The 69,548-nt window shown below is 41.2% G+C and overlaps 2 protein-coding genes across 2 annotated transcripts; one reads left to right on the plus strand and one right to left on the minus strand.

Annotated features, from left to right (window-relative positions):
• Window positions 1-11,729: 11,729 nt before the first annotated feature.
• Window positions 11,730-28,262, plus strand: LOC118817127 (uncharacterized protein C4orf54 homolog). Its single transcript, XM_036583831.1, has 3 exons — window positions 11,730-15,518; window positions 26,120-26,360; window positions 27,328-28,262. Exon 1 carries the CDS (start codon window positions 11,730-11,732, stop codon window positions 15,510-15,512), a length of 3,783 nt encoding a protein of 1,260 aa, XP_036439724.1. The 3' UTR covers window positions 15,513-15,518; window positions 26,120-26,360; window positions 27,328-28,262.
• Window positions 28,263-35,043: 6,781 nt separating this feature from the next.
• On the minus strand, window positions 35,044-57,237 carry LOC118816963 (microsomal triglyceride transfer protein). Its single transcript, XM_036583576.1, has 18 exons — window positions 57,067-57,237; window positions 54,265-54,452; window positions 53,240-53,383; window positions 53,019-53,126; window positions 52,429-52,545; window positions 52,192-52,331; window positions 51,255-51,405; window positions 50,501-50,658; window positions 48,948-49,116; window positions 46,402-46,509; window positions 45,156-45,368; window positions 42,685-42,896; window positions 41,672-41,769; window positions 40,935-41,056; window positions 39,332-39,559; window positions 38,507-38,631; window positions 36,866-37,036; window positions 35,044-36,284 (listed from the first exon to the last, which is right to left on the minus strand). The coding sequence occupies exons 1-18, from the start codon at window positions 57,125-57,127 to the stop codon at window positions 36,137-36,139; spliced, it is 2,661 nt and encodes an 886-aa protein (XP_036439469.1). The 5' UTR covers window positions 57,128-57,237; the 3' UTR covers window positions 35,044-36,136.
• Between the last annotated feature and the right edge of the window lie 12,311 nt (window positions 57,238-69,548).

A 69,548-nucleotide genomic window follows, 5' to 3' on the forward strand; every position in this document is an offset into this window, starting at 1 on the left:
TAATGGTTAATGGTTAATGTTTAGGAGGGTCAAACTAGGAAAATGCAGTAGTGGTATTAAAAAACTTTTATGCCTTTTATGGTTTATTGCATTGACACCGCTAGTTTTTACTTATAGGTACTTACATATACAGTCAAACGTTTGAACAATCCCAGTCAAATAAAGGTTTGCTGATTTTCTTCTGTGGTGTTTTCATGGAAATTTTAGCAGAAAATCTATATTTATTTGTTAATGCTGGAAAAAACAAAATATAAAATACACCATAAGTTTTAAACAGGCCACATTTTAAATTCAGCAAATAAGCAGTAATTGTACATATGCATAACAATAATATGCCTTCATATATATATATATATATATATACACAACAGTTAGTTCCAGCCACTCAAGCTGATTGGTTGAGAAGCATTCTTTTTCCACAAACACTACATCTCTCCGCTGAAATGCCGACTTTGACAGCTGTAGGAGATGCTTGAGGCATTTGGACGTTTTTACTTCTTACTTTGCCACAAACAGAAAACGGACACTTTTAAGGTCACATTTGACCGACAGCTGATTTGGTCAGACTCTGAAGACGAGGCTACACTAAATTCCCAAACTGTCATCACCACTGAGCAGCTTTTCAGTTGGCAGCTGTGACAGAAGAACAGCTAAACAACCTGGAATCAGCCAGAAATGAACCCAACACCATTCGCCAAACTAAATGGGCTGTAAGATGCTTTACAGACTGGCTGGAACAAAACAACATTAATACTGATCTGGCAAAAATTGACAAAACTGAGCTGAACCTGATATTGCGGCAGTTTTATGGCTCAGTCCGTACTTCAAAAGGTGAGGCTTACAGCAGGCTGAGCAGCGAGTGGGCGGAGCTCGTTACTCTGACGTAGCAACAAGCTGCTTGTTAAGGAACTATAATAACATGATTATTATTATGATCATTACATACACACTCTATCTTTAAAAAGAAGGTTCTTCAAGGTTTCTTTAGCAAAGACAGTGGTTCTATGTAGCACCGTAAATGTTTTTTATTGTTACGAGCTTGGCATCGTAACAGCAGCAGAACCCTTTTTGCTGCTAGATCGACCCATTTTCAACAAGGTTCTATATAGAAACATGTACAACACATTCTCCATCAACCTGAAGAACCATTTCACCATGCAAAGAACCCTATAAGCATGCAAACGGTCCTTTGAGTGTTCATGGTTCCACATAAAACCGTCATCTTTACTGAGGAACCCTTGAAGAACCATCTTTTTTAAGAGTCTGTGAACTAACATAAGGAATATATATGGTAGATAAGTGTGAGTCCAAGTCCTGGCAGGGTATAAAAACAAGCCTCTGTGTGTGTTTAACGTGTAGGCGAATGCCAGTGAATCTGATCCCCTGCAATCTTCTCCTTTTCTCCCTCGTAAAACCCGAGCCGTGTTTGTTTGGCAGAGATATGTGTGATTCTGCGAGTGAGTATGAGGATGCAGTGAGATGCTCTCTGCTGGAATGGTGGGGGGAGTTTGTTAGGAGGGGTTTGGGTTGCATTTCTGTGGCCCGTGTGACTCTGGAGGAGTCACTCTTCCAGTCTCCACTCACTCCGATTTCAGCGGAGAGGCCTCCTTCAGTAAACCTTCACACAGAAAACAGCCTGCGGGATAAACGGCGCAGCTGTGTTTCTCGTCCTTTAAGGTGAAGAATACCAAATGAGCTAACTTTCCCCAAACGTAGTCGATCAGCTGAGACAGGTTTGATGCTCAGCAGAGCTTTTCTAGTGAGTATAACGGCCACTGAAAGTCTTCTGGGCTGGTCAGACACCAGAGGGCGCTCACAGGTCTAAAATGAATGGGTTCTTATGGAGCTTCTGTGAAAAATCCTGGTTTATAAGTGCTCTGTCGTTTATATATGGACTGAATCAGCTTAAACTGCAGTCCCACAGTAAAAATGAAGAATTCAGACGTTAGATATTAATTTTTTCGGTCTATTTAAACCCAAAGCATTAATAGAGATAGTAATAAGCTAAATATATACCAAATCTTCATTTATAGGGTACTTGCTACTGGGAGGTGTCTGTCCCGAACCCTTAACCCCTAAATTTACACTTGAGAAAATAATACGTACATTTATTTGCATTTTTTTCAATGTCTTTTTTTTTAAAAAAGATCTTTTTCTATTTCTTTTAAAGGGAAAGATTTATTATCGTGAGCTTAATTTTCAAAATAAGACATCTTCATTAACAAAATGCTGCCCCCTGTGGGCGGAGCCTTATTTTACCCACGCCCCTGCCTTTCAGAGCAGGAAGTGAGGCTGCATCCCTGTCCCTCATGGCCACATGGTGAGCAGTTAGATCCTGTTGTTTTGAAGTAAATGAGTCCCAAAATCTGAACATCAGTTTATAACTGTATGAATTGTCTCCACTCAAACACTGATTTTCTACAAGTATGTAAACCTTTTTTGTGTTTTAATGAAAAACATGATGATTTTCTATGTGTACAGCTGTTCAAAGCTGTGTTTGACAGTCATGTTCTGGCTGTGTTTTTGGGTTCTGCTCAAAATGAGCTAAAATTGTCACTAATAGTCACTACTGAAACATTTGGTAACGTTTAGGCAGTTTTATGATGTTTTATCGTTTGTCTTAATAAAGCAAACATAACTGATGTGTAGAATCACTGAAGGCGAAGGGGTTTTAGTCCAAAGTCTGAGACAGTTAAAACTGAACCAATCTGGCAGAAGAATCCAATTCATCCATTCAACACAGTACAATATAAACAAGCAGTAATGCTAACCAATCAGCACTCAGTAGCAGTAATGCTAACCAATCAGCATTCAGTAGCAGTAATGCTCACCAATCAGCACTCAGTAGGAAAACGCTAACCAATCAGCACTCAGCAGGAAAATGCTAACCAATCAGCACTCAGTAGCAGTAATGCCAACCAATCAGCACTCAGTAGCAGTAATGCTAACCAATCAGCACTCAGTAGGAAAATGCTAACCAATCAGCATTCAGTAGCAGTAATGCTAACCAATCAGCACTCAGTAGCAGTAATGCTAACCAATCAGCACTCAGTAGGAAAATGCTAACCAATCAGCATTCAGTAGCAGTAATGCTAACCAATCAGCACTCAGTAGCAGTAATGCTAACCAATCAGCACTCAGTAGGAAAATGCTAACCAATCAGCACTCAGTAGCAGTAATGCTAACCAATCAGCACTCAGTAGTAGCAATGCTAACCAATCAGCACTCAGTAGCAGTAATGCTAACCAATCAGCACTCAGTAGTAGCAATGCTAACAAATCAGCACTCAGTAGCAGTAATGCTAACCAATCAGCACTCAGTAGCAGTAATGCTAACCAATCAGCACTCAGTAGTAGCAATGCTAACAAATCAGCACTCAGTAGCAGTAATGCTAACAAATCAGCACTCAGTACCAGTAATGCTAACCAATCAGCACTCAGTAGCAGTGATGTCAGCATCTTGCAGCCCAAAGCCTGTTTGTTGATAAATATAAATGACTTTAATAAGAAAGGAAAGGTGCCGGTGTGGAGCGGAATCTTACATCCCCATCCTGATCTCACTCCCCCTGGTTTCTGGTCCCAGTATTCACAGTGTTACTGGGTGAATCACATATCATCGCCATCAATGAGCAACTCTGGGAGGAGCCTCAAAAGGCACAGGTGGATGTGTAGATCTGACTTTTTGTGACTTAAATAGATTCTTAAACAAATGCAACACAGCTAGTTTCACAGTTAACTGCACCGGCATGACCGTGAAAACGTGCTAACTCGATAACTCTGTCCGAGGGTCCTTGGGAAGTGAAATCAGGACGGGGATGTGAAACTGAGCTTTAGTAGATGTTTCTACGTCCTCCTACTTCCCCAAATTAAAGAAAGTTTTCCCATAAGTGGTTTGAAACATTAGGCCTCTTCCATTCATATCGTCCCAAGTTTTTCCTGAAATTTGTTCCTGAAAAAGGTCCTAAGAAAAAAGTCTACGTCCCAAATAAGAAAACATTGGTGAAGGTCAGAATCTTTGTGAAAACTGCCTGAGTGGGTTTTAAGAAGAACTTTCTAGTAGACTTGATTATGTGGGTTCTACCACGGCGTTTTAGGGCCAATGTTAATAAAAATAAAAATAGTAGACTTGAATAAAGTCGTAATATTTCGAGAATAAAGTCGTAATATTTGGAAGATAAAGGGGGCTAACTGTAGGGGGGCTAACTGTAAGGGGGCTACCTGTAAGGGGGCTAACTGTAGGGGGGCTGCCATAACGTATTGGGGTCTCGGTTGCTGTACTGGCACCGGAGCTCCACTCACTCCTGTCTCTCTGTGGATCATTCTGATCATCATTCTCACTGTCTGTGAAACTTCATGCCCTCTTTGAATGGGGGGAGATGAAGCCCCCGATAGCCGTGTAGACGACCCTGCCTGAGATTCTCCTTCAACAACACAGACAGACAGTTTCCTCCGAGATCGTCTGGCTCTTTATTCTAGATAAACACAGTTTCCTCCGAGTCCGTCTGGCTCTTTATCCTAGATAAACTCGGTTTCCTCAGAGTCCGTCTGGCTCTTTATTCTAGATAAACACAGTTTCCTCCGAGTCCGTCTGGCTCTTTATTCTAGATAAACACAGTTTCCTCCGAGTCCGTCTGGCTCTTTATTCTAGATAAACACAGTTTCCTCAGAGTCCGCCTGGCTGTTTATTCTAGATAAACTCGGTTTTCCTCCGAGTCCGTCTGGCTCTTTATTCTAGATAAACTCGGTTTCCTCAGAGTCCGTCTGGCTCTTTATTCTAGATAAACTCGGTTTCCTCAGAGTCCGTCTGCTCTTTATTCTAGATAAACACAGTTTCCTCAGAGTCCGTCTGGCTCTTTATTCTAGATGAACAGAGTTTCCTCCGAGTCCGTCTGGCTCTTTATTCTAGATAAACTCAGTTTCCTCAGAGTCCGTCTGGCTCTTTATTCTAGATAAACTCAGTTTCCTCCGAGTCCGTCTGGCTCGTTATTCTAGATAAACACGGTTTCCTCCGAGTCCATCTGGCTCTTTATTCTAGATAAACACAGTTTCCTGCTCAGCCGTTTCAGCCGGTTCTTTTACTAATAACAGGCTGGTGCTGATGTGCAGGAGAGACAGGGAGACTGAGTGTTTCTTTATGGGTGAATCGATATGAAAGTATAACTCCACCAACTCACCGCCCCTCATTTAACACCAGGAGGCGCTGCTTCCCTTCGCAAAGCCTTTGGCCACAATATTTCCTGGTATTGATGCCACTTTAATGTCATAATTCTACGACTTTTTTCTCAAAATATTGCGACTTCATTCTCGAAGTCTACTGTTTTTATTTTTGTTAAGAGTGGCCCTAAAACGCCGTCGTAGGTTTCTGACACTGTGTGACTCACTGTTATCTATAAACATGGACAAACTTCAGGCTTCCAGGTGGTTGCTACTGTTTTAGCTATGCTAACCTACTTTGTTCTGTGTTTATAGATGACAGTGTCAGAAACTATTTTAACTGTTTTTAGAGGTTGTTGTTTAGCTTCACACGTCTTCGAGCAATATAAGTATGCAGTTAGCACCATGCTAATCAGTCTACATCCATTTACCCTACTTATTAGCAGCTCACAGCAGTCCTAAGACTAAAGACCCAGACATCAGACCCCAAACATGCCTTGACTGATTGACATCGTTTGGGTGAGCCGGGAAAAACAGGGTAAACTAGATTTGTTGCTGTAAAACAGTTCCTAAACGGCCGCAGCCGTGTCTGCGAATTAATGTGCACATGTGCATTTATTAATATAGTGAGATTATGATGTCAGCAGGGACGAAGAGCAGCGACTGCAGCTTCCCCCCGCAGTGTGTGTCTCCTTTTGTCAGGCGTCAGAGTCAGTAGGTTCACGCTGTGGATGTTCAGCATTGCTGGCATTGTTGATGACAGCTTTGTATCTCGCTTCTGCTTTTTTTAGCCTCCGACACCTCCGGGCCACCGTAGTGGGCAACAAATCATTCCAAAATAATGAACCTGTCTGAGAGAGAGAGAGAGAGAGAAAGAGAGGGAATAAAGGAATAATGAACACATTATGCTACATCAGCTTCATTCAGAACAGTCTGGAGATTTAAACCATTCAGGTAATGAGATGGAAGCTCTATAGTGCCTGTAATGAGATGAGGGGGTGGAGCCTCTCTTTAGCACCTTTAATGAGAGGGGCGGAGCTGCTCTTTAGCGCCTGTGATGAGATGAGGGGGTGGAGCCTCTCTTTAGCACCTTTAATGAGAGGGGCAGAGCTGCTCTTTAGCGCCTGTGATGAGATGAGGGGGTGGAGCCTCTCTTTGAGAGGGGCAGAGCTGCTCTTTAGCGCCTGTAATGAGAGGGGCAGAGCTGCTCTTTAGCATCTGTAATAAGATGAGGGGGTGGAGCCTCTCTTTGAGGGGGTGGAGCTGCTCTTTAGCATCCGTAATGAGATTAAAGGGGCGTGGCTGAACTTCAGCACCTGTAGTAAGTTAAATGGGACGGAGCCTCTCTTTGGCATCTGTATTAAATTGAAAGGGGCGGAGCCTCTATTTATCACCTGTAATAAAATGAGAGGGGCATTTTTATCACCTGTAATAAAATGAGAGGGGCGCAGCCTGTATTTATCACCTGTAATAAAATGAGAGGGGCGGAGCCGTACCTACCTCCATTGTTTTTTTTACATCAAAAAAAAATTAAGCAGCTGTCTGTCTTTCAAAGTGTATGAAAAAATGATGAATGGACCAATAAAAATGCTCCAAAATTGCTTGGGAATAACATCTGTTTACATTATCTTACATTAAAAGTCATGCCATGAAGGGTTCTTTGGAGCAAAACCACTTTTGGTTCCCTAAGAACCAATTTTGAAGAGTCTTCAAATAATGTACCACATGTAAGGGTTCTTTCTAGAACCTTTACATTACACACATCTCATACTGAAATCCACTGTAATGCTTTAGGGAACCATGAGTGGTCCAGAGAACCCTTTTATTTTGCCTATATGAGTGTTTAGTGTATGAACTTTGGTTAAAACTCCCCATTGGAAGTCCAGTTTGGTCAGTATATGACGGTCAGTCATTGATATTTGGCGTCCAGAAGGTTGTGCGGCTCGTATTAAGAACGGTTGTAAATGTTTGGTCAGCCTGGCTGGTGTATGTGGTCATAAGCCTGGCATATTGGACAGAGTGTTTGGCATGTAGAGTCTCTTCTCATGTCTCCACAGCACTAAAACTCTCCCCGGGGAAAGAGCACACGAGCACACCTGCTACGGCCTATTCGAGTCTCCGTAAAGGTCATCTTTATGACCTCTGGGGTCAAGTTGAGGATCAGGGGTCTCGGGGGGTCACTGCTGCTACGAAAGAGTAGAGTGTCTGTAACAGATACTCTAGCATTTCTCACTATCTGGCACTGTTAGGTTACCTCACTCACCCTACATCAGAAGTGTCACCTGACTGAGAGCCTCAATTATGCACATGTGAACATTAACATTAAAACAGCTTTAAACAGGCTGTCCACTTATTTTGGCTAATTTCTCTGGCCACTTGGTGTCGTACGTAGCGGTGTCTCCAAATTAATGACTGGAAAACTGATGTTGATTATCTTATCATATTATTTTTTTATTTTGTATATTATAGCTGTGATTATAAGTACACTTTAATTTATTCAGCTGTCATTAAAAATGTTGTAGTTTATGTTCCACCACTTTGGGTGGCAATGGGCCAGTACAGGTCAGTTTGGACAGTTTCATTGGAATCGGCTGAGGTTCCGATTTAAAAGTTGATCAGGTGGTTCGGGTTGAGCTTATTTAGGCTGTGTTTGGCTTCGGACCAAAATCTAAGACCCTATTAAAGACGCAAATTTGTGAAAAATGAAATTCACACAACTTTTCCCCTCACCCAGAAGGAGTTGATCAGCCAAGACACGTTTGGTGTCCAAATTTTGCTTCTTTAGTTTTGAGCTGGAGCAACAAAGCGAATGTGGCTAACACTAAAACCAATAGTTTCGGTCAACGCATCCCCAAAACATTTCTCGAACTGCTCGAACTTTAGCTGAGCCAAGAATTCATTTTTATAGCTCACTGTAAGTCATACTGTGTCCTAAACCACATCCTCAAAGTCGGTGCCACCTTAATGAAGAGCTGGATGCTGTTTGAGGGGGTTGAGAGAAGATTTGGGGATGTGTTTCCAGAAAAGATTTGGGTGACTCTCGACTTATAGTGTTTATTAGCAACATTAGCGTCAGAGCGCCAGTGCTGAACTAAAGAAGCAAAATTTGGAGATTGAGAGATTTCTGCACTTTTGCGTCTTGTTTGTTGGATCTGAGTTGAGCAGGGCTGTGTTGGAAGAAGCCCCACACAAACCAAAGTCTCTTTAGTTAGCGTGTAAGCCAGCTAGCATTCTCTGCGTTTTATGGGCTAAATCAGATTTATCTTATTTAAATATTCCTGTCCTTTATTCTTTACTTCCTACTGTCAGCATCTCTTCTGTGAAGTCCCTCCAAATTACCGTTGCTTGATTGATTTGTTGCCAATAGTACGACGGTGTTTTAGGGCCACTGTTAATAAAAATATTTATTTGAGAATAAAGTCATAATATTTTGAGAATAAAGTCGTAATATTTCGAGAAAAAAATTGTACTATTTTGAAGAAAAAGTCGTGCAGTATATTTTGAGAATAAAGTCATAATATTTCCAGAAAAAAATCATATTTTGAGAAAAAAGTCGTACTATTTAAAGAAAAGTCTACTGTTTTTATTTTTATTAACGGGGCCCTAAAACGCCATCGTACAGTAGCCACCTAGCCTCAATTCCATTACTCAATGCTAAGGACGTTTGCATGATCTGTTAGCTAAACTCCTACTAGCACTACCAGCTAAAACACTGACTCCTAGTTGATTATTTACCTTTTTGCATTTACTGAAAAAAATATGTGGAATACTGAATATAAATTATATATAAATAATAAAATCTAAATTATTGTGTCCATAGTTTTTGATAGTGTATTATACATGTGGCTCTACTGTGTCATTCCAAAGTTTTCAGATGTCTCGCCTTAAAATATTGATATTACGTGTGATATTACATGTTTGCTGTATCACCCATTTCTGTTTCAAATATATCTAAAGTTAACAATAAGTAAAATCCTTATAATGATCAATTTAATGTTTAATATTTCATTAAGTTGACAGCCCCTTTAAGTATAAACGATAAACACATCTTTTTGTTCACAGCTGGAATGTTTGCGTTGGCATTTGGATGAGGACCTTCAGTTAGCCAGCGAACTTTAGCCCTCAGAAGAGTCTGTCCAGTCAGATTACAGCCGAGCAGCATTGTTATTGGACCAGAACCCACTATTTGGCCTTAAATTATCCAGCTTAATGAGAAATCCCGTTTGGTGAAACTCCCTAGAGGCCCTAATGTTTCTAATGTTTGACCCTAAACCGAGTGTCCTCTGGTTGAGTGTGCATGTGGTAATGCGTTCTGTGCTGCAGCCTGGAGCTGGATAGGTGTGATTAATGGTCCTTCTGATTCGACACCTGCTGTTTTATAAGACCCTGCTGTACGTAACTGATCTCTGGGCGCTTGTCTGGGTGGGTGTCTTCATTTTAAATAGCCCCTAAGTTTAACCCATTTATGAAGCTTCTGTCCAGGCCGTGGACGTGAGCCTGAGACCGAATGACCCGAAATCGCGGTTTTAAACAAGGTGATTTTCTGCCAGTGATGTCCTGGGAATCCACACAGACTGGAGAGGCCAGAGCCCCTGCAGGGGGCGCCGCGCAGGAATCATTAATTTAGTACGTGGATAAAAATACCCACTGCATAGCTGAGAAGCACCTCACAGACTCACTTCATGGCTAATAGCTCCTTCTGTGGCTAATGCCTCAGTTCGTGGCTAAAAGTGAGTCACAGACTTTCTGATGATAAAGATGGATAAAATGTGTCTCGTGCTACAAAAAAGGTTGACTTTTTCAGTTAGTAGGGAAAACAAAAGATTGGTTTATTGGTTTAAAAGGATCTCACATACTACACTGCTCCCATAATCAATAATAATATAATCCCATAATAATGCTGTAATGTGTTGCTGTATTGATTTACTGCTGTTTAATGTGTTTTCTTTGATGATTATACATGCAGTCTTATTAAGAGAGGCTTATCAGGCCATGTTTTTCGTGGATATGAATGCCATTTGTTGACTTTCACCCCTCCGAGGTAAAGAAAAGCGGCCGAAACAGCTGTTTCTCAGAGCAGCCAGAGGCGGCATGTTCAATGGGTTGATATCTGTCACACCTCTGCAGTTATGCCTGTGCGTTTGTTCCCTCTTGCATTTCTTCGTGGGGAATTTCTCTTGTACGGGGCCAACTGGCCCACTCCACTGACCGTTCGCTCTAATAGTGGACGGCAGCTGTCGCGCTCCACAGCCGGACGCTGCTAACGCTCAGTCAACAGCAAATGTCTTCGGGCTCACGTCGTGCGCGGTAACGTGATTCTCTGTATTTTGCTATTAGTGTTGATGAGTGATGTAAGCCCCAATAATAATAACAATAAAAGTCATTCTCCACGTAACTGACGGTGCGAGGCGAACTGACATCTTCAGCGTCCATAAATATAAAGTTTCCACCGTTTGGTCACCTGTTAAATGAAGGTCAGCTTGTGTTGGGTGTTCATATATTACCAAACACTGTTAAACCCCTTTACAAAAGACGGTCATTCATGGGGTTTTTTATTAAAGGCAATGGTTCCATCAAGAAACCATGAGTTCTACTCTCTTAAAATGATGGCTTTCCAAGGGTTCTTTGGTAAAGGCAATGGTTCTATTTAGGACCATGAGCTCTATATGGGATCATTTCATGCTGAAAAGGTTTTTGAATATGGTTCTGTATAGCACTGAAAAGGGTTCTACTATTGTTATGATGTCAAGCTTGTTACAATAGAATAAATGTGTATGTAGATAGATAGATAGTGTGTACATATATATATATATATATATAGACGCTTTTTTAGTTTTTGACATGATTTGAAAATACTTGTTACCCTTTACATTATATGTAAATTTCATGATGAATGGACTAAAACAAACGACCCAAAATGACTTGGAAAAAAGTCTGGTTCCATTGACTTACATTAAAAGTAAAGTGTGTTTTTTCCTTCTCCTGTAAAGTTACCATTTTGGAGATACGAGGTTTTCTTCCAACACCAGCGACAACAGACCGCTGATGAGTTGTACCCCTTATTTTTACATTAATTAATTAATGTGTTTATTTATACACTCTGCATGAGTGATCTTGACTCTGCAGTACTGCGTGTCCTCTGCTGGTGTGAATGTGAGTTTGGGGTTCGTGTCCTCGCGCTGTCTGAGGGAGTTTGGTCATATGAGCTCCGGAGGGAGGGGTGGCGGGGGAGCTTGTGCGTAAACAGTCCATGAGCTGAACACCGAGCGATCTGTGAGACCAGGACAGTCACCCTCTCTCCTTCCCTCCCTCTCTTTCTTTCTCTCTCTCTCTTTCTCTTTCTTTCTCTCCCTCTTTCTCTTCCTGTCCCGCTCTCACCTTAATTTGTCTCCGTCCCTCTCTCTTTTTTCTCTTTCTCTTTCATTGTTCTCTATCTTTCTCCTACTCATTTCTCTTTCTGTCACTGGTTTTTCTTTTTCTAACTTTCTCTCTCTCTCTCTCTCTTTGGCCCCCCCCCTCCCATCTCTCTCTCTTTCTGTAATCACTCCGTGTGCTCTCTTCGTCCCCTCTACTCACATGGAGACTCTCACTCTCGGTGAGCTTGCGGCTCCATTGAAGCAGAAACAGCAGCCCACGATCTCAGAGGTGGAGTCCGAGTCCAACTATGCGGACCTCGGGGAAACCAACACGGCACTCTCCGCTGGCACGCGGACGAACGGCACCAAAACTGTGAAGGTCACGTTCACAGGGGAGGGGAACCAGCTGGCCGTGTTCCGATGGAGGGACACTGGAGACACAAAAGATTCTTCCTCTTCGGTCAAAACTGGGAGTTCAGTGGGCGAAGAAGAGCAGGAGGAGTTGAGCTACACGGAAATGCGCCTAGGCAGTCACCGTCAATCGGAGGACGAGAATGCTACGCCAACAGCAGATGCAGAATCGCACTACATTACGACTCACGAGATCCAGCTGACGGAGCTTGACCATGATGCCGACTGCGACTTTAGTCACGGATCACGCTGGGATTATGATGACGACAACCTTGTGTACTCATTTGTGGATTATGCATCATTCGAGAGTGTTAATGCGGATGGAATAAGGGCCAAAAGCAGCCAACGGATGGATGGACAAAGTTCCCGGCCACCCAAACTGGCGGCTACAGGGGCACCAGTTAGCACCGAAAGTGAGCCATGCGAATCGGACAAAGGCACGAGTTCGGACGAGAGTCCCTGCAAGATGCAAGATGACAGGCTGTGTTCCACTGGACAGGTTCACATGGCTGTTAAAGCTTGCCCACCTGTTAGTGGTCAAGAAGAAGATACCCACTACCAAACAGTACGAAACTCCACTGGAGTTTTCGTAAACTCTGTCAGCAAGGATGAGGCACTTCGGGAGCATGGCCGCTGTTTCATCCCAGCGCCAGGTCGCCAGCACCTTGCCAGTAAGTTGAGGGGTAAGGACGTGAACGAGTATTCAAGTGGTGCATCTAGTTCCGTTAGTGAGCTGGATGATGCAGACAAAGAAGTACGCAACCTAACAGCCAAGTCATTCCGTAGTCTGGCATGCCCCTACTTTGATGCCATCAACCTGAGGACATCCAGTGAGTCCTCTGTCTCTGAGCATGGGCTGAGCTTCAACAGGTGGTCCACCTTTGTTGACTGGAATTATGGCGGCATAGGCCGTGAACGTGGCACACTAGAGGCTACCAAGCTTGCGGAGAACAAAAACAGTAATGTGGTCACTGACATGTCTCAGAATGGATCTTCTGAGTCAGCTAGGAAAATAGAACTGCGGAGCAACTTTCGGTCTGAGAAAGACGAGGCCAAGGATGTCAACCCAACTGAGATGATGAATGTCAGTTGCAACGTGGAAGCAGGTTTGGTCACAAAAAGCTCACACAGTGCTATGGGGTCATGTGCCACAGCCAATGTTGCCATCACCAATCCAGCCAGGTCAGGAAATGAGGCAGCAAGCCAGCCATCTGAGGTGGAAGATGGTATAGAGAACACATACAAAAAAGCAATTTTTGCCTCAAGTCTCTTGAAAAATGTCATCTCCAAGAAAATGCAGTTTGAACAAGAGTGTATGGAGAGGGTCCAAATGCAACATGTCTCGCCGTGCCCTCTGGATCAGGAAACGGACTCTCACAGGAACAGCACAGGCACCAAAGACTTACAGAGGCAGACGTCAGAAGCAGGGTCCAGACTGTCTGTTGTCTCCCTGGAGGAGCTTGGAGACATAATGGACAGTGTTTCCCACCTTTCTGAAGAAGAGGCACAGGACAGTTCACATGCTGCCACTGCAGAAGTCAATGTCGAGTCACCCAACAAAGTAGCAGTCACGTCTAAGGCAGACCCTTCTGAAAGCAAAAAGGGCCAATTACCATGCAGCCAAAAAAGTGCCTTCAAAACCTGGAAAGATGGTGAGCAGGTGATCTTCAAGACCCACCCTGGAAATGACAGCAAACCTGTGAAGATGACTGCGTCCACCTCAGAGCAAACGATGGAAAAGAAGAGAGAAAATGCTAATGGTAAGACGACCAAGATGTCCCACTTATATGTACCCAGCTCACATCTCCTCCCTAAAGAGAGGAGTCCAGTAAAGCTTTCAGGAGAAGGAGTGCACAGAGAAACAAGTGCTACTTCAGACCGAAATCAAGGCGGGAAAGCCCAGGAGATCACAATTCGCTTGCACAGCACAAAAGAAAACAACAGCAACCCATTCAGCATAGCCAGCCTCCTGACCCCTAACATCGGAAGCAAACCCGGTAAGAGCCATGTGCTCTCTGTGAGCGACAAAGCACCACACTTCATGGTGAGGGATGTCCGGGACAACAAATGGAAGCTCCACACCCCCATCCACCAGGTGCGAGATGTGCGCAAGCTGGTGAAAAGCTCCTACAGGTTTGTGTCACTGGAGAACGTGGAGCATAAAACAGAACCTTCTGCATCACATGAGGAGAGCCAAGTCATGAAGAAAGAACCTGACAAAGCACAATTCCCAAGTCCCATGGTGATCAAGTGCCAGTCTGTGAACACAAGTGGTGGCACACAACGAGGTGCAAAAGTGAGTGGTGAGAGCTTACGAGAAACAGAGACGGGGAGAGAGATCTCACAATGCACCAGAAATGACAGCATGCGTCGGGTACCATGCACGAAACAGCCTGACCCAAAATCGGTCAAACAGAAAGTGGAGTGCAGGCTCACAAACCAGGCAGCTCTCGAGAAGCTGAAGGCAGCTGTGAAAACGATGGAACAGCTCTACGTCTTTGACAGGAATGAGTGGAAGCGCAAAACAGAGGCGCCCCAGGTGGTAACAGACAGTCACGTACTCTCCCTCATCGCCAGTGAGGAACACAGGCTGGCAGGAAAAACGGACCCTGAAGACGAACAGAGGAAATTCACAAACATTGAGTCTCACGCCGAGAGGATATGCATGAAACCAGTTGTGCAAATGGACACACCTAAAACCTTCACCACTAAGCCCGACTCATATGATAATAGGTGTTTGTTGGGTCCAGGAAGTAGTCTAGGCAGTAAAACTGCTGTTAGCGCACAGCAGGACAGACAGTGTTCCACCAGTGGGAAGTCCAGCTCCACTAAGGGACCCTTGTGTCTGAAGATTTCTCCATCGAAAGCTAAGCTAGAAGAAAGAGGGATGACCAGCACGACTAATTCAGAGACTCTTGCTAAACCTCAGCACTCGCATCCCGCACTCTCTGATTCTGAAAACTATCTGAGCATCCCTGTTAAATCTTGCCCCACTGAGCACAACCTTGCTCCCCAACCCCGTCCCTCGCAATCCCACCCACCCCTGCAGCGCTCCCCGGTCGTCACAGACTCTTGGTCTCCTGAGAGCCCGACAGCAACAATGGTGTATCACCACACAGTTCACCCCCAACTTCTATGCATTACACCCCCCATGGATGCCCCTCTCCCAAGCACTCAGCGCAAGCTGCTGCTGGACCCCACCACTGGTCAGTGCTACCTGGTAGACACCCCCATCCCCCTGCAGCCAGCCACTCAGAGACTCTATTACCCTGAAAGTGGCCGATATCTGGACGTACCACTGTCCGTCACCCCTGGACCCATCTCACCCATCACCCTTAGTCCAGCCTATGCCCCCCCACCCTACTTCATCTACCCACCAACCTTGCTACCACCCCATTTACACGCCCAGTCGTCTGCATGTTCAGAGGGTGACAGTGTGGGATCTGCACCAGGCCTGTACCTCGCCCCACCAGGAGTAGCAACATCCAGCACTAAGCCAGTCATTAGCATCACATCACAACAAGGGCCCCGAATTATCGCCCCTCCTTCATTTGATGGGACGACCATGAGCTTTGTCGTGGAGCACAGATAACTGAGGGTGAGTGCTTTACCGTTGTTGGTTCTTTGTTGCGGGTAATGTTGGTAATTGAACTGCATCAGTTTTGAGATGTTCCAATAAATTATAATATACATTTGCGTACAATTTGCATTTAGCAGATGCTGTTATCCAGAATGACCTTCAAAAGTATTTTGTTGCCTACTGGAGTACCCACTTGTCCTTCACATGTTTTGCTGATCTAAAACACTCATATCAGTTCAGGAAGGGCTCATTAATGAGCCAGTAAGTTGGATCAGGTGTGTTGGAAACAGGAAAAAACACTCCAGGACCTGATTGTCCAGGAATCTGTGGGCAGTGATTCTCAAATCAGTCCTCCGGGACGCCAAGATGGTCCACTTGCTCCAACCCAACTGCCAGCACATAAGGATCAAAAATGTGGACCATCTGGGGGGCCTGAATACCTGTTTACGTATCCATGGGACTTGTATAAAAAAACAAACAAACAAACAAACAAAAATAATAATAATAATAATAATAATAATAGTAATTGTCTTTACTTTGCATACCATAAAATGCAGCTCAAAGTGCTTTACAGAACAACAACAGAGAAAGATCAGTACAGAAGATAATCAAACATAGAACAAACAAATAATAAAAAATCCAACAAATAAAAGTAATAATAGAAAAGGGGCACAAATGCACAAGACAGAGTCATATAAATAAAAGAATAAAAAAGATTAAACAAGGAATCATTTTAAAACAAAAATGGTTGAAGGAATAAAAAAGGAATAAATTAAAAGAATAGATAAAATAATTAAACAAAAAGCATATTGTCAATTGTATGCTTGATTAAAACAATAATGTTTAAATTGTTGTTTTAAAATGTATAAAACATACTCTTGAGCTAATTGGTTGTAACAATATTCAACAAAGGATACATTTTTTGGCAAAAAAATAAAAGTTTTGGCATATTTTGGAAGCTAAACCTCAAAGAAAAGCTTGATGTATTTTTATTGTCTGTTCCAGTGCTGAGTCAATCAGAGGACTTTAAATCTGGACTTTGAATCCAGTTTCTGGTCCTGTATTTTGTATTCACTGCTAGATAACTGACCTGTGGATGTAACTGACTGGTCACCTACACTCTCAGAAGAAAACTTATCTTTCAGAGTACAGTCGCAGTCACTGTGGTGTTGGCCTACATCTTCAGTACCTTTGGTCTGCAAATACGTTTTTGATTAGGAAAAATCGTCCCATATTCTGTTTCAGTTGTTTAGGTTAAATTGACTTTTTGATACTTTATTTTATTTTTCTTCTTAAGAAGTCAGTTTATGAAAAGGTGCAAATATGTCCCTTCTCCCTGTGAAAGTAAATGCAGGGTACAAATCACACGTTTTGTTGACTGAAGTTCACACATCCTCTACAGGGAACACACTTCTGCACATTTTAATGCAAAATTACTGTTTATATGCCTGTTTATTACAAAAAAATCAAACATTAAATGTAACCTGTGCAAAAATCGTGGCACATTTTATATTTTATTCATGTTTTATTTTTCCCACTAATATATATAAGTGATAAATAGAAATCGGTAACTAAAATTTGCAGAAAAATGCATTATTTACGTTCGCTTCCTGTAGAGGATGTTTCCTTATTTTTTTACTTTAAAAATCAGCAAAACAAGTAATATGACACGGGTTTTTTTTTTCTTTGCACAAAACGCCTTTAAAACTCCTGTAAAGTGGACCTTATTGACCATGTTGTGCATTTGAGGGTACGTTTACATTATTTGTACTGAAATGTCGGATTTGAAGCCCTCTGGTGTGAATAGTTCTTCCATTTCAGGGTCTTCATTCAGATTTAATCGTGATCAAATCATGTCTTAAAAAACGGTCATAGAATGGTTCTTAGATTCGTACCTTTGTTGTGTGTGTGTGTGTGTAAAAGAAAGAGAGAGAGGGAAAGAAAGAGTAAGTGTCTGTGCGGGTGCATCCGAGAGAGTTTGTGGGGGTGAGAGAGAGAGCAAGAAAAGAGAGCACTGGAGATAAAGTGTCTATGTATGTGCGTTCGAGAGAGATAGAGGTTTGTTCCAGCGCTGCTGTGGTTATCTGGTTTCGCTTTAGCTGTGCTGCATCTCCCTCCCTCGTTGAAAGAGAACAACATGTGGGTGGAAAAGTGCTTAGAAAGGGGGTCTGAGCGAATTTGCAGTTAATCTAGATAAGGAGAAAAGCAGAAGGGGAATTCCACCAACTTTTCTAAGCTTCATTGGTTGATTACGTAAACAGGGCCTGGATGTCATCGAAAAATAATTAGCATAGTATTTCCTGGTTAAAAAATCGCGATTATTGATAATATCGCCCTCCTTTCGCCTGTTCACCCCCCAAAAAATACACGGCAGCTTTGACTTACTTGCTATTCTATTTTAGTATAATTATATATTTTTTAAATCTTAACTGTTTTAATGAAAATATTTAATAAAACTCACGTATTAAATAATACGATACTGAGTGGCCCAAGATCTTTTGAGGACTACTTTACCTGTCTTTATATTAAACCTACTGCGAACACGCATTCATGAGCTTCTTCTGCTGCACATTTGTAAATTCGACTCCAGAACCAGATCATTGGAGGGGCTTCAGAAACAGGAAAGTGTGCAGTTATTCAGAAATACAATGAAATGCATGGCTGCCATTCGTTCTTGGCTATATGACCTAAAAACGAAACCGTTTTTGAATTAACTGGAATATCCCACACTTGAATTGCTAATTATTGGAGCTCAGCACCCTGAATATTCAGTATGCTAACAACAGAGGATGTAACTGCAACACAAAACACCGTTTGGAGGGATTACACTGATGTTTATGAGACTTACAGGCAAGGGGTGAAATACAGGGATTCTTGGAGGGTCCGGGACCCCCTAATTAACCTCTTGGACCCCCTGAATGTCTCAAAATCAAATTTCTAGGGGCTCCCTGAAAATAAACATATTATGACGTTATGCTGTCCATTAGGGAAAAGCAGGCGCCTGGATACAAATTCAGGGAAAGGTCATTGATTAGCTGCTTCACCCAGCTTCAGCAAGCTACTGTCTTTGGTAACTAAACAGAGATGCAGCACTGCTCTGACTCACAGCGGCGCTGTAGCACACTGGCTTAGGTAGTTGGTCTTTCATAGCCTAGCAACTGTAACTATGGCCGGGATACCTCAGAAAAAATGTACAATATGCCACAGCATATTTGTAAATCTGAAAACTTGCCCGGTTTTTCAAGAGACCGCTGGAAACTGGAGACAAAACTGGAGACAAAAGAGGTGATAAAGAAGATCTGGGTTAATGTATCTAAGACCACTGTCAAAAGTCAGAGGCCACCCTTCATTTAACTTCCAGTGAAAATGGCCAACGGGCCAGGTCTCACTGGCAGGCCCAAAGTTTTATTACAACCTTTATAACCTAAGAATAGCTCAACCAGTTTGTACTGAAGTCCGTGTAGTTACTGAATAATAAGCCTTAGTATGTAATAAACCTCTGATTTTAAGGAGTTACATACAAGTTATTCATTTTTTTAGCATCAGAAAAAAACAGCAAACATACATTTAACAGAAAATTATGCAACAACTACATTTAATATCAGAACTTTTTCTTTACCTTTATTCCAGCTTCCATTCTTTTCAGGAGACTCACTTTCAGTTTCTCTGCAGACTCACCTCCAAAGTTCAGTCTTAGAAGCTGGTTGATCGTTTTCTGAAGTAATCAAACACATTCAGTGGTGTTGAGGTCTGGACTCTGGGGTGGTCAGTCCATTGTTCAGCTTCTTTGTTTGATCTCCTTTTCTCAGTGAGGTCCTTCTTGACAGCTACACATCCTTTCAGACCCACAGCGCTGAGTCGTCTTCTCACAGTGGAAGGATGGACAGAAACACCTGTGGATGTTTTCAGATCTGAAGCAGCTTGATTTTCTCCTCTCTCTCAGAGATGAAAGCTTTAAGTGCTGTTTATCTGAGGGGGCAGTTTTGGTCAGTCTGTTTTGGCTGGAAATTAAATAAATAAAGGGTGTTTGATGTTCCTCAGTACTGTTTAAGTGCTATGCAGATTAATTAGTCTTCATTACCACATCAACCAGAGTCACTCTAGGTACCTACAAAGTGGTTTTGGTCTTAGTTTAAAGTAGGCTGCATTTTTCCCAAAGCACAACCAATGGATTCAACAAATGAAACTGGGGATGCAGTGTGTGCCTTGGCGCCCTCGTAAACCCAGTCCTGAAATTTTGGTCCAAACAAAAATAGTTTTGAATCAGAAACTTATACAAACCAGCTCATCATCCCTAAAAAGTGCTGAATAAAATCTGACTTCTAATGAGTTAATTTGTCATATAGTGTCAATACGTTACACATTACATATAACATAAACAATTTTTGGTCAAACAACATAAATATATATGTCAATTTGGCTGCACTAGACTGTTCTGTCCAGAATTAGTTCACTGATTCATTTCCCACGTGTCCATTTTCTTACACGTGTGGGCCTCAGTGCTTAACACGAGTGGGGCATAACATAATGACCACCTCCTTGTTTCTACACTCATTGTCCATTTTATCAGCTCCACTTACTATATAGGTGCACTTTGTAGTTCTACAGTTACAGACTGTAGTCCATTTGTTTCTCTGCATACTTTGTTAGCCCCCTTTTACCCTGTTCTTCAGTGGTCAGGACCCCCATGGACCCTCACAGAGCAGGTACTATTTGGGTGGTGGATCATTCTCAGCACTGCTTTAACACTGACGTGGTGGTGGTGTGTTAGTGTGTGTTGCGCTGGTCTGAGTGGATCAGACACAGCAGTACTGCTGGAGTTTTTAAACACCTCAGTGTTGCTGCTGGACTGAGAATAGTCCACCAACCAAAAATATCCAGCGTCCTGTGGGCAGCGTCCTGTGACCACTGATGAAGGACTAGAGGATGACCAACACAAACTGTGCAGCAGCAGATGAGCTATCGTCTCTCACTTTACATCTACAAGGTGGACTGACAAGGTAGGAGTGTCTAATAGAGTGGACAGTGAGTGGACACAGTGTTTAAGAACTCCAGCAGCACTGCTGTGTCTGATCCACTCAGACCAGCACAACACACACTGACGCACCACCACCACATCAGATGCTTTTAAAGCGATATTAGGCCTCATCAAGGCACAGAAAAAGTCTATAAGTTTTACACAAACACCTGCTTGTGTTTTAGTAACACCCTTAAAGTGACCAGTTGGCGAGGGAAGTGATTCACTTCACTCTAAAAAGCAGCATTAACTCAATCAGTGCTCAGAAATAGTTTCTATCATCGTTTGTTCTTTTTTCAAATAACTTCATTTGTTAATATATTGTGGTTATTGTTCTTTTCCATGTTCATTTCAGCTCTATTATAACTTATCAATCAATACATTGGGTCCAACTGACCAATACATATGTTGGGACACTAAAGGAAATGCTCAAACCGGAGATCTCCAGTGCACCATCCAACAGGCCTGACTCTAAAGTTTATTAACATTATGAAAGATAAAGAAAGTTAGAAAATATTAAGTTCAGTTAATAAGTTGAAATACTGACTCTAGACTGAAAATGTCTGTTTGAGTTGCTGAAAGTTCCAAAATCAAGAGTGAAAAATGAACTGAAGTGACAGGAACTGCTAAAACCTGACATTCAGAGTGGTTTGGTGTGAAAGGATTCATTGTAGAGACTCAGATGTCTTTACAGCGGTGGTGATGGGAACCAGGGGTCGCCATGACAACAACTCAAATAAAGCCATTTTATCATATCGTCCAAAACAACCAGTGAACCTAAACGAGTCTTCTGAGTGTTTATATGGAATGTTGATGAAGGTTTATTAGTGGAAAATCTGAAATAATAAGTTTTCTTTGGGGACTATTTTGCCTTAAAACACCCTTCATGTGTCCCTCCACCTTGAATGGATTAAAAAAGTTAAAATAAGCTAAAATCTTCTCAAAACTTTTGTGAAAACAGTGTCTCAGACATCAGGCAGTGAATTCATAACCACTTCCTGTAAGAGCTTTCTGTGAGGGAGCTTTCAGAGGTGGACGTCTGGTTCCTATCATCACCACTGTGAACCATTCTGACTCGGTAAGTTTCAGAGCATTTCACGCCAAACCACTCGTTTACATCCTAATCCTTTAATTATACAGAGAATTTAGAACAATTTTAAGGTTATGCAACAAACATATTGGTTGTTGTCACTTTTCCTATAGATGATAATGAATAAATGATACATTTGTCTTTGAAAATAATAAGTAAACAAGATATGAACTGCATTCAAAGTGTTCTAAGATTAGTTTAGAGCATGAAATGCTTCAAATGCTTCAAATTTGCTAAGGTCGCTAAATAAAGGTTGCTATGAGGTTTGCTTATCGCTTTTAACCATTCCTGTAAACACTCCTGAAACCTGGGGGTGCAGCCCCCCCACCTCCTGCCTCCCTGATAGAGAGGAAGAATATATTCGAGAGTAAAACTAAAGCTGGGGCCAGATCTGCTAAAGCTGTGCGGCGTAGGTGGGCAGGGCTGCTGCCTGTGTGTTTATGTGTTTGAATGGGACACGTGTCGGTGTGAGAATGAGAAAGACGGTGTGTGCGTGTAAAGGTCAGTAGATGTAAAGCATTTGTTGTGCTGATGCAGGAGAATAACAGCTGCTGAGGCTCATCAGGGGAGCCAGCGGCAGCAGCAGCGGGGTCAGACCTTTTTATAGCCAGAGAGAGAGAGAGAGAGAGACTGCCTTAGCGTGCTTTTGCCTCTCTGTAGTACAGTAGGTCAACAGTATTGTCTCTCTCGCCCAGTCTCTCTCTCTCTGAATCAGGTTTCTGTGGTGTGTGTGGTGTGTGCGCGTGTGTGTGTGTGTGTGACGTCTCTTTATCTGATTATTGTTCAGAAGCTGCAGCACCAGTTAAATGCTGTGTGAACCATTCAAATATACATCATTGGTTTATTTGGCCAGGATAACACATGTTAATCAGCACCATCAGTGTTACTTCACGATGTGCCTCGTTTAGCTAATGTAATTTCCTAACTAAGCTGCAAACAAATGCACAACATGCTGCTTTAGGAAGCTAAAAGTCCTGAGCGGTGCAACTGACTTGGCCCGGCTATCAGGAGATCGCAGGTTCCAGCACAACGATGCCAAAGCAATCCATAACTGGGAGCCCAACAGAGCATAACAGACCCTTTTCAGTGTTCAGTGTTCAATGCATGGAAGTCAGAGTCATAGCTGGGAGAACGTTACAGCAGCGGCGGCGTTTAGGAATGAGATTGTAGACAAAGGCCACCTTTATAATGCCAAGAACTCGAATACTTTTACATCGTCGTTAAGATTTTAATGTAATTTTTCCATGAACACCAGGAGCCACGATGTCTACAACACATATACAGGCGTTAATTTTCTGTCCAAACTGATTAGTGATCCTATATGAGTCTTCTGAGTTTTTATATGTAATGTAAATAATGGTAAAACAGTGATCACCACCACTGTGAACGATTCTGACTCTGTAAGTTTCTCTAGAATGTAACATTTCACACCAAACCACTCTGAATGGCTTAGTTTTCATCTTAACCATTTAATTATGGTGTGGAAATCCTTCCGTAAGGCCCTCATGACAAGTTACCCAGTTAGGTTTAGCTGCTAATGTTTACTAGAACATCAGTGTCATGCAGGTTGGGAGTAAAATTAACATAGTCAGATTTGATTTTACACTCAATGTTTTCCCCTGTTTTATCATATAGTGTTGTAAAAAGCCAGGCTAGTGTTCCTATTTAAGCTTTCAGACGTGACGATGTTTAATTACTTACATAATTACAGTTTTTGGAACATCACTAACGCTAATTTTTACTGTGGAAAAAACTTCAAAACCTACTGATCGACGCTGCAAACAGAACCGTGCAGCCGCTCCACAGGCAGCTTTTTTAGTTTCTAGTTTTCCTTATTTTGGTAACACTTTACTGTAGGGTGCTGTTCATAAGACAACATGACACCTGCATAAGGTTGTCGTTACAACTGACATGACCCTACATAACTGTTTATAAATGCTTGTTCCAATAAGCGTCGTTCGCTGTAAAGGTTACATTTGCCAATTTTGATCAAGGTAAGCCAAAGTAGCCTTTATGACAGATGCGCCTGTTGTAATAAGCATTTTTAAACAGTTATGTAGGGTTGTGTCAGTTGTAATGACAAGCTTATAGAGGTGTCATGTAGCCTTAAGAACAGCACGCTACAGTAAAGTGTTACCCTTATTTCATTTATATTTTTCCTTAATGCCTGTTGTAATAAGCATTTATAAACAGTTATGTAGGGTTATGTCAGGTGTAACAACAAGCTTATGTAGGTGTCATGTAGCATTATGAACAGCACCCTACAGTAAAGTGTTACCCTTATTTCATTTCTCTTTTTCCTTGACACCTGTTGTAATAAGCATTTATAAACAGTTATGTAGGGTTATGTCAGTTGTAATGACAAGCTTATGTAGGTGCCATGTAGCCTTATGAACAGCACTCTACAGTAAAGTGTTACCCTTATTTCATTTCTATTTTTCCTTGATGCCTGTTCTAATAAGCATTTCTAAAGTTATGTAGGGTTATGTCAGGTGTAACAACAAGCTTATGTAGGTGTCATGTAGCCTTATGAACAGCACTCTACAGTAAAGTGTTACCCTTATTTCATTTCTATTTTTCCTTGACACCTGTTGTAATAAGCATTTTTAAACAGTTATGTAGGGTTGTGTCAGTTGTAATGACAAGCTTATGTAGGTGTCATGTAGCCTTATGAACAGCACTCTACAGTAAAGTGTTACCCTTATTTCATTTCTATTTTTCCTTAATGCCTGTTGTAATAAGCATTTATAAACAGTTATGTAGGGTTATGTCAGTTGTAATGACATAACCCTACATGACAAGCTTATGTAGGTGTCATGTAGCCTTATGAACAGCACCCTACAGTAAAGTGTTACCCTTATTTCATTTCTATTTTTCCTTGACACCTGTTGTAATAAGCATTTATAAACAGTTATGTAGGGTTATGTCAGTTGTAATGGCAAGCTTTTGTAGGTGTCATGTAGCCTTATGAACAGCACCCTACAGTAAAGTGTTACCCTTATTTCATTTCTATTTTTCCTTATTTGAAATCGCAGAGCTCACCAATGACTGATCACATGGTTAGCAGACATCTACCTCAACTAGCGAATGCATATACACAGAACAAAAGTCTGCATGCTAGAACTGCTGTCAGATTGGGTTGCGCTCTTCGTATAAAGAGGGCATCGTCTGCAATTCAGTCATTCTCATTTGTAAATGCTGCCACTACTGTAATGTTCTCCCTACTATGAAGACCTCCACTACATTGAATATGAAAACATGTGAAGGTTCTTTTGTCGTCTCTCGCTCTCTCTCTGGGTTCGTAGGGTTGTCCTCCCTCTCCTCATCTCTCAGCGCGATGCTAGCCAATGCCAACTGCTAAGGCAACAGACGTAACAGAATTAGCAGTTAGTGTTCTCCTCCAAGCGTGTTGAAAGCGCTGTCTCATAGGAACCACATGCTAGCCTTTATCCCATTCTTGGTAGTGGGCTAGCAGGTGGAAATCGGAACTAAATTGGAGAGAAAATTCGGCAAAAAGAGAACAAGAAAAAAACCAAAAGCCTGAACGGTTGTTTTGGAACATTCCCTGCTGAAAAAGATCAAGCTCGTCTTGGCTGGTTTTGGATGGTCTAAGCTGGTATTTGATTGAGGACATCCAGCTGGGCTACACTGATAGACCAGATTGGTCAATCTGAGCCAAAACATAAGGGTTTTTAAAAACTGAACGTTTTTTAAGATTTTAACAAAGGGAAAAGAACACATTTTTTGAATGTACACACTCAAAAATGATGGTTCTTCAAAGGTTCTTTAGTAAAGGAAATGAACCATCAGTTCTATGTAGAACCATTCGCATGCTAAATGGTTCTTACAGGGTGAAATGGTTCTTCGGACTGATGGAGAATGCATTGTACATGGCCCTATATAACGCTGCCTTCAAATTCCTTTAGTCTGTGCTCTTTTGATGCAATAACAAGCAAAACAAGTCAGAGGACCATCACTGTTAGCTAACAGAACTGTTTATCTCCTGTAAGAGGTTATTTATTTTATTGTGTGTACTACGTTCTCCAGACGTGACTGAGCTCTACGTGCTTAACTGCTGTTTTGGGGAACTTTTCAGTCATGCTTACATCCATGTTACATCCACGTGCTAACGACAGGCCTGTTGTCAGACAATGTTGACTGTGATCTTCGCCTTCACAAGGAGTTGGAATATTTTAGAAATCATTTCTTTCCCACCTTAACAAGTTCTATGTTCCCCCCACATTCAACTTAAAAACATTCTCATGATTGTCAACAGATGTTCTTGTAGCGATGTCAAGTTTAGCACCGCATCTTAGAATTTAATACCTCTTATAGACAAAAACAAGACGTTTTCAGACATTTGATTGCCTCACATTTTTAAAATCTACAAATATAAGCCGTCTGAGTCGGACAAGCTGGTTTTGTTTCTGCAGATTTGAGATAAATCCAACTACAAAATGTGATAAACGCACTGATAGAGTTTTACCTTCTGTCTCTTCTCACTTCTCTCAGGTTTGGAGGAATGTGTGTGTGTGTGTGTGTGGGTGGGTGTGTGTGTGTGTGTGTGTGTGTGTGTGTGTGTGTGTGTATGTGTGTCTCCTGTTCTCACCCCTCCACCTCGGCCGAACACGCTCCCACAGTTACAGGAAATCATCTGCGTCACTTCCTGTGCTCGGGCTTCCTGTGCGCTCTGCGGTTTTCCGTAGCTCTGCGCAGCAAAGGATGGTTCAAAGGCTTTCATGGCAGCGTTCAGGTGTGGAGAACAGCCGAAAAAGCGTTTCTTTTTTTTTTTAAACCAAAGCACTGTTGGAAGCCCATTTCTGCCAGGAAAGGAGAAAAAAATCACTCTCAGTTTTTCCCCCTCCTACACTGTTTATTATGCCAAAATTGTGACTTATTTCAATGAAAAATCTAAATAATTACTCAACAACATTTTCTCAAATGGCTTACTGACTTTCTCAAACTTTCGACTTACACATAATTTGACTTCTTACATCAAAATTTTGACTTATTTTTACAAAATTTGGACTTGTTTTCTTAGAATTACGACTTATTCTCTTAAAATAATAACTTACATTCTCAAAATTTTTACTTATCTTGAAATATTCACTGATATTGACTTTTGTCTAAATGTTCAAATTTCTTCAAAATATTTTTTTTTCTTTTTATTTTGAAATAATTACTTTTGTCCCAACATTTTGACCTATTATGTCTAAACAATTACTACTTTTCTCAAGACTTTTGACTTATTTCAGTCAAAATATTCATTTCTCAAATAATTTTTTTCTCAAAATGATGAATCATTTTCTCAAATGTTTGACTTTTGTCAACGTAATGACATTTTCTCTAGATTTTTGACTTAATATGTTGAAATAATGCTATTTTGTCTAAATACTAATATATATATATATATATATATATATATATATATATATATATATATATATAGTGTATATAAATATATATTGTCAGAAACAGAGATGAGGAAAAATACACACTTTTTCCCTACCTGGCAGAAATTGCTCATGCTGTGGAGCCTGACTGAGTCGAGCATTTTGACTGAGCATTATTTTTTGTTGTTGTCAAGAGAAATTATGCTTGACCTGTATCAGTTCAGTTCTCTAGCTTGGTGCTACTCTGCTGAAAGGATGCCTGCAGGTCATTTTTACCTGTGTGTGGACCTCATGTAACGACTGTGATGAAAATGTAATACTTTTTAGGTGTTTATGTGCGCGAGTGAAGGAACGACTGCTCTGCCTCTGTGAAGCTGAACAGCTCTTTACAACGTCGTCGCCTGTTAATGGGCACTACAGTAAAAAGTCAAACACTGAATTTCAAAACTGAAACTTTTTTCTTTTTTTTTTCTAGATATTCTGTGTATTAAACCACTGCAATCATTTGAAACCCTTTCTGTTTTCATTTCCCTTGTTAGTCCAGATTAGCTGTGTTAGCCTAGCCTGTTTGCCGTAGCTTTGTTGTTGTTCTTTTTTTTTGGGGTTCTTTTTATGTGAACATACATTAAAGGTATATGGAGCTGCAGGCCAGTCTGTTTACCTGTTTGTAAAGAGTATTTCATTTCTGCCACTTTATGAGAAAATAGCAATGTGGAGAGAAGATTCGTTGGGCATATAATGCGAGATGTTAGCAACACAAACCTGGTGGGTTTTCAAGCTTTGTCTTCCAAAGCCTGGAAATGTTTGGTTGTCATGGTGCTGCGTTCGACTTAACTTGGAAGTTGGAGTTTGGAATTAAGTCATTTTTGAGCTACAAAGTGAAAAAACCACAGACAGTTTCATGAACGTGAGTGTTGTTAGCAACTAACTAGCTACCCTGCTGAAAACAAACAGCACCATCCAGCATGAATTCTGTGCTGGTATAAGCTGGTCTATGCAGGTTTATACTGGTTTAGCTGATCACCCAGCATGGTCATGCTGGTTGACCAGCATGCCAGCATCCAAAACACAACATATGCTGGTCTATGCTGGTTTTTCTAGCAGGGCAGCTAACATTCTTGATATGAATGGTTAGTATTGTATTTATCTTCTTAAAACAGTGATCAGTATTAAAGATTTAACCAACTACTGTGTTTGTATGTTGATTAAGCTAAAGCTAATATGACTATAATCTCAGTTAGAAGTAGAAAAGCGGTACCTTATTACCATTGACAGCAATGCGTATGACTTCATACGCTAAACTCGGAGCTGTGAACACCTTCCCAACGCTCCAGGTAGGAACTAAGGCAGACATTTTCTTTGGTTTTTCCTTCGCAAATTCCAAGTTATGAGCTTAAGTTGAACGCAGCATGGGTGTGTTTTTTGTTTTGTTCTGTTTGTTGTGTCTGTTTTCCTCTTTTTTCAATCTTTTTTTTCTGTAGAAGCGTCCGAGTGTCGTTTAAGGGGAGCCGAAGAAACGCTAACCCGCTGCGGCCTAATGCCTAATTCAGTCATCAGTCATCAGCTGTAGATCTTTGTCCGTCTACGTTTCCCAGCTCACATTAATCCTGGTTTCCAATGTAAAGGGAATACTTAATGGAAAACCACCATTAGCGGTGCAATGCCAGGACCAAGCTCAGTCTGAAAAGGGATTCATAAGCCATTCATAAAGCCTGTGTGGCTGCTTTCTGATGCATTCAGTAACATGCCTAGAGCATGTTTGATGTATGCTAAACTCCAGAAGTCATTTGAGTTCAATACACATTTATAGCAGGCTAAAGGTTATTTGCGAGAAGAGAAGCGTATGTATTTGTACATATTTGGGTTTGAGTAAAGTTTCCTCTTACTTTAAATGGGACTTTGGCTCAAATCAGCCTTCTGAGAGCCTTTACAAGCAATATTAAGTATTAAGGTTTTATGGATCTCCTTCATGACTGTTCCTAACTTTGTGGTCAATGTGTAGATATTTTGTCGTAGGATAGTTTGATGACATACTTTATTGACATACACATTCTTGAAGAACTATAGGCATCAAAACATCACCGTCAGTATAGAAAGTGCCAGCGCCTCACTTCTAAATTGATGTTTCCGCAGCTTAAACTCCCTCTAAATGTTACTCAGACTGAAAGTTCTTTTGTTTTTTTTTCATTTACAATCTTTTTTGTCTTTTTTTTTCATTTTATGTATTTTATCCCATGATTTATGTTAATCTGAACTGTACCACTACTGAACACATCAACAAACGCATGACCCAGAAACGCTAATCCGGCTAACAACAAGTGAAAGCTAGTAAAAAAGCAGTTAGCATAATGCTAACTGTCCTTATTGGCTTTTATTCCTTATCAGCAGGGTGAACTAACCCGTTTTCTACAAAGACAAAGGAAGTACGAAGGTATAAATACCTGAAGGAGGAGAACATTTGCAATGCACTTTAAAGATAAGTTGCTGTATTCACAAGCTAGCTTGTTGTGCTAGCAAGCTGCTTCAGGGTGACTGTTACCCTTGTGAATACAGGACCAGGCCATTAGCATTTAGGCTTGGTTGTGAAACAAAATGATAGAAATGATCATAACCTTGACTAGAACTCTGTTATTTGTAGCCCAAACAACAAATGAAAGCCAGTGGGAATCTGTTAGCACAATGCTAACCTTATTGGCTTTGATTCCTTGCTTACTGAGAAATGCTATCCCTGCTGGAAAAAAAACAACATAGACTGGCATGGCTGGTTACCAGCAAAACCAGCTTATGTTGAGTTTTGGATGCTAATACAGCAACAGACCAGCACTAGACCAGCATAAACCGGCTTAGACCGGCATGAAATTCATGCTGTTCTGCGCTGTTTTTTTTCAGCAGGGACCCTTGGCTTTATTTTGAGACTTGTCTGGACAAAAACAACATAAAAACAAATGCAAACAGCAATAAAAAACCAATTTCACCTCCAACTACCAGCATTCAGAGGCTAGTTAAGGAGGATTTGGATGGTCCTCTCAGCGGTTAACAACATTCTTGTTCACTCTTTGATTCATGGTGGCTGTGGGGACTGTAGAGACGACCAGCTTGCTATTGGACGCTCGTCACCGGCATGTGGAGAAGGTCAGCGGAAAGTTCCGGATAACGACGGAGGCCATTTTGAGTGTGGAACAGAAGTGATACGGAGATTCCATGTTATTTACATGCCTGGTTTAATGAACAAACTCAAAATGGACGCCTCGGAGAGGAGAGAGAGAGAGAGAGAGAGAGAGAGACAGTGGAGAATGGATTGATGGAATTTGTAAGGAGGATTTACAGTGGAACCGGGCCAATGTTGGGGGTTTGGAATAAACTGAACATGCAAGCTGACTGAAACTGTCCACTGTGTGTGATCTGAGTGCCATCGATAGACAGTTTGTAATGGAAGAGCTGGTCCAAGATCGCATCACTGTATAAACCGCCGTAATGGCCAAGGAATGCTGATCACATACCAGCACTGATCCTCACCATTTGTCAAATTCGCTCTGTCTTTAGGTATCCAGATGCCTTAGGTTTCCCTCAGGGTTTGTGGATGGAAATTCACTGGTTGGTGAAACACCAGAACACAGCTCCTAGATCTCATCTCGGATCAGCACTGCTGCGATTACAGGGCTACTGATACAACATTACTTTCCTCTGCTAACTGGCTTGTTAGCATGCTAAAGGCTACAGAAAAGGCATTTACACCATGGCTGTACTTTAGTTTATTACCAGACACAGCAACCACTCACACACACTACGTACATTATGCTTAAACTTCTTAAAAACATGGTGTATGGCCATAGATATACATACATATATGTTCTCTATCTGAGGTAATAAGTCTGTGCGTCCGCCATGTTGGAGAGGTCAAGATCCGCTTGTGAACAAATTCACTTGTATTGAGAGATGATGAGTCACGGGATTAAATCAGCCACAACTTCCTTATTACTCAACCGATTCTCACCAAATCTGTTTATTATAATCCTCAGATTAATCTAGGTTACACTGCTCTCGGTAGCTTTTATTTCTTTAATAACTGATGGTGCTAATCAGTCATCCAGACCAGCAGGAAAGTATTCAGTCTGCACCTGACGTGAGTTTAGTGCTCCAGTAGAAACACAATCAGCAAATCCATCAATATGTGAATCACTTCTAACCTTAATACACATAAAAATAAAATAAACCCCTCAAACCACAGTAAGAAGGTCGAAGCTAAAGTTGGCTTGGTTCCACCTTTAATGGTGCAGCAGTCACTTTCTGGTGCCTGAAGCGGCACCATTTAAAGTGGAACAGGAAAATTTGAACAAGAAGCTGGCAAATAAGAAGCTAATTTCAGGTTTGTGTAAGAAGGTGCTAACGTTAATTTATTGTGAATATCTACATGGATTATGGAACGCCGTAACTTACTGAACTACAAAGCATTAACCATCATTGTAAATAAATAAATAATATAAAGTTAGGATCCCCTGAATAGACTTAAATGTAGTAAGCTTAATATAAAACCAGAGAAAAAACAATCACATCAACAAGTTCTCTGTGCTTCACCAACCACACGACCATATCTACACATAAACACCACACAAACAATACGCATCACACAAACATGAGCGTGGATCACTGCGTTCCCTCTGTTATATAATCCTATCCCACTTTCTGGGAGTAATATTCCTGAAACAGTGTAATTTTGGACAGTATCGTTCTTAAACTGCCGCTCTGTAATGGTACTGAATGCAGTCCAGCAGCGATGTTGACCGCCCCAAAATGGCGGCGCCGTTGACGTGCCTGGCTGGACCCAACGCGGCATCTAGGTATGTATATCAAGTTAAAAATGATTTGAAAGGCTTTACTTTTACATTAATCATATTCTGACTGATAAACAGCCGCGTATTTCAGACTTTGAGGGAAAAATGTACACAGAACAAAACGTTTCGGCTCTGGAACATCTTTATTTACCACAGGGCGGCGATTTTTTTCCGATAACACCTCTAATTTCCCGCGGCTCCTGAGATCTACAAGGCTGCGTTTTTAGATCGTGGTGCTGCCGTTTGGGTCTGAATGATTCCAGTGGCGGTGAAGTCGTTACGGGCCGTGAATTCCGCCCGCTGTGAGGTTGAGATGCCCAGGGAGTCCGCGCGGCGAAACCCGAGTCGCCTGCCGTTTGTTGACACGGTCGCCATGGCTGCGGCGCGAGTGACAGACGTGTAGGCGCGCTCAGCTGTTCGGCGGGAATGTGGAGTGCGCGCTTCCAGGGAGGCAGTAAAAAAGGGGGGGCGAGGGGGGCGGTGAGGGGGACGGTGGGGTGGCGGGGGGGGGTCTCACTGAGAGATCACGAGGAAACTTTATATAATTTTATACAAGCAGAAAATTAATTCATTTACTATTTAATTTAAATATAGAGAGTATTGAAATATATATATATATATATATATATATAGTATACACTAATACATACAGTGATCAGCCATAACATTAAAACCTCATATTTACAGTCATTGTCCATTTTATCAGCTCCACTTACTCTATAGGTGCACTTTGTAGTTCTTCAGTGGTCAGGACCCCCATAGACCCTCACAGAGCAGGTACTGTTTGGGTGGTGGATCATTCTCAGCACTGCAGTAACACTGACGTGGTGGTGGTGTGTTAGTGTGTGTTGCGCTGGTCTGAGTGGATCAGACACAGCAGTGCTGCTGGAGTCTTTAAACACCTCAGTGTCACTGCTGGACTGAGAATAGTCCACCAGCCAACAATATCCAGCCAACAGCGTCCTGTGGGCAGCGTCCTGTGACCACTGATGAAGGACTAGAGGATGACCAACACAAACTGTGCAGCAGCAGATGAGCTATCATCTCTGACTTTACATCTACAAGGTGGACTGACAAGGTAGGAGTGTCTAATAGAGTGGACAGTGAGTGGACACAGTGTTTAAAAACTCCAGCAGCACTGCTGTGTCTGATCCACTCAGACCAGCGCAACACACACTAACACACCACCACCACGTCAGTGTTACTGCAGTGCTGAGAATGATCCACCACCCAAATAGTACCTGCTCTGTGAGGGTCCCTGGGGGTCCTGACCACTGAAGAACAGGGTAAAAGGGGGCTAACAAAGTATGCAGAGAAACAGATGGACTACAGTCTGTAACTGTAGAACTACAAAGTGCACCTATATAACAGTGGAGCCATGTGGTTTTAATGTTATGGCTGATCAGCGTATATATATATATATATATATATATATATATATATACTAATGAGGCTGTAATGTAAACATACAGGGTGCAATGGGAGAAAATGGTCCCCATTTAGGCAAAAAAGTAAGTTTGATGCATTAGATGTGTCTAGTTATGCGTCTCAGTCCACTGATCAACATATTATCAAAGAAATAAGATATTAAGGTCTTTTTAAGGATAAATATTCTTCTATTTTACAGCACAGCAGTTTCTTCACTGCAGAGTGGTGAAATGTCTCCCTCTACGGGCCAAAGTGGGAACACTTTTCAGAGCATTACACCAGGTTTAAAACGTGTTTAAAGGAGCAGGTGTAGTGCATTTCTTATAGTTTTTGCCTGTAACATAAATTAGAAGCTTCTCCTTCATCTTTTTATTTCCCCCTTTCTAAAAATAAATCATACGTAATGAATTTGAATAGTCCATAATATATGAAACACTGCAAGTCTTTCCCAGTACTGTATCTGCAGTTCTCCTCTGAAAGGATGTGTAGCTGATCAAGAAGAACCTCACTGAGAAAAGGAGACGGACACATCAAACAAAGAAGCTGAACAGTGGACTGACCAACCCAGAGTCCAGACCTCAACACCACTGAATGTGTTTGATTACTTCAGAAAATGATCAACCAGCTTCTAAGACTGAACTTTGGAGGTGTGTCTGCAGATTCTTTGAGAGACTGAAAGTGAGTCTCCTGAACAGAATGAACACTGTAATAAAGGTGAAGAGTGGACACAGTAAACACTGAAACATTTCAGCTATTTATTTAACTGAAAAATAAATGGCTTATTTATTATTATTATTATTATTATTATTATTATTATTGAAAAATAAATTGCAATAGCTTATGTTAATTAGTATCGGTTAGCATGGTGCTAACTGCAGGCCTGAATCATCAGACTCGCCTCAAAGCATGTGGAGGTGTTCAGTGATCTCCAATAGACTTGATGTAGTGGTCTCTGACACTGTATGTCACACTGTTACCTCTAATCCATAACAATAATATCCAATTTATTCTCTTATATATGTTCTGTTATAGCTTTTTAATCATCATCATTAAATGACAACTTTAATTATTAGTAACACCCTGTTATCCTAGCAACCACCTGGATTACCATAACAAACACCTAGCAACACCCTAGCAACCACCTAGCAACAACCTAGTGACCACTTGTCACTATATAACCATACTAACCACAGCCTTTGCAACCACATGGGATACCATAGCAACCACCTAAAATGCAGCAGTAACCGTTCGGCAACACGTTAGCAACCACCTGGAAACTACTCAAGCTCTGCAGTTTAGCTAATTGACTCATTTAACCCAATATTTACATTTAAAAGTGTCTCCTCAGCCTCCGTTCGCTCCTCTGCTGACTACGCCATTTTCTCAAATCTTCGCCAGCACACAGTGAACCTCGGGATATGTTGGCTGGTGAAGGATCCACCCGTTGGATCCTTCGTTGCCATGGAAAAGATGGACACACTTCTTGGCTGCATAAGAAGGAGCCTTCGGAATGGGACAGTCTAGTCACTCCGCTGTGACGCAATCGGCCTTCAAATGCAGCCTCCGAAGGACGCAGCCCCTGAATTGGGACACGCCTATGGGCTAAAGTATGTTAGCATAACTAAAACAGTAGTGTTTCCTTTGCTCTGATACACCTGAAGGTCACGGAGGAGTTACATTGGGTGAAATGTAATAAGGTTCTGTGATGGAGTAAGAAACATTTTCCCTACTAAACATGTGTAAGACTCACTGTGGACGGTGTACAAGAAATTTGTCAAACGTGTAAAATCACTCCAAATGGCTCTTTATTCATGTTCACATGGTCAAAAATTAGCCCCTGAAGAATATTTACACCGACCATACAAAAAAAAAGAAGTATATAATTTACAAGGCACCACTGTCGAATAAAATGCTGATTTTTTTTATCTCTGTCACAAAAAACCCCCCAAAAAACAGACTGCGCTAAACCGTCCAGCTCATGTAAACATCTGATGTGTTCTGGTTCTTCCTTGGCTGCGTTGCCTGAGATGTGGAAATTATTCAGCTCAAATAAATAACCTAGGAGCAGCTATACAGCCTCTTATAACACGTTATAAACACAGACATACTATAAAACCAATTACAATCGCTGAAGCCACTTTCGCTACTTCACACTGGGAGTCTTGATGGCTGAAAACGTATTAATTGTTCATCTGTACCAGTAAAATGTTTGTAATTGTCAAAAATCTGCATTGAAACGTTTGAAATTTTAGTCTTAAAACAAAAGTTCAGCCACAAACACTGCTAATGTGGCTAACAGCAAACAAAAGCTAGCAGAGTGAGTTAGCATTGCGCAAATGAGGTCATGCTAACTGCTGGCTTTCTTGAAGCTTTAGCTTTTACTCACTTTTAGCATCGTTAGCATCCTGTGTGCTGTCATTTTTGGGTCGCTTGATAGGAAAATACAATACAAAGGGAGGTTTGGCTGAAGACCTCCAAAGATAAAGGTCTCAGAAGCTCACCGCAAAGTTTAGCCTGCTAAAGATGTTAGCATCCCTGCTGAAAAGACCAGCACAGACCAGCAGGGATTCTATGCTGGTTTAAGCTTGTTTATTCTGGTCTAGTACTGGTTTAGCTGGTCACCCAGCATCCAAAGCACTAACATATGCCGGTTTTGCTGTTGATAAGCACATCAGCTTCCATTTCTGCTGACCAGCAAACCAGCATCACTGCTTTTGCTGTTCTATTCTGGTTTTTCCAGCAGGTTTGCAGACAAAAAAAGGCCATTTTTTTCTTCAAAAAGTCAAAGTCCAGTTACTACTGGTGCAGAAAAGACATGCTAAGGCATTTAGCCAATCCAACCCAGCCGAGTGCAGCCTTTTACATGTGTTCTAGGTCTACCAGCTGCTATCAAACACTTTCTTGCACATGTTGGAGTTTTCCTGGTGCAGAGGGAATTCAGAGCCCGGCACTAGCCGCTCTCTGCTCCTCTGCCAGGCGAAAGGCTCTCCAGAGGCTAGCTTCTCCATTTTAGATACCGACTCCCTGCAGAAAACAAAAGAAGCAGCTACAGGTCAGTCACTGTCCTTCTTAAAGCAACATTGAATCATGCTAATGCTATTTTTTCTATAACGTGGTATAGTTAAGAGTAAAAGTGATGGTTTGGCAAACATGAAAAACAAACTTTAAATGAATAAAACACGACTTTCTTGCCCCGAATTGAGTTAGCATGATGCTAACTGGTGTACATAAACTTTCATTATTTGTTAGTAGCAAGTTAGCTTGTTGGCTCCAGTGCTAAACCTAAGACCCCAAAAGATTTTTGGCCAAGCTAAGGCATTGAACACTTGAACAATAGGTTTATTGTATAGTTTCTCGTTTTAAGCCTTAGTAATCAGTAACATCTATGAATTATTCAGTTACTAATCTGTGAATTCGCTATGTGCACAATGCTAGGCGAACATGGATTAAACCTAGTCTTGGACTAAACGCAGTGTCCAGTGCTTGGAGACCAGCTCTTAGAGTTGATATGAACAGGAATTATATGTGAATACATGTATTACATGCGGTGTTATTGTGTTGATATGCACTGGGATGTTCCCATAGTGTAAGGTGAGGATGGGTACCTGAAGGGGAAGGTGGTTTTGTCCATCTGCATGCAGACGAGGAAGGGGTAGTTGGAGAACTGAACGGTGGTGATGAAGTCCAGCGCCGCCTCCATGTCAAAGCTCACCTCCAAACCCACGCTCAGGAAATCAACGTCCACTGTCACGTTACCCACAACCACCAGAGCGCCCCTAAAGAGAAAGCAGTGTAGAGCGACTTCAAAAAGGGGGACGTCACACTGGAAGGTGTCAACAATACAAACCCACCAACAGTACAAACAATACAGAAGTGTAACTTTTCTTGATTTTCTAAGTGAAAAGAAAAGTCTACAAAATAGCCATATCGCCCCCTACGCTTCCTGTAGGGTATTACAGTCTGTCAGAATGACTGTGTGGATCATATGAACATTATAGAGGCTTTTTAAATGAAACAGTAGAAGCCATATCGCCTCCTACACTTCCTGTAGTGTATTACAGTCTGTCAGAGTAACTGTGTGGATCATATGAACATTATAGAGGCTTTTTCATTAAACAGTAGAAGCCATATCGCCCCCTACACTTCCTGTAGTGTATTACAGTCTGTCAGAATGACTGTGTGGATCATATGAACATTATAGAGCTTTATAAATGAAACAGTAGAAGCCATATCGCCCCCTACAGTTCCTGTAGTGTATTACAGTCTGTCAGAATGACTGTGTGGATCATATGAACATTATAGAGCGCTTTTTAAATGAAACAATAGATGCCATATCGCCCCCTACACTTCCTGTAGTGTATTACAGTCTGTCAGAATGACTGTGTGGATCAATGTACAGCAGTATCCATGACAAATCGACCGTGTTGACTAGTTATGGTGGCCCTGCTGAACTCCTTGACACATATCTAGGCATCAGATGAAGCTTAGCCGTTTTAAAGTACATGTGGCTGTCCGGTTAATCTCTTGCCTGTCCATCTTTATTGCTCCACTCAAAATGGCCATAGCGATCAGCGGGTTTGATGGTGACATGCTGAGCTCAAGGACCTTAGAGAGCTACAGGGTATTCCCATCTATACATAGCTCGCCTGTCTGTCTGTCTGTCTGCCTGTCTAAGTGTGAGTGCCTTAGTATAAGAGGTAGTACTCATTTCTCTGAATCATCCACCTGCCTCTGTCTGTCCTGGGTGCTGGCAGCAGCAGGAAAAAAGCAGATGCCACCTAGAAATACCGTCCACATAACAAAGAACTGACCCCTGCACCTCTCATTCACTGTGAATCCAGCCCGCAGCTTTCGGCTTTCTCACTTGACGCTAAGCACTAACTTACAACTGAACCCGTTGATGTTTTCCACCAAAGTTGACAGCTTTCTCTTCAGACTCTGCTACCCAAGGACGGCCTATATTTGGCCTGATGGATCCGAAGCAGCCACCTCACCTGTCTGCCAATGCATTTGTTTCCTGGCGAACGCTTAGCCGGCTTAGCTAGCATTCCCAGGCTAGCGGCCAGAAGCTAATGGAGTATCAGAGGCTGCTAACGAGAAGATCAGAGGAGCTCCCTGAGCCTATCCAGAGGATTTATGACAAAATGATAAGCTCCACAGACTTAAATCAACAGCTGCCGTCGGAGGGAGGCGGAGACAGAAGCCTTTAAGCAATGATGCCAAACACAGAGGGCTTAGCTTCATACCTGTTGTTGACGCTAGTCTTGGATTCTCTGTACCAGAGGCTGAACTCCATTCCTCCAGAGATATCAATGCCCAAACCGCCTTGGAACTCCACAGCGGCCCGCAGACCAGATTGCAGCGGGATCACCTGAACGATGAAGCCAGAGCAGTTAGCAAAGATCATGTAGTAAGACCGTGTGCTAAATGACAATGATTTATAATCTAGAGATAATACAGTCCAACGTAGCCAACAGTCTGACTGGGGAAACTCAAGAAAACTTTATCTAGTCCACTGTATGTCAACTGTTTGGGTATTAGCAGCGTAGAATTAGCATCTGTCAGTTAACGACTTATTTGAGATCTTTTTATCTACTTATTTTGAGTAACGTTTGATCAGCCATTTTATGGTCATTATAATAGAACCATTAAAGCAATACTTTGGCCAAAAAATCGAATTATTTTCACTTTTCCCAAATGTAGTTGATCAGCCATCATGTTTGGAGTCTAAAGTTTGTATCTTAGGTTTTGCACTCAGCTGTACATCAGCTATGAAGTAAGTAATGGAAGCTTATACTCCACCAATTAGCATCATTTTAATTGCACGCCTAAAACATCACTTACTTCACACCGTGTCGAGACTTGCTTGTACTGTTATCTACAATAATGGGCCACAGAATGGCAAATAGGTAAAAACTGCATTTGCATCTATTTGTGTCCTTTTTTAATAGCAACTTTCCTACCTCCTGCTTCTCCCAATGTCCTCCTTGCTTCAGAGTTTTTGCTACATTTTCACTCACAACCACATTCAATAACTGATCATTAATTGGTGAGGGGTTTACCAGTCTTACCTGTGAATGGTCAGTAAGCAGGATGAGTCCCCTGACCACATTGATGGGGTCTCCGGACATGGAGAACATTTTGGACATCAGGTCGCTGTAGCCCTTGAAGAAGGTCACAGGGCGAAGCTGCACGTCCATAAGAAGTGCTGACATTCCAGCGAATGACTCCAGGTCCTCCTCACCCTCGTCAGGTGTGGCAGCAATTAGAGACTCCAAACCCTGTGCCTCAATAGCCACCTGGGTGAAAGAGGTACAGGTGAGAAGAGGTTAACAGGTAAGAGAAGGTGTATATGTAGGTTTACAGGTAAGAGAAAATGTACATGCTTACGTGTAAGAAAAGGTGTAAATGTAAAGAGGTATAGGTAAGTGAAGGTGGACTGATCAAAGGAGGTTTAAAGAAAAGAGAATAAGTACAGGTGAAAGGTGTACAGGTATGAGCAGGTGTACAGGTGACAGGGTTTACAGGTAAGGGAATATGTATAGGTAAAAGGTGTACAGGTATGAGCAGGTGCACAGGAAAAAGGGGGTTTACAGGTAAGAGAATGTGTACAGGTGATAGGTCTACAGGTAGAGTAGGTTTAGAAATGAGAGAGCGGTGTAGAAGTGAAAGGAGGTTTACAGGTCAGAGCAGGAGTACGGTGTAGAAGTGAAAGGAGGTTTACAGGTCAGAGCAGGAGTACAGGTGATAGGTCTACAGGTAGAGTAGGTTTAGAAATGAGAGAATGTTTACAAGAGCAGATGTACAAGTGGAAGGAGGTTTACAGGTAGGAGCAGGTGCAGAGAATAGGTTTACATGTGAAAGTAGATTTACAGGTAAGAGCAGGGGTACACATGAGAAAAGGTAAGGGGTACAGGGGACAGGTGTACAGGAAGGAGCAAGTTCACAAACTAAAGGAGACTTACAGGTAAGAGTATGTGTACAGGTGAGAACAGGTGTGCAGGTGAGAGGTTTACAAGAAAAAGAGACTGTGTACAGGTAGAAGACAGTTTAGAGGTTAACCTAGGTGTACAGGTATGAGGTACCTGTGCACCTGAAAATGCTATACTTTAACACCGCGCAAGTAAAAAATGGAACCAGACTCAATGTCTGTGCATTATTTTAGTAAAAAACTGATTGATCAATTAAAAACTATAATGGATAAAAATGACAAATTCTTTGCAAATTTTTCTTTGTAAATCAATTAGAAAACAATACCGTCGCTCTTTATTTTGCGAGGGACTCCAACATTCCTTCCTTGGGATGAAGGATCTGTTTTCTCAACTGACAGAACTTCAGTTAGGACACGTTTTCCTTTAAACTAAATGCAGTTTGTTGCACAAAAGCCTTGCATGACCTGCTGGAGTCGACAAGCAGCAAGACTGGAACCCAGACGACTAGTGTCACTTCTCCTAATACTCTATTTATTATGCTCATAAACACGTCGGCCAGGTCTAATCTTAAAGCACAACAGCTGGGTCTTAAAATATACTGTACTGTGAATTCTTCTTCGACTCTGGAACCGACGGTGTGGCTTTAATATCTGATGAAATCAGCAACGAGGTGTAGAATGTTCCCTCAGTTACTGTGATTGAGTTTCTCTGGCTGAGCAGAGCTGTGTTATGGTTGCAGTACCTGCAGGCCTTGCAGGAGGGCGCCGTTGCTCTGGCCGTAAATGTTCATGATGCTCCTCCTCAGGATGCCGGAGCCTGAGTACAGGATGTCCAAGCTGTAGGTAGAAGTGACATCACTGCCCCCTACAGGAAAACAGGTGTGTTAACAGCAGCAAAGAACAGAAAACTGATTTGGGCCCAATTTATTTCTGAGAAGTTTAGACAGTCATGTGTAAAGTTTTGGTCAAATGCAGCCAAACACAGTGCCTAAAATGTGCTACTTTAGTTTTGCACTGGAGCTACGAGGCTAATGTAGCTGATGAGTAATGGAAGCTAATGCAAACCCATTAGCATGGCTCTAACTGCAGGCCCAAATCCTCGTGCACTCGCCTCAAACTGTGTGGAGTTGGAATAATGGACTCCAATGGACTTGGTTATATGGTTTATGACACTGTGTGACTCACTGTTTTCTATAAACTAAACTAAAGTAAGTATGAAACCCAGGATTCCAGGTAGCTGCTAATATTTTTAACTATGCCAACATACTTCAGGTTTATAGATAACAGTGTGCCCAAGTTTATAGATCCACGTTTATAGATAACTGTGTCTCAAACAGTGTCAGAAGGTCTGTTCAGACACCAAACATGTCTCGGCTGATCGACTACATTTGGGATAAAGGGATAAATTTGGTTTTGAAACAATTTCACTTTCTTGAAACAGAAGAAAAGTTGCATGGAGAAGAAGCGAGAGCTCACTTACGTGTCATGAAGCCGGAGTAGGCAGAGGAGGATCCCAGCTTTGAGAAACGGTCGTAGTTGTGAATGATCATGTCCTCCATGGCTTTCTGTACCAGTTTACTGCAGGATGATGAAGAACAAGGTAGTGTCTGTTAACATTCCAAATATACGTTTATCTGTGAGGCAAAACTGCTCTTTCAATGGGCACAAACTTGTCTTCGTCCAGGCAAAAGGCTTTTTATTGTTAACTTGCTCTTTTTTACCTTGTTTGTCCATCACGTCATATCATTTAAAATCATTTGTTTTCTCATGATCTTCCGCCAGTATTAACCAATAATATCATGTTTTACCTGTTGTTTGACTTACAGATATGTCACAATAAGCATAGGTAGTTTATGTAGTGTACCTGTGCAGGTAAGATTCAACTGTAGTAAGTAAATTTAGCATATGTTGTGTAACTATGCAGTTAAGACTCACTTACACTGAGCATATATAGTGTACCTGTGCAGGTAAGCCTCACCTGCACTGAGTAAAACTGAGAGTATGTAACCTACCTGTGCAGGTAAGGCTCACCTGCACTGGGTAAACTAAGCATATGTATTGTACCTGTGCAGTTATGACTCACCTGCACTGAATAATGAGCATATATAGTGTACCTGTGCAGGTGAGGCTCACCTGCACTGTGTAAACTGAGTTTATATAGTGTACCTGTGCAGTTAAGGCTCACTTGCACTGATTAATAAGTTTATATAGTGTACCTTTGCAGGTAAGGATCATCTGCACTGAGTAAACTGAGCATATATAGTGTACCTGTGAAGGTAAGGCTCACCTGCACTGTGTAAACTGAGTGTATGTGATGTCCCTGCGCAGTTAAGGCTCACTTGCACTGATTAATTAGCATATATAGTGTACCTGTGCAGGTATGGCTCACCTGCACTGAGTAAACTAAGTATATGTAGTGCACCTGTGCGGGTAAGGCTCACCTGAACTGAGTAAACTAAGCATATGTAGTGTAATTCTGCAGGTAAGTCTCACCTGGCGGGCATTTCAAAGCGCAGGATGTCCTGCACTTTGGACAGCATGTACTTGTTCATCTCATGTGGCAGGTGGCCGATGGACAGCAGCAGGTTCCTCACCTCCATGTAGGACGGGTCGCTGCTCAGGATGACGTCAGCTGCCGCCGCACGCACATTCTTTTCATATACACGGTGGTTCTGATGATACACACGGTTCAGCGTCTGCCTCACCTGAGTGGAAAGGAATGGAGGAGGTCTCTTGATTAAAGTCAGGCTCTGAAGTGCCAAAGCATTACATCCAATGTGGCGTACTTTAGTTTATGACCTGTATAGTACATTAAACACATTTACAGTTTTACAAAAACCTGCTTTAAACTGTGTCTAACTGTTCAGTAATTTCTAATATACTTGCTTATGTCGTTTCTGACATTGTTTAAGACACATTTTAGAGACATGCATTCCAACTAATTTCGAGTACCTGCACAAGTTAATGAGCGGATTTCCTGTTAACTGACTTCAGAATTAGCGCAGCCTTGATTTTTAGATGACTGCACAGGAGGTATCAAAACATGTTTTGTCATTTGATAAAAACTGGTAGGTTTTGTGTGAGATGAGTAAGAGAAGCTGCCTCTTCAGAAGAGCTAATAAGCTTCAGAAGAGCCAATCCCTGATAGCAAGAGGACAGTGGACCACTGTCGGCCCACTGATGGCAAAGCTGGTGGTCCGCTGGCGTTTTGCTCAGCGTTTTCCGGTGGTTACGCAGAGTCATAGACAAAATTCCAGTTATCATCGTTTATTTTCTATTTACAGTCCAGTTGACTTATTTTTCCCTCCTTCCTTTCTTCAGTTATACTTAGCTTAGTATCTGCAATAACATTTCTATAAAATCATTTTATATCAGGCCTAGTAATTATTTTTTTTTCTGTCAGTTGTTTGTAACGTTTATTTTCCAAAATAAAGTCTCTGTGCATTTCAAATCTGTTTGAGAAGATTAAAAACTAGTTAGAGCTTGTTTGCAGGACAGTAATCTGGGTGGTCCGAGGGTGGACCAGCAGTGGCAAACAGTCAGTGGGGTGCCGACCTTATTAAGTTAGCGGACCGATATATGCTCGCTCCGTGAGATGTTGCTATGCTACGGCTATCCGATACAATATTGGATGCTGATCGTCTTCTACACAAGGTATTTTCTCCTCAGTGGACGATGTGTCGACATGTTAGTTTCTCAAAGAAATATATTTTCACGGTTCTGGACCGAGCTAACCTCAGCGAAACCTCACGTTAACCACTCTGTCAGAGATTACCGAACAACTCCATGTGGTTTGAGGCAAGACTCTGATAGTTTAGCACCATGCTAACCCTGTGGTCATAAGCATCCATTACTTGTTAGCTACATTAGCCATTTTAGCATTAGCTAAAAACACTAGCAACCACCTGGAAGCCTGGATTTTGTCCATGTTTGTAGATTACAGTATCTGAAACCATGTTAACCCCTCTGTTAGAGATAACCGAACAACTCCATGTGGTTTGAGGCAAGACTGATGATTTAGCACCATGCTAACCCTGTGGCTATAAGCACCCATTACTTGTTAGCTACATTAGCCGTGTAGCTCCCGTGTAAAACTAACGAAGCAAACTTCAGACTGACTTTTCTGAGCGACTCACGGTCGTTAGCTCATGACCTGCGCAGGGGTCTGTATTTCAGGTAGGAGGCTATTTGCGCTAAGGCTAAAAGCAGAGTTGATGACGAAAGGCTGTTTCCATCTCTCTGATCCAGGGCCTATTTCTGGAAGGGGGATTTCTCAGTTAGCTGGATCATTTCAGACAGTGTTCCTTGATGCCGGTCCAGCGAATTGCATTCCAGCGAACTGAATACAAAGGCAAACTTTTGAGTAATAGATACACTCTTAAAAAAGATGGTTCTCCAAGGGTTCTTTAGTGAAGGGTTTTATTTAGAACCATGAGTTCTACATAGGACCATTTCATGCTTGAAAGGTTCTTTGCATTGTGATGGATGGAGAATGTGTTTTATTTGGTTCTATATAGCACCGATGTGAGTTCTTCTATTTTTACGATGTCAAGCTTGTAACAATAGAAGAACAGGTTTTTGGTGCCATAAGAGCAATATTACTACGCAAAGAACCGTTTAAGCAGGGAATGGTTCTACATACAACTCATGGTTCTAAATAGAACCATACTCTTTACTGAAGAACCCTTGAAGAACCCTTGAAGAACCATCTTTTTAAAGAGTGTACCCAGTGGCCCCAGAAAGTATTTGGACAGTTTAACCATTTAAACATTGGTACCCTTTTTAATGAAGTTCTTTAAGTGGAGAAGAACATGTTTTGGCTGAAGAACAACATTTTGGTAAAAAATGAAACCACGTAAATTTGATTTTCGGCCAAACTATCACTTTAATTTTCGGTGTTTATCCAGATAAAGTGAGATGTCCCGTTTGGCGGAAGCTCTGTGGTGACGTCTGTGTTCACTAACCTCGCGTGTGATGAGTAGATGGTCGTATCTCTGCAGTGCGGTGATGGCGATGGTGCTGAACGCTCCAGTTTCAGACTCAGAGTACCGGGCCAGCAGCGGGATGGCCTCGGGCAGGAGGGAGTTCTTCAGGGCCAGCAAGTACATCTGCACCTCCGCCTCGTCCTGCGTGCTGTCTGGCCCAGCCAGGAGCAGCTGCTTCACCGTGACGACCGTCTGCATCGGGCAAAACGTGGGAACGTGAATCATTCATATTATTCACTTCAGGTTGATTCATATCATGTTTGATTTTGCTCTGTTTCAGTAAGTCTGATTCATCTGAATCATATCTGTTTAATTCATTTCACGCTCACATTAATTCTTTTCAGATTCACTGATGCTTCTGTAACAACCTTGTTCACTCAGAGAGGGAACATAAACTTTATGTCTATTTCATTCAGTCTAATGAGTTCTGATTCATTTCAGTCTGAATCACGTCTTTCCACGATTCGTTCATTTCATTCACCTAGATTTGAGTAAGTTTGCTTAAGTTTCGTTTGATTCTGTTTGATTCTGTTTGATTCTGCTTATGGAGTCTGATTCATTTAAATCGGATTCATTCACTCACTGTGTTCACTTAGATTCAATTAATCTTGCATTTGATTTGATCCTGTTTGATTCAGTTTGGGTAGTTCTGCTTCATCTGATTCATTTCAGTCTGACTCACTTCAGATTGATTCATTTTAGTTGGACTTGTCTCAGACTGATTCAGTTTGCTTCAGACTCATTTGGTTTAGTTTTAGTTCTTCAGCTGAACCAAATCTGATATAAATACTAGTTTAACTCATTTATAGACAGTTACTGTGACTGGTGAATAATTTGAAAGAATCAGTTCAGGATGAATAAAAAAAAATTCTTCATGTTAAATTAATTATATTAACATTTAAAATGTGCCAAAAGTCAGAAGCAAATAAGTGATTCCAGAAGCAAAAAATATATCAGCAAAATCAACAAATAGAAAAAATTAAAAGCAAAAAATGGCAAAACAAGCAATTATTTTATATCAAAATTAGCATAACTGAGTAGTAATCCTTTTTTTTTATTAAGGTTACTTTAACTGTCATTATTTATATTTGCAATATGTTTTGGACACTGATTCTTAGCATTTTGCTCATGGATATTATTATTATATTTGAAACTTTTGGCACAAAATGAACTCCATATGAATCTTAACACTGAAGCAGATTGTTAGTGTGTATAAAGAGCTCACCGGCAGGTCGCATCCCCCTTTCAGACAGAGTTTTTGGACCAAAGCTCCCATGATGATCACAACAGACTCCTTAATGTCGTTACTGCCGATCTTTCCCTTTGAGATGTCCTGCAAAGAATATACACAGACTTCAGAATCATAATCCAGTATAATCCACATTATCTTAAATTAGCCATACAACTTTTCATGTATGATTTTTTTCTCTAGTTGAAGGCCTGACAGCTGTTCATTGATTGCTTCTAATGTGGCAGTTGAATATGTGTCATATTATGCAATATTCTGTAGCATAATATTGAATATTTCAGCCTTTTTGGTTCGACAGAATTCATGATATGAATTCACCAGGGTTCTCTCACTACAATACCCAGCATGCATTAGGCAAATACGCCACATAACCATGGGAAATCCCTGTGGTGTCTACCGATCCAGGCTAAGCTAATAAATACAACCAAGCTAACGAAAACAGTGATTCTCTCTTTATTCAGCACAAAACGAACGCCAGAGATACGTTTTTAACCCTTTCAGTCAGAGAAAAGAAGCCAAGCTGAGGTTTTGACATCTAGACAGCCATGCTAACTTTTAGCTTTTAGCTTCTATCTTTTAGCTTATTGTTCTGCTCGTCTGTCGGGTCATTTCTGTCATCTAAGTAAACCAGTAATGATGATTCGAAGTTACTACAGTTAAACAGCTGCAATAATATTAGCTCCCTAGCAGTAACATTAGCTGTCTGCCTTCCTTCTGTATTCACCGGCTAGCAAAAATAAATAAATAAATAAATAAATAAATAAATAAATAAAAAACCGCTCATCCTCCAAAATCCACCCCAGAGCAGTTGTAGTTTTCCAAAAGTTCCTCCCACCTTCAAGATACGTCATCAGAAGGTTGTTTCCTGGTCTTTAAAATGGGAAAACTGCTACTCGTTTGTAGCTAAAGATACCAGCTACGTAGCATCAAGCTTCAAAAAAACACATGCAGTGTCTTTTGCAAGCTTCACTTGTCCACGTTTAACCTACACACTCACAAAAGATCATTGGTCAAGGGTTCTTTAGTAAAGGTACTGGTTCTATCTAGAATCTTGAGTTCATTTCATGCTCACATGGTTCTTTGCATGGTTCTTCAGACTGATGGAGGAAGTGTTGTATATGTTTTCAAATAGCACCAAAATGGGTTCTTCTGTTGTTACACACTTGACTGTAACAACAGCAGAACCCCTTTTTTGGAGCTATTTAGAGCTTCTGGTCCCACTTTATATTAAGTGTCTCTAATAACTGTGTAGTTACATGTGAACAACATATGCAACAACAATGTAACTACTAATGATTTAGTCACTGTTACAGATGGATTACAGAAGTTCACCTTATGTAATGACACAAGTGTATCTTAATAGTTGTAACAGCCTATTCGCTGTCATGTAATTACACAAGAGTAATAACATTAACGTAATTACATCTGTAATCAGACTGGAACAGCAGTTTATTTCAGAAGGTTTTTTTTTTCCAGCAGTAAAAGGAAGTATGTAATAACTTACACTAACACATTACTTACACTATATCTGCCAGCTTTCCTAACATTTAGCTGGCATTTATGTTGCTAATGCTGTGACACTGTAACCAGTTTCAGCTTTTAACTATTCTGTAATGTGACAGAACAGCAGAAGAACCCTTATATTAAAATGTAACTGTTATGACAATAATTAAAAGTATTACATTAAACCAAAAACAATGTCTATATTACTACTGTATTATTACACAGTAACTACATAATAACTACACAGGAACTGTCCACTTATTTTAAAGTGTAACTTTAACACTACAGGAAAGTTCATGTGTAGTTGTTATATAGCTACAGTGTAATTACAGAATGGTATTAATCAATGTGACATGATTGGGTCACCTTGTTACAACACAGTCATTCCACAGTAATTATATAAAACGAACTTTCTTTAACTGCTAGAAAAGACTTCTGATCTGTAGTGTATCAAAAAGGTACACTTGTGTAATTACATTAAGCAAAACTGAAGTTGATACACGTGTAATTACATAGGCTGTACTGCTGTAATCCATCTGTAACATTGCCTAAATCATCAGTCGTTACATTGTCGTCGCATATGTTATTGATGTGTAACTACACAGTTATTAGAGCCACTTAATATAAAGTGGGACCCAGGTTCTCTATGGAATCATATACAACACATCAATCTGACAAACCTTTTCATTGTGCAAAGACCTATGGTTCTATATAGAACTCATAGTTCGAAGTAGAACCATTGCCTTTACTAAAGAACTCTTGAAGAACCACCTTTTTTAATCATGTCGAACATCCAGATGTTCATGTTAGTGCTAAAAAAGAATGTTATACTGCTTAAAACTGAAATCCCATTGGATTCTAGCAGAATTTAGCATTACCATAGTTTTCCGTAGACATTTATGGTCTTATAGTCACCACATTTACACAGATATTATGTTGGACGTTAGTGGACACAGTTCTAAAGCCACATCATGCCCTGGAACCGCGGGTTGCTCTGTGTTTGTGTTTTGCGTTCTCACCAGCAGGGCCTGTAGCATGCTCTCCGTAGGGTGCGAAGCGAAGCCGCAGGCATAGAGGAATCGCTCTTGCAGCATCATTCCATCTGCTTTGCTGAAGTCCAGGAACTCCAGCATGGCCGACAGAGACGAGGCCGTCTGGGCGGAGGTCACCGCGTCCACCAGCTGAGGACTACAGAGGGAAAGAGAGAGAGTTAAAGAGATCAAACACAATTTACACAATTTCTCACGGTAACACTTTCTATGAATGTCACGTTTGTAAGCATCTATAAACACATTTCTAACATGTTGTAATGCATTCATAAGGCATTATGAACATGGATATAAATATTTATAAAAATGAATTACATTACATTACATTATGAATTGTTAATATAATGCATTATAAGTAGTGTTAATAACATGTTATACTGTCAGTGCCAAAGAGGTCAGTCCCAGCTTGGAGAGCGTAAAGTAAAGACAAATACAAAGTTTATTTACAGGATTTCCAGTATTATATTTCTTGCTGCTGGTGCTGTTAAAGCTGCATCTTCAGGGCTGCAGTCCTGAATATTCAAATGCTCCAAACAGGCTGTCCAGCCTAGAATTACTGCTACAATGTGCTTTTCTTACCCAGCGTCTCACTTTAAACACTACATTACATCACAGCAAACCAAGTACCCATCAGCCCCTCCCCTGAACCCCCTCTGACATCACACTGAGCGTGAAGTCACTGTGAAGTGAAGGCCTGGAGAGGGAAAGGCGAGATAATAGACTGCTGTCATTGTAATTTGTTCCCTCACTGGTTCTAACGTCTAGCGCTAGAACCCTTCACTCTGTAACACTACACTACACTACAGTAATGCTAATCTCTCCTAACATTCTATTAGATATGCAGTGTTAAGTTAGTGCCAAGCTAACGGTGGTGTACATTGACTTTCCCACATTGGGTAAAGCACTGATGGCAGCCCTAGTTTAAACTCTGACATTTGAAGCCTGTAATGTGCTTTACTGTGTATGTTTTAGTGTTTCAGTAAATCCTTCAGTAAATACTTCAACTTGAAGCCTCACTCTGAACACTGGAGGAGGCTTTAGTACAGTACGCTTCACTTTACTTAGAGTGGACAAATACGACTTATGAGCTCTTATAATTTGTTATGAACAGTACTTATAATGCATCATGTTAACAATTCATAATGCATAATAAGCATGGCTATAATGTATAATGCATTTTTATAAATATTTATAGCCATGTTTATAATGCCTTATGAATGCATTATAACATGTTATGAATGTGTTTATAGATGCTTACAAATGTGACATTCATAGAAAGTGTTACCTTTCTCTCTTTCCACATGTGAAGTCAATGTAGACAGGTTAACAAAGCTATGTATCTATGGATTAATGAGTTTATCCACCACCAGTTAGCTTAACTGAGCTGATCTACTATGTAATTGCTAATCAGATCGAGGCAGGTTGGATATGTTAACGAATTAGCCAGCATGGTAACATTACAAGCCACGGTAAAGACAGTGAGGCATAAAGAAAGAAGAGGAAAGCGAGCGATCGGCTCTTACAGTGCTGTCTTGCTGCAGTTGCGGAGCACCTTAAGGATTTCGGTCTTGCTGGCTGTGCGGAGCTGCTGGATCAGGGTCAGGAAGCTGCGGGGGGCAGACGTTTTTGACAAAGACTCGGGCTCCAACTGACCACGAATAGCTTTCCACGTGTCCATCAGCTGTAGACACAAATACAGAGATATGCAGATTTGAATGGAAATCAGGTTTGCGCTGTTTGCCCCACTTACTCTAATGTAGTTGATGGCCTTCTTGAGCTTATAACCACCAACTAGCATAACTGCCATTGTGCTAATAAGTACATTAGCATAGCTAAAAACAGCAGTAGGCCTTTAACATCTTGAAGCCTGAATATTGTCTGTATAATTTATTCCATGTTTATAGATAACAGTATAGTCGAGTGTATTATAGATTACTTAACAACTCCATACAGAAGAGTCAGCAGTTATTATACTTATTTGTGTTTGATAGCTAAGACCAGCCCTGGTCCTGGAGAGCTGCCTTCCTGCAGAGTTTAGCTCCAACCTGTACCCAATAAGCTGCACCGCCGCTTATGTAGCTTTACTATATCTAATCTAGCCAATCAGGGACTTGGGAAGAGGCTGATTAGCTGGAGCAGGTGTGGTTGAAACCAGGCTTTGCAGGAAGGTAGCACTCCAGGACCAGGGCTGGAGACCACTGGCTTAGACTGCTACTGTTAGCAACATGAGCCACAAAGTTCTCATAATCACACAAACTCCTCCATGCCGAGACTTACTGAAGGGCATCCTTTACACTGGCTCTTCCCCTTCTCTGAGATAACCCCCACCGAGAAGAATTTTGGGTCCAGACTCTTCACCACGCTGGCTGCGTCTTTTCCAGCAGCCTCCACTGGGCCTGAAGCCACTTCCAGTAGAGACAGAGATTGCCTGGAGAAACACAACAATATGATGTTCTGGAGAACTGTGGAAATAGTGCAGGGCTACTGGTTCTGCCCAACTGTCATAATAGTGATATATCGCTACACTACACCTATTTCCATGGTTATGCTACACCTGTTTCCATGGTTACACTACACCTGTTTCCGTTGTGGCGCCACACTTGTTTCCATGTTAACCCCACATCCGTTTCCATTATGCTACACCTGTTTCCATGCTAACATTACATCCATTTCAATGGTTACACTACACCTGTTTCCATGGTTACGCTACACCTATTTCCATTGTGGCACCACACTTGTTTCCATGTTAACACTACATCCATTTCCAAGATTTTGCTACATGCTACATCTGTTTCCATGCAAACACTATATCCATTTAAATGGTTGCACTACACCTGTTTCCATGTTTACACTACTTGTTTCCATGGTCACACTACACCTATTTCCATGGTTATGCTACACCTGTTTCCATGGTTACGCTCCACCTATTTCCATGGTTGTGCTACACTTGTTTCCATGCTAACACTACATCCATTTCAATGGTTACACTACACCTGTTTCCATGGTTACGCTCCACCTATTTCCATGGTTGTGCTACACTTGTTTCCATGCTAACACTACATCCATTTCAATGGTTACACTACACCTGTTTCCATGGCTACGCTCCACCTATTTCCATGGTAATGCTACACTAATTTCCATGGTGTCCAAGGTAATGCTACATCCAGTGCACATTCTGATACTCTCTCTCTCTCTTTCTCTTTTTTCTTCTCACCTGGACAGGATTTTGGCGGCAGTTGTCTGATGAGCATTGACGGACAGGACGTGCATTTCCTCGGCAACTGCAGATTTGATGAAGCCATCTTGCAGAGTGATGACAGTTACTGAGGTAGACTTCTCACTCACACCCAAAACCTGAGAGCGAGAGAGAAAAATTGATATTATTAATAATAATAAGAAGAAAACGATTGTATATGTAACACACTTTGTTGGCCGTGTTATCTAAGCTGACCTGGCTGTGCGTTGTGAATCCTGTCTCCTGGGTTTTGCAGCTGTCCATGCGCTTGGTGCGGACCACCTGGTCTTTAGTGGCCTTATACTCAACCAGACACTTCCCTGAAGCATCAGCCTATAAACACATAGCATTTATCCACTGTAAAAATCATTTTACAGAAGCAGCAAATAAAGAATATAACTGCATTAACATCTGTATAATTGCCTCAAAACAAAGGCATTAACCACATATTGTACAGTTAACTGCTTTTATATTCACTAACTTTAATGAATTATCCAATATCTACTTTAAATTATTCAGTATTTACTATGAAACGTCCAGTAACTACTATAAATTATTCAGTCAGTATGAATTATTTAGCAGTTACTATAAGTAATTCAGTAAGCAGCACAAATTATTCAGTAATTAGTTATGAATAATTTAGTATGGACATAATAATTTAGTAACTACAATGAATTATTCAGTAACTACTTTGAGTAATTCAGTAAATACTGCAAATTATTCCATAACAACTGTCAATTATTTATTACTACTATGAATTATTCATTAACTACTACGAATGATAGTAACTGTTTGTCACCCATTACCTCTATCATCTTTCCAGAATTCAGCTGCATCATTAGCATACTGGCCACGCCCCTCTTCAGGTTCTTGACAGTCATAGGCTCCGCCTTGTGGGTATAGAGGCTCCTCACCTGGGACGGAGTAACAGATTACCATGACGACCATATACCACAAATGTAGCGCTGTGGTAGTGTTTGTTTATGTTTGTTTTGTTATTGTTTGTTATTTGTTTGTGTTTGTTTACCTTGCCCATTCTCCAGAGCAGCATGAAGGGTCTCTGCAGAGCCTCCAGTTTCTCTCTACCCAGAATGCTCTCTGTCGTGGTGCCGTGGAAGATGTTGTTCTTGCGCGAACGTTGGGTTGCATTCTGGATCTGAACATTGGAGATCTGAAAAAGAGAGAGAGAGAGGGAGAGAGAGAGAGAGAGGGAGAGAGAGAGGGAGATGGAGATATATTGCCATGTCCTGATAAGAACTTTCTTCATTGTTTTGGGCTTATTTGTCTTATTCAGTCAAATGATGCAGGTTTATGGTCAAGAGCCATTAGCAGAAGCATTACAGTGACATTCAGTAACTACTATGAGTGACATTAGTTGTATATCAATTCTTCTCTCTGTCGTCTTTCCAGAATTCAGCTGCATCATAAATATACGCCAATCAGGCATAACATTATGACCACCTCCTTGTTTCTACGCTCATTGTCCATTTTATCAGCTCCACTTTCTATATATAGGTGCACTTTGTAGTTCTACAGTTACAGACTGTAGTCCATCTGTTTCTCTGCATACTTTGTTAGCCCCCTTTTACCCTGTTCTTCAGTGGTCAGGACCCCCAAGGACCCTCACAGAGTACTATTTGGGTGGTGGATCATTCTCAGCACTGCAGTAACACTGACGTGATGGTGGTGTGTTAGTGTGTGTTGTGCTGGTCTGAGTGGATCAGACTCAGCAGTGCTGCTGGAGTTTTAAACACCTCAGTGTCACTGCTGGACTGAGAATAGTCCACCAACCAAAAATATCCAGCAAACAGTGTCCTGTGGGCAGCGTCCTGTGACCACTGATGAAGGACTAGAGGATGACCAACACAAACTGTGCAGCAGCAGATGAGCTATCGTCTCTGACTTCACATCTACAAGGTGGACCGACAAGGTAGGAGTGTCTAAAAAAGTGGACAGTGAGTGGACACAGTGTTTAAAAACTCCAGCAGCACTGCTGTGTCTGATGTCCACTCTGTGGGCATCTCTCAGTTTGACCTAGCTGGGTTGTCTCACCTGGACTCGAAGCAGTTGGTCATCCTGGTTCTCCGGGTTCCTCCAGGCCAGGCTGATGCCCACATCGCTGGAGAACTGGAATCCAGCGCTTCCTTTGGCCGTTCCTTTGGGCCGGTTCAGCCCGAGCTCCACCCCATAACGGAATCTGTAGAGCCGTCCATCGTCCAGTCTCGGGCCTGCGCTCGCACCTGAAACAACACAGCGCACACCATGCTGAGAGACGTGCTATACGCTGAGTCCAGGTCAGCGGGAGATGTTTACTCAGGATGGTTTGGGTCGGGGGGGATGGGAGAGGCATGTAGGAATGAGAGAGAGGGCATCACCAAATGTAGACTTCAGTCTTCAGGGACCTCAGTAGACCTTAACACACTTCATTTAAGGTAACAGTTTGGCAAAAATCTGATTTTCAGTTTCCATCTTTACTAGGGCTGAACGATAAACCATATATGTATCATTATCGTGATATGAATATCCACAATAAAAAAATTTGTAAGGCCTGCGAGACGGAACAGATCAAATTACCTCAGTCATAGTGTCCAGACTGACAATTACATTGGTGGAACGTAGCGTTTGAAGTTAAACAATTGTTTCATTGTTCTGGGATTTAACTGTACTTAACCATTAGGCTAAATGGCCAATTACAAAATATTCAGATATGCGCACAGCTCAAAAAACTACTGTCTCCAGAACTGCTAGCCTGTAACAGTGCTTAAAATGTGAAGACTATTCTTAGTCCAAGAGCTGTATGCTGAATGTACAAAGCAGTAATGGCAACAGTTACAAGAAACGTGCATCACCATAAGGAGCTTCAAACTACTACATATATGTATATATATATATATATATATATATATATATAGTAGTATGTATATATATATATATATATATATATATATATATATCTTCATAGAACATCAATATTTTATATTTATATCTCTTACCCTGGTTGTAATCGATCTGAATCGATCGTCTGAAGTTTGCTATTTAGTTTTAGCACTGGAGCTACGAGGCTAACTTAGTTGATAAGTCATAGAAGCTCATATGCAGCAATTAGCATGCTGCTAACAGCAGGGCTAAATCATCAAATGCTCGCCTCAAACTGTGTGGAGTTGTTCAGTATATCTAATAAACTTAGTTATGTGTTTTTTGACACTGTATGAAACACTATTATCTCTAAACATGGACTAAAGTATGCTAGCATAGCTAAAACACCTCAGTGCAGTGCTATTTGGTGCAGTAGAAGCTTCCAGCACTTCTTAGCTACGTTAGCCTTGTAGCTCTCCAGATAGCAAGAGGATAGAGAGCCACTGTTGGGCCGTAAATGAGTAAATGTGCTTTTTTCTCTAAAATAATCCTTCAAATGGGACCAAAAGAGTGTATTTTAAATAAGAAAATTAGCCTTGACTAAGCAGTGAAGACACTAAACTGAGGATTATGTGTTTTTCAACATGTTCGAGATGTTCTGCTGCTAAATCCAACCTCTTAGAGCAAAAAACAGTAGAGATTCCACTCTGATGCTTTGAGACTCTGAGGTTGGAGCTTATTAGCTGTTTTTTGTGTCCAAGTGCTCCAGTCGATGTTGTAATGTACTCATATCTGCAGCAGCGGGTGGGTCCTAGATAACGGAGCCACACTGCATTAGCACACACCACAGATAACAATCACAGTGGACCTGATCTGCTAACAAGTATCTTCACCTTTTCAGTGAAGAGTTTAGACTGAAAGTCTTTTGCTTTAAAGGGTTTATGTCATAAAATTACACCGTTCGAGTTGTGATGTCACAAAAATGAACACATTTACTGACTATTCCGCCTACAGAAAGTGAGCCAGATAGGAATAAGGACAGGTATAAAGTAATAAGAGATAGGCACATGGTAGCCAATCAGAACAGAGCTCATTTACATATATCAGTCTTAAAGGCACAGTTTGTTCAATTGATTATACATACAACAACACAAATAGACCTCAGTGGCCAAAAATAGAGAATATGAGCCCTTTAATGGACTGTTTTGTACTGAGTGTAGACTTTTTTTCAGTCCAAGTGCTTTTTAAGTGCTTTTTTGCAGTGTTGTCGGAACAAAACCTTGTATCTCCAAAATGGTGACTTTACAGGAGAAGGAAAAAACACACTTTGCTTTTAATGTAAGTCAATGGAACCAGAGTTTTTACCAAGTCATTTTGGGCCGTTTCTTTTGGTCCGTTCATCATGAAATTTACACACAATGTAAAGAACAACAGACACTTTCAAATTATGTCAAAAACTGAAAAACGACAAAAATATGAGGTTTTGTTCTGACAGCAGCGATATAATAGCTGCAATCTCTCCCCCCCACTCTCTCTCTCTCTCTCTCTCTCTCTGTCTCAGTACAGTCCGATCTTGTCAATACTGACGTGTCACTCTCAGATTTCATCACATCCTGGAATCAGAGTTTTTCAAATCGGACCACATTTCTGCCATTCTGGTAGTTCTTTCCACATCCATCAATATATATCACTGCTGTGTATGTATAATATCAGCTATATGCGAATACAGCACCTATACATTCAGATTCTCTTTCATTTTCAATCATTAACTGACTTGAATGGGAGCGACTGAATGAATGAGAATGAATGAAATCAGTTCGCTGTACAGTTTTACACAAAGCTAGCAGGTTCTAGGTCTTTTACGCTGAAATTTAAACTGAAATTTGCACTTCAGTCCATTTTACCTACTGCAAACCAATTTAGCAACTTTTTTTTCACGGTTTGACCTTTGTAACAAAAACAGTAAAAGAAAAGAAAAAAACAAAAAAAGTCACTTACCTTCAGAGGAGGCGCTTAAAAACGCAGTCAAGCAGAGCAGAAGCGTGACCAGCCGCTGCATGGTGGGCCTGCAGAGTGACCAGTGGAGTGAAGAGAGATGGGTAAGCCAGCAAAGGAGCGAAGGAGAGAGAGAGAGAGAAAGAGGGGGGCAGGAGTTTGTAGCTTAAATGATGTTTATCTGGTTGGAGGGCAGAATCCAAACTCCACGCTCCAGTTCTAAGTACGTGCCAAGGTAATGATTAACCGGCAGTGCTTAGTGAGCTTTCAGACGCGGCGATCTTCACCGTGGATGTGAGGAGTCATGAGGCCTATATAGAGCCTACCTATGGGCCATCAATCAGCGCTTGATCAACACGCTCGTCCCAGTCAGGCCCCGTCATCAGCAGGACTCTGATTAAAGAGGTTTTAGCCATAGCAGTTAGCACCTTCTAAATCCTCTCAAATTCACAATCAAGACCCCCCCCCCTCCCCCCAACCTGTTCGATATGATTTCTGATTCTTAGGTAAAGATTCAAAATAATAAAAAAAAATAAAAAAAAAGTTAATGTGTTTTATTTGTTCTGTTCATAAAGAGCTCGTCTTTTTTACATCTTTATTATAGTCTTGTGATTGTCACAGGAGCGGCTTTGCAAATGTTGAAGTGGTATCTTTTTAAGAAAAAGCTATTTTGATGCTTGTAATATTTTGTTAGATGTGTTACAGAAATATAACATGTAATCTAAAAAACACAGCAATGTCATTTTAACTTACTTGTTGTATGTCTCAATGGTAGAAAGACTAACTGAGAAATCCACAGTCAGTGAAATCTCTGATACATTTGGCTAAAATACTGACAGCTTCATGTGTTGCAAAAAAAAGATGTCAGCAGTGTTACTCATGAAACATTGAGAGACTTTAAAATTGATATAAAATAACATGAATGCAGTATTTGTAATTTTCTACATGCACTGACAAACTAAAGTGGCAGAGAACTATATTTCAGAAAAGCTCAGTTAAAAAATTGATGTGTTATGGTCAGTAGTGTTACGATCAGTAGTGTTACGATCAGTAGTGTTATGGTCTGTGGTGTTGTAGTCAGTGGAGTTATGGTCAGTGGTGTTATGGTCAGTAGTGTTACAGTAAATGCTGTTGCAGTTAGCAGTGCTATTGTCAGTAGTGTTATAGTCAGTGACATTATGGTCAGAGGAGTTATGGTCAGTGGTGTTACGGTCCGTGATGTTATGGTTAGCACTGTTACAATCAGTGGTGTTATAGTCAGTGGCATTATGGTCAGTGGAGTTATGGTCAGTGGTGTTATGGTCCGTGGTGTTATGATTAGTGATGTTACAGTGAGTGGTGTTATGGTTAGCACTGTTACTGTAAGCTTTGTTACAATCAGTGGTGCTATGGTCACTGGTGTTACAGTCCGGGGTGTTATGGTCAGTGGTGTTTCGGTCTGGGGTGTTATGGTCAGTGGTGTTACGGTCAGTGGAGTTATGGTCAGTGGTGTTATAGTCAGTGGCATTATGGTCAGTGGAGTTATGGTCAGTGGTGTTATAGTCAGTGGCATTATGGTAAGTGGCATTATGGTCAGTGGAGTTGCGGTCCGTGGTGTTATGGTCAGTGCTGTTACGGTCCGTGGTGTTATGATCAGTGATGTTACAGTCAGTGGCATTATGGTCAGTGGAGTTATGGTCAGTGGTGTTACGATTAGTGCTGTTACTGTAAGCTTTGTTACAATCAGTGGTGTTATAGTCAGTGGTGTTACAGTCAGCTGTGATACTGTAAGCTGTGTTACACTCAGCAGTGTCATGTTCAGCGTTGTTACAGTCAGTGGTGTAATGTCAATGGTGTTACTGTATGCAGTGATACAGTCAGTGGTATTATGATCAGTCGGTTTACAGTCAGCGGTGTTACGGTCAGCAGTGACGTTGTGGTTGTACTGATGTTCAATATGACAGACATTTTACATTTCAGATACATATCAACATTTGTACCCCGTTAACATCTGTTTCAACAGAGCTCTAATTATATCCTACACTGACTGGTTAATCTCTGAAAATGAAACATTTAAGTAAACTGGAATTTTAGAACAGAAGATTGTAAAGTAGAATGCTTGTGCAAAATAGCAATATTATAAAACTGAGCTATAAACATCCAGATGCCTAGTTTTAATCGTTAACAGAGGTTTCTGTGAGAGACTGTAAATAAGACAAGCTCAATATGTACAGCAATGCAGTTATATTGGGATTTTTTTAATAAACTGTTTCCAGTGTTTGTTTTTTTCATTTTTTAAAGGACGTATTAAAGTTTTACACCTATAATTTTGTGTGATCTTAATTCGATTTAGAACTATGTATGTGATAGCAGTAGAGCAAAAAAGCAAATAAATAAATAAATTCATAAATAAATGACTAAATGCTGGATTGCTGTTACATGTTGGCAACCCTAGCCCCAGATAGGCCTGTTTGGCCTGCTCATGAATGACAGCCTGGATATGCCAGGTTGGCACTTGGGTGGTTTATGACCGCAGTGTGAGGTCATCAGGTTGGTGCACTGACCTTTAATCACATTGTGCACTTTCAAAATTCATCAATGAAACGGCTTATGCTAATGTGAAGAGGGTAAGGTTGCGTCACCCCTAAGAAAGGAGGGAATTTCCAAGTCACTGAAGGCCAAACAAATCAGGCACATTGTTCAAATGTGGCTGTCTACTGATAAACTTATTCAGGCCTTCTGTTCCATACTGATCAATAAGGTCAAGTACCAGACCATTTCATTTCAAAGAATTCTTAAAGGGGAATTCCACCCATTTTTCATTTTCTGCACAATTTAGTCATTGAGTCATTGCCTAGTGGTTTAGAAATGGTTCGCTGTAGTGAGATTTTCTTTACAGTGGTGCTGATGGGAACCAGGGGTCTCCATGTCTGCAACACAAATATACCCATTTTATTTACTATCCAAAACCTCCAGTGAACCTAGACATGTCTTATTAGATTTTATATGAAATGTTGATGATGGTTTTCTTTGTGGACTATTTGGCCTCACAACGCCCTGCAAATATCCCCTCCACCATGAATGGAGGTTTAAAATGATCATAAAACTACATCTCAGACATCAGGCAGTGAATTCATAACCATTTCGTGTAATACCTTTCTGTGCGGGAGCTTTTAGTGGTGGACGTCTGGTTCCAGTTTCTCTAGAATGGAACATTTCACTCCAAAACACTCTGAATGACTTTGTTTACATAGTAATCATTTTATTACACGGAAATTAGAAACGAATCAGTGGAATTCCCCTTTAAAGATTAGACACCCGTGGTACCCCTGAGATTGGCCGGAGTGTCCAAGTCAAATAGGTCCAACAGGCCAAATGCATTGAACAAGTATAACTAAATCTTATCTTGGTTTGGCCAAAAATCTAATTTACTCCAAATGTAGCCGATCAGTAAAGTCATGTTTTGTGTCTGAAGTTTACTTCTTCAGTTTTAACACTAGAGCTACGAGGCTAATATAGCTAACAAGCAAGCAAGGCTCATAGCTACGAGTTCCCAGTTTATTATGTGCTGTAGCAGTCCAGTCCAGTTGTGGTCATTCAGTCAATAACTCAGCAGTCAGCGGTGGAGAAATGAACCTGTGATGTCATAGCCTTACACTCATCAGGCTATTGATCATTTGACAATAGGCAGTGAAGATCTGTATACAGTGCTTCAGAGAAAATGACCAGATTAATGACCACACTCATCATTTGAGTCTACAGGTATGATGAGGTCATTCACTGAGCCTTGAGTGAAGCTTTAGAAGACAAAATAAAGTGTTTAAAATGAAGCTTTTGTTTAAGAATGGCATTAATATAGCTAATATAATGAGCCACTTCTGTCTAAAAGAGATAAATCGTAATGCTGTGTGGTTCTGTCTCAGAAAGTGGACAGTGACTGGGAGCACAAGGTGTTTCTAATAAAGTGGCCAGGTAGTGGACATGTAAGGTAGGTGTTTCTAATAAAGTGGCCAGTTAGTAGAAGTACAAGGTAGGTAGTTCTAATAAAGCGGCCAGGTAGTGGACATATAAAGTAGGTGCTTCTAATAAAGCGGCCAGGTAGTGGGCATATAAGGTCGATGTTTCTAATAAAGCGGCCAGGTAGTGGACATGTAAGGTAGGTGTTTCTAATAAAGTGGCCAGTTAGTAGAAGTACAAGGTAGGTGTTTCTAATAAAGCGGCCAGGTAGTGGGCATATAAGGTAGGTGTTTCTAATAAAGTGGCCAGGTAGTGGACATGTAAGGTAGGTGTTTCTAATAAAGCGACCAGGTAGTGGGCATATAAGGTAGGTGTTTCTAATAAAGCGGCCAGGTAGTGGACATGTAAGGTAGGTGTTTCTAATAAAGTGGCCAGTTAGTAGAAGTACAAGGTAGGTGTTTCTAATTAAGCGGCCAGGTAGTGGACATGTAAGGTAGGTGTTTCTAATAAAGTGGCCAGTTAGTAGAAGTACAAGGTAGGTGTTTCTAATAAAGTGGCCAGTGAGTGGAAGACCAAGGCAGGTGTTTCTAATAAAGTGGCCAGGTAGTGGACATATAAGGCAGGTGTTTCAAATAAAGTGGCCAGTAAGCAGACGCACAAGGTAGGTGTTTCTAATAAAGTGGCCAGGTAGTGGAAGACCAAGGCAGGTGTTTCTATTAAAGTGGCCATGAGTGGAAACCCTGGGTAGGTGTTTCTAAGTGGCCAGTGTGTGAAAGAACAAAGTAGTGTTTCTCCTAAAGTGGCCGGTGAGTGGACGTAAGGTAAGAGCTTCTAATAAAGTCTCTCTCTCTTCACTCTGTCCTGCAGGTCAGTGGGTCAAAGGCCACCGTTATGGCAACACAATCGCTCACTTCTCCACAATCTCACAGCCTTTAGGTGACTTTACGTGAAGTTTTCTGCCATTTTATCTCTGGGAGATCAATAAGTCACCGTTTACCCATCAGTAGAACGACACAGGTACAGCAGTGACTTAAAGCGAAGGTTCAGCGAAAAGTCAAATCCCCCCACTTTACCCCAAATATAGTCAATATGTAGTCGAGACTTGTTTGGGGTCTGAAGTTAGCTTATTTAGTTTTAACACTGGAGCTATGAGGCTAATGGAGCTACCCAATTAGCAAAATTTATCTCTGTTCTGGCCCAGTTCTGGCCTATATACTGTAAAACAAGAAGACCTACTGGATGTGCCCCAGATGTGGCCCACACACTGTAAAGTGACCATATTTAAAAGGTGTGGTCCAGATCTGGCTCATATATGGCAGACAGTTACTGCTGAGTACCTACCTTGGTCCCCAGTCAGGTGTTGGCCTGCATGATGCAGAACATGCAAAATATTAGTAATATTTCTGCTTAATGATCAGTAGCAGTCAAAAGCCATTATTTTGTTAAAAAAAAATAAAAACAGTACATGAATGAAGGAAAAAGGCTTCATCTCTGTGACAGGCCATTGTCTGCAGTCTTTGTGTGGACATACACCAATCAGGCGTAACATTATGACCACCTCCTTGTTTCTACACTCATTGTCCATTTTATCAGCTCCACTTACTATATAGGTGCACTTTGTAGTTCTACAGTTACAGACTGTAGTCCATCTGTTTCTCTGCATACTTTGTTAGCCCCCTTTTACCCTGTTCTTCAGTGATCAGGACCCCCATGGACCCTCACAGAGCAGGTACTATTTGGGTGGTGGGTCATTCTCAGCACTGCAGTAACGGTGACGCTGTGGTGGTGTGTTAGTGTGTGTTGTGCTGGTATGAGTGGATCAGACAGAGTTTTTAAACACTGTGTCCACTCACTGTCCACTCTGTTAGACACTCCTACCTTGTCAGTCCACCTTGTAGATGTAAAGTCAGAGATGATAGCTCATCTGCTGCTGCACAGTTTGTGTTGGTCATCCTCTAGTCCTTCATCAGTGGTCACAGGACGCTGCCCACAGGACGCTGTTGGCTGGATATTTTTGGTTGGTGGACTATTCTCAGTCCAGCATTGACACTGAGGTGTTTAAAAACTCCAGCAGCACTGCTGTGTCTGATCCACTCAGACAAGCACAACACACGCTAACACACCACCACCACGTCAGTGTCACTGTTGGCAACTGTGACAGAAGAACAGCTAAACAACCTGGAATCAGCCAGAAATGAACTCAATACCATTCGCCAAACTAAACGGGCTGTAAGATGCTTTACAGACCGGCTGGAACAAAACAACATTAATACTGATCAAGCAAAAACTGACAGAACTGATCTGAACTTGATATTGCGGCAGTTTTATGGCTCAGTCCGATTTGGTCAGACGCTGAAGATCAGACTACACGTTTGACGAATGAAAATTGGTTCATTTCTGGCTGATTCCAGGTTGTTTAGCTGTTCTTCTGTCACAGCTGCCGACTGAAAAGCTGCTCAGTGGTGATGACAGTTTGGGAATTTAGTGTAAGGACCTGGAGAACGAACTGCCGGCTGTGCAGCGAGTGGGCGGAGTTCGTTACTCTGACGTAGCAACAAGCTGCTTGTTAAGGAACTATAATTTGGTGAAGGAACTGCGAACATTAAAACATATTAAACGCCGCGTTCACGGCCCAGTTTATTAATTTATTACTTTATTTATTTAACTGTTGTATAAAAGTAACAGAACACTCGAGGAGTGTGTTATCGCCAATAACATCACAGCTGTGATGTGATTTCGCAATAACACTCCCTCTCGGGTTCTATTGCTTAAGTAAAACGTGTGCTTTATGAATTTTGATTTAAACATTAATGAACATGTTATGAAGTGTTTACATAAGATGTTATGAATGTGTTATATAGACACCCTTCAAGTAAAGTGTTACCGTTATTTCAGCGTTATGTAGCAGAGCTCAGATAAAGTGTTATCCCACTTACATGTAAATGGACCACACTGGATATGTTTTTCCCAGTGTTCTAGCTCTATGGCAGCAGGTACGTCACCACACTCACTCTTTGTAACGTCACATGGAGTCTCCCCAGAGTGGGGAAATAACAGGACATGTATGGTCATTATTTATTAGAAGATTTTCTTTTCTTATCTTGTCGCAAACAAAAACAAACAGCGGCTGGTGAAATGGACACTCGCTGCCTCCAAGACAAAACACTGTATCTAAATGTATTTCTTTAAGAAATGTTTTGTATGTAGGTCTTTTAAGGAGGGTCCTCTTCTGAAAGGTCAAAAAGGAAATAGTAGATATACTATGTGGATTAATGTATTGGGACACCCCCCTTATTATTGAGTTCAGGTGTTTCAGCCACACCCACTGCAAACAGGTGAATAAAATCACATTAATAGCTTTAAACGTTGAAAAACACTATCAAACATTGCAGAAACAAATGGCACCCATTTCGTAGAATGACTCAACTGTACATACAGAAAAGACAGGGACAGTTTAGTGCTTGCTTTATGTCTTATGTTGGTGATAATAAATGTGCTCATTTTTCAAAAACTCTCATATTTGATGCGCCTCAGTATTCTGGACACTGAAAGGTAAATATTTCCCAGTAAACAAAATAATAATTCATGTTTTATGTTATTTAGTGTGCAGCAAAAATTGTTTCATAACAAAACATTGTTTGTGCAGTCTGAGGAGGGTACAGATGTACTATGTCACATTATGAGCCTCGCACAAAAACTTGAGTTTGGCTTTGAGTTGAAGTGGATTTGGCGGCCTCTGTCTGTTGCTGCTGGAACTGCAGGCCAGAGTTCAGAAAACCCTGTGATGATGTCACAGAGCATTCCTCAGGGATAGAATGAGGCATCTTCATTATGACATCACAAAGCATTCCCATTCTGGAACTGAGACGGTGGATTATGACATCATAATGGCTTATCAGATGGCAAAGAATAGGTACAACATACAAAACAAGTACCTTCAAAATAGTAACTTTACAGTAAAAGTGGGACAAAAACGTTCTTTACTTTCAATGTAAGTTAATGAAAAAAAGTTTTTATTCTAAGCAATTTTGGAGCATTTCTATTGGTCCAATCGTCATGAAATTTTCACACAATGTAAAGAACAGTTGCTGAGCTCAAATGATGCAGAAAAGTGAAAAAATGGAGATATATGTTTTTCATTGGACAGCGACAATATACAGTGGAATGCAAATGTTTGGGCCAGATTCCATGTATTTGTTGATGTTCTGAATGAATAAGTTCCTCTACAGAGAACACACTTCTGCACATTTGCAAAAGGTTGTCCATTATAGACCCATTTTAATTCCTGAATATGAAACTTTTTATCATCTTTTCAAAGAAACAAAAAGGGAAACAAACACTCCAGAATGTTAGGAAGATCGGATGCTGCATGTAGTTTTATTTATTGTTTTAATTTTCAGCTAAAAACAAATTTTCTATGTGAATATGCATTCAAATATAGAACTCACCTGAATGGCTTCTGATCCTTGCTCTTTAACTGATCCTCCACTAGTTGGCAGTATGAGCACCTCTTTTTTGCTGTAAAACGTACCAAATGAATGTACACCTGCACATACAGACATATGCATTCACATATACATATACATACACCTAGGGGCAATTTAGCATGTCAAAAGTGAAAGCAGTAATTAGTAAATCCAGGTTTACCTGTCTGGACTGAACTGTAGTATTCCCCTTAGGAACCAATTCAGAATAGCATAGCAATGGCCTACCAACACTTTAGCAACCACCTGGCATACCACAGCAGTAGCCTGGCCACACCTTACTGACCACCTGGGATAGCATAGCTCAGGCCTACCAACACCTTAGCAACTACTTGGGATACCTGAGCAACAGCCTAGCAACACTTTAGCAACCACTTGAGATGCCATAGCAACAGCCTAGCAACCACTTGAGATGCCATAGCAACAGCCTAGCAACACCTTAGCAACCAAAATAAATCATAACAGTTATTTTACCCCTAATTAACCTCTTGGACCTCTTGAATGTCTCAGAACCAAAATTCTGGGGGTCCCTGAACATAAACATTTTAGGACATTTTGCTGTCCTTAAGGGAATAATAGACGTTCAGTTACAAACTCAGTGAAAGCTCGTTGTTTAGCTGCTTCACCCAAAATCGGCATATTACTGTCTTTGGTATTCTTAAGTAGAGCTGCAGCACTGCTCTGCCTCAGGGTAGCACTGTAGGAAACTGGTTCACCCAGTTGGTCCTTCATAGCATAGCAACTATAACTATGGCCTGGATACGTCTGAATACCTTCACAGCGTGTCCAGGTGGGTGAAATCTCAGGTAATGTGTGGAAAAGTGCATTTCAAACCAGACAAGAGCTTTTCCAGAGGAAGAACTGTGAAAACAAACATTTTGCTGCTATTGAACATAGATATACAAAGCGAGATGTCGCGTTGTCTGTTGTTCTCTATGTGAGGCGATACGTCTGCGCGTCCGCCATGTTGGAGAGGTCAAGATCTGCTTGTGAACAAATTCACTTGTATTGAGAGACGATGAGCCTCAGGATTAAATCAGCCACAACTTCCTTATTACTCAACTGATTTTCACCTAATTTGTTTTGTTATAATCCTCAGACACAGATTAATCTAGGTTACACTGCTCTTTGTAGCTTTTATTTCTTTAATAACTGATCGAGCTAATTAGCCGTCCAGACCAGCAGGAAAGTATTCAGTCTGCACCTGACGTGAGGTTAGTGCTCTGGTAGAAACACAATCAGCAAATCCATCAATGTGTGAATCACTTATAATCTTTATACACAGAAGGATGAGGCTAAAGTTAGCTTCCTATTCGCCAGCTTTTTCGAGTTTTCCCATTCCTCCTTAAATGGTGCAGCAGTCACTTTCTGGTGCCCGAAGCTGCACCATTTAGGGTGGAACGGGAAACTTCGAACAAGAAGCTGGCTGATGCACCATTTATGTTGGTGACAATAAATGTGCTCATTTTTCAAAAACTCATATTTCATGCGCCTCAGTATTCTGGACACTGAAAGGTAAATATTTCCCAGTAGGCAAAATAATAATTCATGTTTTATGTTATTTAGTGTGCAGCAAAAATTGTTTCATAACAAAACATTGTTTGTTTTTAAAGTGCAGTCTGAGGAGGGTACAGATGTACTTGTCACATTATTAGCCTCGCACAAAAACTTGAGTTTGGCTTTGAGTTGAAGTGGATTTGGCGGCCTCTGCCTGTTGCTGCCGGAACTGCAGGCCAGAGTTCAGAAAACCCTGTGATGATGTCACAGAGCATTCCTCAGGGATAGAATGAGGGATCTTCATTATGACATCACAAAGCGTTCTAGAACTGAGACGGTGGATTATGCCATCATAATGGCTTATCAGATGGCAAAGAATAGGTACAGTATACAAAACAAGTATCTCCAAAATAGTAACTTTACAGTTAAAAATGGGGCAAAAACGTTCTTTACTCTCAATGTAAGTTAATGAAAAAAAGTTTTTATTCTAAGCAATTTTGGAGCATTTCTATTTGTCCAATCGTCATGAAATTTTCACACAATGTAAAGGACAGTTGCTGAGCTCAAATGATGCAGAAAAGTGAAAAAATTGAGATATATGTTTTTCATTGGACAGCGACAATATACAGTGGAATGCAAATGTTTGGGCCAGATTCCATGTATTTGTTGATTTTCTAAGTGAATAAGTTCCTCTACAGAGAACACACTTCTGCACATTTGCAAAAGGTTGTCCATTATAGACCCATTTTAATTCCTGAATATGAAACTTTTTATCATCTTTTCAAAGAAACAAAAAGGGAAACAAATACTCCAGAACGTTAGGAAGATCAGATGCTTCATGTAGTGTTATTTATTGTTTTATTGTTTTAAAACTTACCTGAATGGCTTTGGATAATTCCGAATGTTTACACTTAATTAATGAAATAGATAATTGAGAAGAGAGTAGGTTCCTTGCTCTTTAACTGATCCTCCACTAGTTGGCAGTATGAGCACCTCTTTTTTTGCTGTAAAATGTTCTAAATGAATGTACACCTGCACAAACAGACATGTACATTCACATATACATATACATATACATATACATACACCTAGGGGCAATTTAGCATGTATAAAGTGAAAGCAGTAATTAGTAAATCCAGGTTTACCTGTCTGGATTGAACTGTAGCATTCACCTTAGGAACCAGCTCAGAATAGCATAGCAACAGCCTACTAACACCATAGTAACCGCCTTGCATACCACAGCAATAGCCTGGCCACCAACCACCTGGGATAGCATGGTTCAGGCCTAGCAGCACCTTAGCAATCACTTGGGATACCAGAGCAATAGCCTAGCAAAATCTTAGCAACTACTTGGGACACCATGGCAACAGCCTACCAACACCTTAGCAACCACTTGAGACACCATAGCAACAGTTTAGCAACATCTTAGTAACCACTTGGATTACCACAGCAATACCCTAGCCACAGCTTACCAACCACCTGGAATAGCAAAGCTCAGGCCTAGCAACACCTTAGCAATCACTTGAGACACCATAGCAACAGTTTAGCAACATTTTAGTAACCACTTGGAATACGACAGTGACAGCTTAGCAACACCATAGCAACCACCTGAGATAGCATGGCTCTGGCTTAGCAACATCTTAGCAACCACTTAAGCCACTAGAGCAACAGCATAGCAACATCTTAGCAACCACTTGGGATGCTGTAGCAACAGCCTAATAACACTTTAGAACTACTTGGGATAGCAGAAAAACAGCCTGGAAACACCTTAGCAACTGCTTGAGACACCATAGCAACAGTCTAGCAACATCTTAGTAACCACTTGGAATACCATGGCTTTGACGTAGCAACACTTTAGCAACCACTTGGGATACCAGAGCAACATCTTAGCAACCACTTGAGATGCCATAGCAACAGCCTAGCAACACCTTAGCAACCAAAATAAATCAAAACAGTTATTTTACCCCTAATTAACCTCGTGGACCCCATGAATGTCTCAGAACCAAAATTCTGGGGGTCCCTGAACATAAACTTTTTATGCCGTTTTGCTGTCCTTAAGGGAAAAATAGACGTTCAGTTACAAACTCAGTGAAAGCTCGTTGTTTAGCTGTTTCGCCCACGATCGGCAAATTTCACACACCTTAGCTACGCTAATCCTAGCTTCAATAGCAGCAAAATGTTTGTTTTCACAGTTCTTCCTCTGGAAAAGCTCTTGTCTGGTTTGAAATGTGCTTTTCCACACATTAACTGAGATTTCACCCACCTGGACACACTGTGAAGGTATTGAGACGTATCCAGGCCATAGTTACAGTTGCTATGCTATGAAGGACCAACTGGGTGAACCAGTTTCCTACAGTGCCACCCTGAGGCAGAGCAGTGCTGCAGCTCTACTTAAGAATACCAAAGACAGTGTGTCCAGGTGGTTGAAATCTCAGGCAATGTGTGGAAAAGTGCAGTACAAACCCAGACAAGAGAGAGGAAGAACTGTGAAAACAAACATTTTGCTGCTACTGAACATAGAAATACATACTGAGATGCTATCTGAGGCGATATGCCTGCGCGTCCACC

The sequence above is a fragment of the Colossoma macropomum genome, unplaced genomic scaffold (assembly GCF_904425465.1).
Source record: "Colossoma macropomum unplaced genomic scaffold, Colossoma_macropomum, whole genome shotgun sequence".
In the NCBI taxonomy this organism is placed as follows: Eukaryota; Metazoa; Chordata; class Actinopteri; order Characiformes; family Serrasalmidae; genus Colossoma; species Colossoma macropomum.

Coding starts and splice junctions, on each gene's coding strand:
- LOC118817127 (XM_036583831.1), top strand. CDS start 11,730: ATGGAGACTCTCACTCTCGGTGAGCTTGCGGCTCCATTGAAGCAGAAA.
- LOC118816963 (XM_036583576.1), bottom strand. CDS start 57,127: ATGCAGCGGCTGGTCACGCTTCTGCTCTGCTTGACTGCGTTTTTAAGC. Junction 45,369..46,401: donor AAGGGGGATGCGACCTGCCG/GTGAGCTCTTTA, acceptor TGCCCGATGCAG/ACGGTCGTCACGGTGAAGCA. Junction 41,770..42,684: donor CGCTTTGAAATGCCCGCCAG/GTGAGACTTACC, acceptor ATCATCCTGCAG/TAAACTGGTACAGAAAGCCA.